General features: G+C 39.1%; 1 protein-coding gene across 5 annotated transcripts; it reads right to left on the reverse strand.

The window, feature by feature from the left end:
* Positions 1–16,819: 16,819 nt before the first annotated feature.
* INSIG2 (insulin induced gene 2) lies at positions 16,820–49,112 on the reverse strand. Of its 5 annotated transcripts, XM_037049899.1 has the most exons (7): positions 48,865–49,034; positions 40,648–40,693; positions 39,983–40,372; positions 26,035–26,159; positions 19,200–19,366; positions 18,931–19,030; positions 16,820–17,864 (listed from the first exon to the last, which is right to left on the reverse strand). In XM_037049899.1, the coding sequence occupies exons 3-7, from the start codon at positions 40,224–40,226 to the stop codon at positions 17,823–17,825; spliced, it is 678 nt and encodes a 225-aa protein (XP_036905794.1). In that variant the 5' UTR covers positions 40,227–40,372; positions 40,648–40,693; positions 48,865–49,034; the 3' UTR covers positions 16,820–17,822. The 5 variants fall into 5 exon arrangements, with proteins under 5 accessions (XP_036905794.1, XP_036905793.1, XP_036905797.1 ...); XM_037049898.1 differs by lacking the exons at positions 40,648–40,693; positions 48,865–49,034 and adding an exon at positions 49,053–49,112; XM_037049902.1 differs by lacking the exons at positions 40,648–40,693; positions 48,865–49,034 and adding an exon at positions 49,053–49,073 and having other exon boundaries at positions 40,365–40,372.
* Between the last annotated feature and the right edge of the window lie 22,977 nt (positions 49,113–72,089).

A 72,089-nucleotide genomic window follows, 5' to 3' on the forward strand; every position in this document is an offset into this window, starting at 1 on the left:
CTGCATTTGTAAAATGACAAGACTGGACAGCCCTCAGTGAATTTAGGGTCCCTTCCAGTTCTACCATTCTTCTCTGTGAATCTCATAATTCAGTTAAGTGGCTATGTAATATATGTGAATTCGGGTGTGATAATATCCGGATTCTAAATGAGTCCATGTTCTTCTCAGAAGAAAAACTGCTGCAATTTAAAACAAGTCTCCCAAGCAAATATCAGCCTGAGGAAAAAGAAGACAGAAAATAGCACAAGAGTTCATACGCTCAGGTTTTGTAACTTGGGAAATCTCTAAAACCTTTACCTCAAAATTTGAAGATGAATTTAGTGACATAAAGAGAGTTAAAGAAAAGTATGTTGCAAGGCATGACAGAAACTTATCCATTAGGTTTACAATCTACTGCTCCACATACAAAGTTCCAAGTCCAAGTTGTCTTGGTCATTAGAAATCCTAATGACTAGTATACTTCTATTTTTCTGAAACTACAGTACAAACTTGTCTAATTAACCATTCCTTTGCTATTTATTTTGAAACCAGCCACACATCCCTTGGTCTCTTCATATACAAATGATGCCAACTCCTATGCAGTTCCACAGAATTCTTATACAGTTCTCATTCTGCCCATTTTTTAAAAAATCTTTCCACTTATTACCTCATAAATGTTGAACATTTCAGAAATAAGATCCCATCAGAAAGAGGTGTCTACATGTTTGTCCACAGGGCACTGGAGAAAAAAATTCAAAAGATGCCTTCACACAAAATTAGAAAAAAAGGTATACAAATTTCTAATGGAGAGCAACAGAAGAAAATGCTGCATGTGAAAAGCCAAGATTCCCTCTGACAGATGGCAGGCAGTGCACGCTGCTGGCTGGGCAGTGTGCAGGGGCTTGCTCCATTGCAAATGCAGAAACAATAAAACTGCTTATTGATTTTTTTAAGAGATCTGTAATTAAGTGTGGCATTCTAACAGATAAAGGTGTACCAAGGCACACAGATAGGCTTTAAGGGGTCTTCAACTGAGATACTACTAAATTGATACACATCATTCCTAGAATGGCAAAACTTCAAGAGCTCCAACTTGTGTTTGTGCGTGCATTTGTGTGTTCACATCTGTGAGTACAAAGCATATGACAATTAGATCTAAAGTTTTAAGTAGTGTGTGCCCACCTGAAATTTTGTTGAGTTTAGAAAAGCAAAGGTCACAACCCTTACATTAAGTTGCTGTGGGCAAGCAAGAAAAATACCTGTCAAGACCCAGATCTCACTGTTAAGGGTGGAGTTCAGCAATGCCTTCTGAATGCCTTCAAGTCAACATTAGCTATGACAGAAGCAAGACTATTATTTAACAGTAGCAGCAAATGTCAAAAACAAACTGTGCCTAGCGTTTTGACCAGGCACTATTGAAAGAATACCACTTTTTTAGCACTTGTGTAACCAAGGAGGAGAACTTGGTTAATATTAATATTAACCAAGTTAATGGTTAATTAATATTAACCATTAATATTCTGAGGTTTTGTAATAGGATTTACAGGCTGCTTGGTGGTTTCCTCCTGACACATGTGAAAGGAGTAGGTAAGTGGCGGGAATCTGAAACGCTGATGCCTGAAGACAAGAACTGATAACATTAGAAATCAGGTACCTTATGGCTAATTAAAATGTAATTCTTCATTAGGAAATTGCACTCTCACAGAGGTGACACTGTAAAGTATGAGAACAGAGCCATCATCCCTAGGCAAAAATAAGATACTAACAAAACCTAGCTCCCATTTCCCACGTCCTTCCTTTCCTCTGGTGTCTTCAGGCCATCCTGCAGCACCTTGCCTCTCCCTTCCTGGAAAACACCCCAGCCGCACCTGGCCAAACCTCCAACCCACCAATCAATTACTCAAGGTAAAAACTAGCCAGTTTGCTACTCTACTTCCTTAGGAACCTGCTCCATTAACTAACTCTGAAGAGAGAAGCTGTGTATAGTGGATTCATGCATTAAGCTTCCTTTCATTTTGACAGAATCATTAGAAAAGTACCCTAATGCAAAGGAAATGCTAATGTACTGCCTCATACCCATACTCTGAAGTGAAGAAAGAGGGAAAAGAAAGGAACTAATATTTCATTCATGTCCATTTACATATTACATTTAATGTTAACAGTCCTCAAAGAAAGGCCGTCACATATCTCCATTTTACAGATGAAAAACTGAAGGTTAGAAAGCTTGGGAGACTTCTCCGGGATCCCAGTATTCAAGTCTAGAGTTGTCTAATCCCAGTGCTCTTTCCTGACTCTGCCACACTTCAGGACCACATCGTCATCAGCCGCAGAACATTATTTTTCAGTGAAAGTCTGATAATGATGTTAATGGGAATGTGACTAACTGTGGTAACGTGGCAGTCTCAGCCTGTAGGCTTCTCAAGTCTTAGGCACCCTGCCTAAGTGGAAGCATACCTGCTTCTAGGCTTCACGGGAACCACTTAAATCCCCAAATACAAGTAAATCCCTGCTGTTAAGTCCTACCTCTCACCACTTTCTCCCCTGCAATCTTTACTACTTCCAGACTGGACCACAGATTCTTCAGTACATTTACCTGTCTTTGTGGTTTTCCTGTCCATTCCACGCCAAAGAGAAATGCCCTTAGGTTCTCAAGCTGAGTCTGACTCTTCCTTCAAACCCAGTCAAGTACCTGTGCCCAACCTTTTGGAGGCCTTTCCTGCCCACCACATTAGAATCTGTTCTTCCTCTTACAAAGAGTACCATCTATACAACCCATTTGCATGGATCCCACAAGGCCTGTACTTATGTATTACAGGGCACATCGAAAACTATATCAACCAGCATAATAATTCACAGATTTCTCTCACATTGAACTTTTTAAAGGTCAGAAATCAAAACCTGTTAAAAAAATTTATCTCCTTATGTTCTATCAGATTTCCATATGGGACTGTGCCTATGGAAACTGCAGCAGAACATCTGTTATTGAGAGGCTGGAGGTCCAAGTCCAAGCACTCACTGAGGGCTGAAGTCATTAGGCTATTTCTAAGAAGGCTTATATTAACTTTTGAAAGAACCCAGATTCCTAAGTGAAGTAACATATTAAAACATGTCTATGAAGTCAAGTGTGCATTCACATCAGCAACACCTATAGTGCCCAGTCAACTTAGTTGAAATGATGGCTTTAGAAATCTGCTGGAAATGCATATAAAGAACCACGTGCAGGAACTTGCAGACAGTACAACATGGTAGAAAATCCTAGGCCTTTGGAGTGAAGTCAGAACAGGGTTTGAAACCTGGTCCTGCCATTCAGAGAAACGGGGACACTGGCAGCTGTAAACTGGCCAACATCTGCAGGGGTGTGGTGAAGATGGTCATGGGAGACACAATGGCAAAGCTTGAACGGTTCCTGCCCCCTCACTTCTCCTTTCAGATGATGAAAAAAGACAAAAGCAACCACTTTTCTTCTTTCCCACATTTCAAGGATTTGAATAGAGTTTATATTTTATGTATTTTAAAGACTGTACTTTTAATTTATCACCCAAAACTATATTTTATTTTCTTATAGTTGTGTTCACTATGAATCACCTAGGAAGAATATTCTAGGAATAAAAAGAGTGCTACAAAACACTTCCCTCCAACTGTGTTAGACATTACCAGTGATAGCCTGTACTGGGTGCTCCTGCCCCTCAGGGGGGGCTTCACACACCCCAGTCCCCTTGCAGTTAGTTGGGGCCATAGCACCAGAATTAATCCTAACAAACTTTTAAGGATCACTAGTTTATTTTTTCTGGGATAAAAAGCCAAACCTGACTTAACTTCATTCTATATTTTATATATACCTTGGAAGGAGTTGCTTCAACATATACTGCCCTGCTTCTCTTGCACAGGCAGACTGACACACACTAGGTCTCAGCCATAGAGAAAATCTAAGATCTGTCTTTACACACATCTCTAAACTTCATCTGCCATGTGTCAGTCTACAGGCTTCCCAGGCCGAGTGTGCAGAGACTGCACAGCAGCTGCATCCAGCTGATCCTAAGATGAAGGGGAAGCACTTTGTCTTTCTATAATGTCCTGCTGGAAATTCCCAAGCTTTTATAAAAGCAGAAAGACTTGTTTCAAAACAGAACTGCGGCCATCATACTTTGGTTGGGCAGACATTCCTGGAAAATCTAGGAGTGACATGTGATTACTCCTATCAAGGGAATAGAAATGCATTTTGTTAATAGCAGAAATCCCCAGGTAATGTATTTTAGAAACTTTTCTTCTAAAACAAACAGATATAGCCCTTGAATTCCTTCTTTCCTTTGTCTACTCCATTGCTCACCACAGTGAATCGGTCCATGATCACATCCTGTAAAAGTTTCCTCAAGAAATGTTTCTGGAAGAGACACGTCTTGTAAATGGACCAATCTCATGGAAACACGGTAGAGTTGGATGAATTTGTTCTCAGAACCATAATAAAACAGGACTGTTTTTAAAAGGTAATACTTTTCTTAACAGGATGCTCATTACTTTTGAAGCACACCTTTGGGGAAGCCATAGCACATCAGCAGTCACAAATCCTGGCATGGGAAAGCAGAATAAGACACAGTTGTACGAGCACACAATTTCAATGTGGAATCAAAACTGCACCTTGTTGATGAAAATCCTCAGAGACATACCAGAGAAATGGTGAGAGGGAAAATTGTCCATATATGGTGATCATTTTGACACTTGGCTCATCAATAACCCAGTCTTTCTCAGGCACATCATTATCTATCAAATCTGCCAAATTTGATACTTAACAACATTGTCTTCAGAACAGTTGACATACCCTGGAAAGTCTGTCTTGTAAATCACAAAGAAAAATGACAGGTTTCACAGATTTTATCAGTGATAAAAAAGAAAAGAGGCACACATAAACAACAGACACTAGTACACTATACTTCCTGGCACAATGAACTCAATGCCAACTAAATGAATTTCAAGGGAGAAAAATCTCTATGCCCCAATTTTTACTGAATCCAAGTAAGAAACCACAGACTTTCTCTATTTACCTCAGCTCTCAACTAAACTATGTTTTTGAAATGTAAAGACAAATGATCAGGCAGGTGACAGCAATATGTGGTGGGGAAGGTTGAATCAGGGCAATAGACTAGTTAAGCTGGAGCACCTGTCTCCTTCCCAAATCCATAGAAATAACAAGAAAATCGATTTTTAAAAAGAAAAGAAGTCCACAACTGTTGGGAACCACTCTGCCTGGTTTCAGGAGTTGTAACTACCCCCCATGGATAAGGCTGAGTGAGCAACCTCCGCAATGAGAGCCACTGAAGAGACAAAGCTTATCTCCCTGGCAGGAGCACTGTTTCCACTGTTTCTGCTTCATCCATCTCTGCCTCCAATGCTTGGTCGGTTAGTCAATGACGGGTAAGACCCCTGGGGGGGGGCGGCAACCTAAGCCAGACACGATCACTGGGAGGCCCTCAAGGAAGGACTTGGGGGTTGCAGCAAAGAGGGGGTGATGGACCCTTGTTCCCTGGCTATTCTGACATAGCCTGAGTCCCCATTTCCATCTGGGAGAAGCGCTTTCAGGCTCTAATCCACTTAAGCCTAAAAACCTATGACGGGGAAGGTGGTGCCGTCCTCTGCCAGCTAGAGTGGGATCCAAGGTGATTGGGCATAAGAAAGAATTCACAAGGTCCTCTGAAGCCTGCTTTGCTGAGTGCTTTCATTCATATGATAAGGATCCAAGCAGGAAATGAGTGTCTCCCAAAGTTTTTGCAACCCCCTTACCTGACAGACACTGACTCGGATTAAGCCCTCAGATTCCTTTGAAATATTATCTACTGTTTGATCCTTGCTGCCTGACATTGATTGATGAGCTTTACCTGCATTCCTGTGTGTTCCAAGCCTAATAAAAGCCGTCGAGGCAGGGGTTCTTGGTCCTTCTCCTCTGAGAGACTGACCACCTTTCCTCCACAAGCAGATCATGTCTTGGTAGTTTCATTTTCATCCGTGGCAGATGGGGGGACTTGTGCGCAGTTTCCCCCACACACAACTATTCTGCCAAATATGGAAATGTATCCTCCATTGATTTGACACTACAAGAAATCCCTGAAAGCAAGAAAAATTGAGAGCAGATAGATGGAGAGAAACTGAAGCCCAAAACACTCACGAGAAGACTTGCTAAATATGAAACCAGGGACATTCAAAGCTGACAGGTGGTTGATGCCCAGAGCCAGAAATGACAAAAGCAAATGATCTGACAGGTTTGAGCAGCCTCCTGCAAAAGCAACTATCTGGTCAACTTCTCACACTTGCACCGACCCACCTTGGACTCAGCAGACAACATAGTATCTGCCTGCAGATGCGAGTGTAAGTGTGAGCATTAGGTCAGAGGGGATGGCAGTGTGCCCAAGGCAAACCAGGGAGCCTTCACATCCAGGGATAAGACTGGTCTGGTTCATCTTTCCCTTCCCTACAATCATTCTTTAAGAGAGTGTAGAAATCTAGAAGAATATCCTCAGAAAATACAAGAATGACAACACACTTCCACACTCACAAAAAAAAGAGAAATCTTAGAAATTAAAATTGTGATCAATGAAATTAAAAATTCAACTCATGGTCTGAACACTGAATGGATACAGTTAAAGAGCAACTTCTGGAGCCAGAAGATCCACTTAAGTAATCCCCAGAATGTGGCACAACAGAGAAAAGCTAAGGGATACATAGGAAAAAGAAACAAAAGTTCAAAGATCTCTTGAATAAAGAAATTTTAGAGGGAAAAAAGGTGACCATAGGAATAATAAAAGCAAAGACAGAAATTTAATCACCCAGAATTAAAGAGATGTCTGACCAGACAGGATTGACAGGAAAAGATCCACTCCTAAACAATCTATGGGAAAATGTCAGAACACAATGAAAAAAACCCTAAAAATAAATAAAAGGATGTGAATAGAAACTCTAATTAAAACCCCAACACAGGCATACCTATTGTGCTTCACTTTATTGTGCTTCACAGATGCTGACTTTTCATCAACACTGAAGCAAGACCCTCTATCAGCAAAAAGATTATGACTTGCTGAAGGGCCATAATGGTTAGCAATTTTTTTTAGCAATAAAGCATTTTTAAAGTAAAGCATGCACCTTTTTTTATACACGATGCTATTGCACACTTAACAGACTACAGTCTAGTGTAAACATAATTTATATAAGCACTGAGAAACCAAAATATTCACGTGACTCATTCTGATACTGGCTTTATTATGGTGGTTGGGAACCAAACCCATAACGTCTCCGAAGTATGCCTGTACAATCAAGGCATCTGGACAAGTATTTCATTTAAATGGTCATGAGACTATAGATGAGACCCTTCCATCTGACCTCTGGATCATTCCAAGAAATACTGATACTGGTATTCACAGTTAGTAATACAGGCCTTTGAACTTCACTCCACTGCTGTTCATCTCCATCCACTTCAGTAAACTATAAAAAGTTATGACTACTCCCTGGACCTCAAGATCTGGAAATGTTGCACTGAATTCTTCTGTGACTACAGAACTCCAAACCTATCACCCTTCCTATTAAAGAGGTTTTTAATCTTAAGACTTGCTGCCCTTTTACCTCACCCTATTCTTTCACACTGTCAGGTCAGCTCTGCTGATTCAACTTCCTTCTCCAATTTGCTGAATCCCACAATAAATCTCTTCATCTTCAGTTGGATCCTCCATTAATTTTTCACATAGCCTTGCCACATCCATCAATGAATGAATCCCCAGCTACAACCAATCTACTTCAACACAACTGGCCTAAATTCCTTAGTTACTGAGTCCACTTAGACAGGCACAGTCATATCAATTGGCTCCAAATTGATCTGATCACTAGTTTCACTTGGAAGGTTTCACCTGATGGGCTCAAAACTGGCAATTCTTTCATCTCTAGTCATTTCTTGTGTCCTCTCTTCACAGATGTTGTCCAAATCTCCACCATTCTTTCAAAAATCTCTAGCTGCCCCCAGTTCCTCTCACTCACAATAAATGACTTAGTATATCAGCTTAAATATATTTTGTAAGCTATTAATTTATAATGTTTTAAGTGTTAAGGTAAAACAGTTTAGAAAAAGCATTTTCAACATAAAACACCAGGTATTGATGTGGATCCTGGCCGGCAGGATCCATGTGTTGTGGCCATGAGACAAATACACATGGACTACAGAAATCCTGTGGAGAAAAAGGGACAGTATGGTCACTCTTTGAGAGAGCAAGAGGGCCCTGGCCTCTGCCTGGACAGGCTTTAATTGCTTCTTTGGGTACATTACATCGAGGAAAGTCCTCATTTACTATGCACAGGTTCTTACAGGTGATTACCTTTTACAGATAACAAAGGAAAGAATGTTGCTAATTATTTTGAAGAGAAGGATGTTGCATACCAAGGGGAAAAGTGGTTGAACCAGTTACACTCCATACTTGGGAGGTTTAGCACAGACTTTAGGAAGTTACAGCAAGCACTTCTGCCTCAATGCAGGGTGAGGGAGTTTTAGCAAAAGCAAGTCTCATAGCAGCCTAGGTATAACACAAGCCTGATTCCCCACAGGAAAACTTCTCCGTGGGTGTGGTCCTGTGTGCCACTCACTCCCTACTGGTTCTCCATGTGGGTGCTGAGCTACAGCTCCACACCATGGGAAATAGTTCCCTACAAGATATTACCTCCTTTATCTCTAAGGCTAATTATTTCCTCCAACTGGACTTCATGCTACCAGTTAGCCTTTGCTTGAAACTCTCTCCTGCCTTAGCTTCATCCATAGCACTTTTCTGTTTTCCCTCCTACTTCTGACCACGCCTCCTTTATTTCCTTCACCAGTTCCTCTGCCAACAATCCAGTATGCCTCAGATCTCATCTCTTTTCACTGTAACATGCTCCCTACATGATCTCATCCACTCCCAAGGCTTCATTTATTTCTGCCAAGTGCTGATAACTCAAACACCTAACTCGTTATGACAGATGTCTCCTACATATCTCAACTTCAACATAAACTCAACTCAATAACTTTACCCATTCACCTACGTCTCTGCATACTTCTTTTGGCCTTTATGGAAATACCATCTACCTACTTTCCCAAGAAAGAAAAATTAAGTTGCCTTTGATACTTCTTCATCCTTAACCTTCACATTCAAGTCACCAAGGTCAGATGATTCAATCCAAAATTTAGCTCAATGTGTCTCTCTCACTCTTCACTTCAAAAGTCACTACTCTCTCACCCTCCACCTTGTCTTACATGTATCTACATCAGTAATTGGCAACATGAAATGCACATTAGAATCACCTGGGGAACTTCTGAAACTCCAAGTACTTAGGACACACTCCAGATCAATTATATGAGAGTCTCTGAAGACTTGAGCTGGGCATCAGAGTATCTGTATAGGTCCCCATATGATTCCAAGATGCAGCCAGATTTAAGAATCTTCCCAAATTGAAGACATAAGTCCACAGATTGAAAGTGCATGCTAAATACCAAGCAAGAAAACTAAAAACAAACCTACAATTTAAAGTGGAAATGAATAACCTTGGAAATAAAAAGAAAATCATATAAAGTTCTTGGAGAGAAAAGAAAAACTATCTACAAAGGGAAGAAAATCACACCAATAGTAGACTTCTCATCTGCAACATTAAATGACAAGACAAAGAGTTAAAAATCTTCAAAGTGATGGCAGTAGAGAACACGCTGTGAACCTAGAATTCTATGGCCTGCTAAACTGTTCCTCGAGAATGAAATACCAGACTTCTGGCCAAGATGGAGGCATAGGTAGACACACTGTGCATCCTCATATAATCAAAATAAGGACAATAATAATTTAGAAACAAAAAACAACCAGTATTGACAGAAAATTGAACTGTATGGAAGTCCAACAACCAAGGAGTTAAAGTAGACACATGTTGGGAACCACCCTGCCTGGTTTCAGGAGCTGTAAACCCCCATGGCTAAGGCTGAGTGAGTGACCTTTGGACCATAAGCCACTAAGGAGACAAAGCTTATCTCCCTGACAGGAGTGCCACTTCTGCTCTTTTTTTCCATAACTGCTCCCCAATGCTTGATCAGTTAGCCAATGATGGGTAAGATTCCCCAAGGGGAGAATGACCTAAAAAAGGCACGATCACATGGAGGCACCAGGGAAGGACTTGGAGGGCTATGGTAAAAGGGGGTGATGGACCCTTGCCCCTCACCCCTTTGACAAAGCCTGACTTTCCTGAGTCCACGAGAAGTCTCCAAAAATTCCTTGATTATCTGCCTCCTCTGCCTGACTTAAGCCTGAAACAATGACAGAGGGCAGTGCAGCCCTGTGATGGAAAGGGTGAGCTCCCTGGGGCAATCAGGCCTGAGAAAGGATATGTAAAATCCTGTGAAGCCTGCTTTGCTAAGAATGCTCTTAGTAAAATGATAAAGGTCCAAGCAGGAAATGAGTTTGTTTCCGAAAGTTTTGCAGCATTTTAGCGGATAGACCCTGACTCAGAATAAGCCCTAATAGTTCTTTGTATGCTATCTACTGCTTGATCCTTACTGCCTGACAATGATTAATGAGCTGTACCTGTAGTCCTGCTCAAATTAAACCCAATAAAAGCCTGTCTAGGCAAGTGTTGGGGCGCTCTCCCCTTGAGAGAGTAGCCGTGCTGTCCCTTTTCCTCCACAGGACTCGGTAGTCCATGCGAATTTGTCTCATGTCTCATCCATGATACCACAGGCACTGTGGGTCAGTGCATGCATCAGCTGGCACCTGGAACAGTGACCTGAGGATTTGGGACCTGCTTCAACCCAGAGGCTACAAGCCATCATTACGGACAACACACCAATTTGGTGGGAGTTCCTGCACATCAGCCCAGGCAGAGCTGACGACCCCAAGTGCTTTTCAGGAATGTCGTAGGGTGTGCTGGATTACAGAGGAATAGGGGTTTTCTTTCTAGGTCGCCCTCTCTTGCGACCACTTTACAACTATACTTTCTTTAGTAAGCAGGGGCCTTGCTCCCTCTCCCAAGCATTTGCTGACTAGGTTTAGGTTTGGGAGAAAGAGCAAAGACTTCCCCTTTATCAGCTTTAAGAACAGCAACTAGCTACAGGGTTATCTACAAGCATATCAGCAAGTTGTTTCAAGTCGGTTCGATTTTTCTCTCCATCTGCCTTCATAAAGAAAAGTGGATAATGAATGAGCGTTTCGGTTTTGACCGAACACTGCTTTCCAGATTTAGTGTAAGTCCGAGGTTTTGTATGAGAGCTTCTGGCATTTGCCGAGCTCCGAAGACAAAAGGCACTTCCTCCCCTCAAGAAATCGAGTGTTCCCACCTGAGTTGGAACCTCATGAGGGTGTCTGGGATCAATTCCCAAGACGTACAGGGGCCTTATAGGGACCTCCAATACCACCTAATCTAACTTCTGGCTCATCCGGGGAATTGACATGAAGGTTGTTCACCTAGAACTTCAAGCCCCTCCATCCCAGTCTTAAACACTTGGGGGAGAACCCGAAACCCATAAGTGGGATTGGGGTATGAGGAAAGTCCACCCCACTAACTGTCTTACACCAACAGCACGTTTCTGACCCACTACAAGAAGTAGCTATTCTTTTCACTAGCAAAAAGTAGGATTTAAAGGTGCAGAGTGAGAGCAAAACTAAAACTGGTTTGGTAATCACCACACTTGCAGTGGAAGGAATTTCAGAAAAAGTTCATTTATCTGTTAAGGAATTTTTCTAAAGGTTTCTAAGAATCCTCAATCACGGGAACAAGATTTCTAAGGACTAAGAGCAATGTTTTAAGCTAGTTCAGCAGTTATGGGGCTGCTGAATGTCTCCCTGATAAGGGATCTTTAGACTTAGTTACTTAGGAAAAAGTTGGGCAGAAGTTGAAATAGCACCAAGTGGTGGGGTAAGATTCTAAAGTTAATGCCTCACTCTCTCTTTTAGAGGATTTAATTTGAAAATACTGGTTTGCTTGAATTTTGTTTTTGTTTTAAAAGGAACAGCTCGGTTTCAAAATATTTTGCTAAACCCCAGGTAAATAGGGTAAGACCTCTAATGTTACATCATAAGAATTCTATTCAGAAAGAATTTAAATCGATGGTTTAAAGAAGGAAAAAAGATCTCACTTCCCTCAGACAGTAAAAAGCACAGGAAGAAAAATAATGAGAAAACATGTCTTTTAACCACTCTGAATCCTCCTCCTGGAGGCCCAGGGACTGCTTCAGTCCTAAGAACAAGGCGTGTGGAGCTTCATATCTTCCCACTTGCAGTAATCAATAAGAAGTAACACAAAAGTAAAGGTATTTGCCAATGGAGAAAAAAACTGTTTCTAAAAGTTATGAATGTGTTCATAAGTTTGTCAATCTAAAGCTTGATATAAGTGAGATAGGGGGTATGTCTTGTTAAAGAAATATTAAGAATCTTCCATGTTTATGCCAGAGCCGTGACCCTTTACTGTAAAAATGAAATTTAGGTGTACTATCTCATTGTGAGAACTAGCCCTTCTCCATGGAAGACTAAGTACCACTTTTTAATTCAGTACCTGTAAACACTGATCATTTCCTTGGGGAAGAACTGGCTTTTCTCCCAGAAGAAACGATTACTCAACTAAGTCACAAAAGGCTCTTGGTGTGTAACCATTTTTCAAATTATTAAAGAATGTCCTGATTGCCAAGCTCTTAGCAAGGGACCCCCATTTATAGGAATTAATCCTCAAAGACTAAGTTCTCAAATAATTTGGCAAACAGATGTCACTCATTACACTCTTTAGAAAATTCAAGTATGTTCATATTTCTATTGATACCTACTCTGATGCCCTACACACATCTGCTTTAACAGGAGAATCTGCTAAAAAATATACAAGCCCATTGACTTGAGGCCTTTAATCATTTAGGATGGCCTCAACAAATTAAAACTAATAATGGCCCTGCATATCTTGTCCATTCTCCTCAAGTTTTTTTTCAGTGTTGGAATATTCAACATAAAACAGGAATACCTGCCCTGGCTGGTGTAGCTCAGGAGATTGAGCGCAGGCCTGTGAACTAAGGGATCGCGGTTCAATTCCCAGTCAGGGCACATGCCTGAGTTGCAGGCCAGTTCCCAGAGGGGGACACATGAGAGTCAACCATACATTGGTATTTCTCTCCCTCTCTCCTTCCCTTCCCCTAAAAAGATAAATGAATAAAATCTTAAAAAAAAAAACAAAAAAACAGGAATACCTTACAGTCCAACTGATGGAGCATTGGGGGCAAGTTATGGAATAAGGAGCAGAAGCAGAGCTCCTGCCAGGGAGATAAGCTTTGTCTCCTTAGTGGCTTATGGTCTGAAGGTTGCTCACTCAGCCTTAGCCATGGGGGGTTTACAGCTCCTGAAACCAGGCATGGCTGTTCCCAACAGACACATTCATCCAGACCAGTAGGAGGGGTGGAGCTGGGTGGGTGGGCGGAGAGGGGTCCCAGCAAACAAGTAGCTGACAGACCCCAAGTGCACAAGGCAGCAGCTGGCAAACCCCAGGCGGTCCCACATTTATGGGCAGATAAACCAGGTGAAACTGAAGAGTGAGATAGACTGAGCAAACCGCAAACCAGGTCCCAGCACAAGGAAATAAAACCTCAAAACACTGACTGAAAACACTTGTTGAGGTTGAGGTGCAGAGAGAAACTCACAGCCGAATTCACTGGAGAGACCCACAGGGTCCTAGACTATACACAAACCCACCCACCTGGGAACCAGCACCAGAAGGGCCTGATTTGCTTGGGGGAAGCAGGGGAAGTGACTGAAATCCAGCAGAGAGAAGAGCAAGTGCCATTGTTCCCTCTCAGACCCCTTCCCCACTTACAGCGTCACAACCCAGCAACTGGGTTGCCCGGCCCAGGTGAACACTTAAGCTCTACCCCTCACTATGTAACAGACACATCGAGACAAAATAAATGGCCCAAATGAAAGAACAGATCAAAGCAAAATACAACCAAGCAATAAAAAGATAGCCAACCTATCAGATGCAGAGTTCGAAACACTGGTAACCAGGATGCTCACAAAATTGATTGAATTTGGTTGAAAATTAGATGAAAAAATGAAGGCTACACTAAGTAAATAAAGGCAAATGTGCAAGGAATCAATAGTGATGGGAAGGAAACTGGGCCTCAAATCAATGGAGTGGACCAGAGGAAGAAACAAACATCCAATCAGAAAAGAATGAAGAAACAAGAATTAAAAAAAAATGAGGAGAGGCTTAGGAACTTTCAGGACATCTTTAAATATTCCAACATCCAAATTATAGGGGTACCAGAAGGAGAAGAGAAAGAGCAACAAGTGGAAAAGTTATTATTACAAATAATAAAGGAGAACTTCCCCAATCTGGTAAAGGAAATAGACTTCCAGGAAGTCCAGGAAGCTGAGTCCCAAAGAAGTTGGACCCAAGGAGGAACACACCAAGGTACATAATTGCATTAACCAAGATTAAAATGAAGGAGAGAATCCTAGAAGCAGCAAAAGATAAGGAGGCAGTTATTTACAAAGGAGTTTCTATCAGACTGTCAGCCGGTTTCTCAAAAGAGACCTCAGAGGCAAGAAGAGGCTGGAAAGAAGTATTCCAAGTCATGAAAGGCAAGGACCTGCATCCAAGATTACTCTATCCAGCAAAGCTTGAAGGGCAGATAAAGTGCTTCTCAGATAAGGTCAAGTTCAAGGAGTTCATCATCACCAAGCCCTTATTATATGAAATGTTAAAGGGACTTATGTAAGAAAAAGAAGATAAAAATCATGTACAGCGAAATGAGAGCAAACTCACAATTATTAACAGCCACACTGAAAACAGAAACAAAAACAAACTAAGCCAATGACTAGTAACAGGAACAGAACCACAGAAATGGAGATCACATGGAGGGTTAGCAACAGGGGAGTGGGAGGAGGAGAAGGGGGGAGAAGGCACAGAGAATAAGTAGCATATAAGGTAGGTAGAAAATAGACAGGGGGAGGGTAAGAATAGTACAGGAAATGCAGAAGCCAAAGAACTTATATGTATGACCCATGGACATGAACTAAAGGGGAGGAATGCTGGTGGCAGGGGTGTGCAAGGCGGAGGGGAATAAAATAGGGTAACTGGGACAAGTGTAATAGCATAATGAATAAAATATATTTAAAAAAATAAAAGAAAGAATGAAATGCCATTATTATGCCATGTATAATATGCACCCACATTTTTGTGTGCATTATACACAGGATTATTACATCCATTATTTCACCCATGGTAGGCAATCATTATACCCATGAATAATGTGCACCCTTATTTTCCCCTCAAAAATTTGGGCAAAAAAGTGAGCATTATACATGGCAAAATATGGAACACTTTTTCAGACACACAAACGTAAGACTCTACTTTTCAAAGACCACCAGTGAAATAATTGCCTTAAAAATAATATACTTCATTATGCAGGTAAGTGAGCCAAGAAAACCAGAGAGGTATTTAAAAATGTTGAACAAGTCTGGATTCTATCTAGAAAATGCAAGATGTGTGAAGTCTATGTACTACTCAAATTTCAACGACATTAGAGATGTTAAAATACGTTCAGCACAATATTTTATAGCAAAGGTGTTAGCAGGGTTCTGGCTAGTTAATTTTAATTGTATTCTTGTGTTTCTGTAGAATTTAATCGCAGTTTCAACCCCTTGATTCTATAACTTTAAATAATAAAAGCAAGAAAGCACTGCCAGTGTAACAATATTAAAACATTTTACTACTTATTTTCATTGCAAAATTAAGATGAAATATATTTATGTACTTATCAAAATACCAAAACAATGTTGTTTTTGATATTTTCACACTTTCTAGATAATCTGAAAATAATTTAAGAACACTCAAAATGACATCATTCAATTCTAGTAATACTAAACTTAATATCCTTTCATATCTTAGTAAACTCAACCATACGTGTTAATACCAATTAAATTAATCCTCAGGACTATATTCTATGACTTAACATGAAAAAGAAAAAATGACTCTTAACCAAGAATATAATTATATATTTAATACACTTTGAACAGCAATTTTCAAAGTAAACACATCATAGACCATATAACTTATTAAAAATTTATAGTGCTTAAAAGTTGATTCTAAAAATATACCTTATTTGGTATAAATGAATAACTTTATCTGGAAGACAGAATAATAAATTATAGCAATATGTTTATCACCACTATAGTCTTGAATGTGTATACATATTCAATATAAAATGCTCTTAGGACTTTAACACTTTCAGCCTTAAAATGTAAAAAGCACATTAAAGTTTGACATACAAGACCTCAGTCTGATAGCAATGGTTTTAAAACCAAAAAAACAAATACACAGTTAACATGTTAAGAGAACATAGGCACATCACATCCAAGTACACATATATATCCTCTCTCACTCAATTCAGCACATATACACACAAACACACACAGAGTAAGCAGATTCCATTCACCCTTGTGTATATAATTGCCATCGATTTCAAAAATAAAAAGTGAGGGAAAATTAATTTAAAGTATGTTCAAGCATATTTAAATGACTCTAGTTGTTGAAAAGACAAGCACAAAATTGTTATCAAGATCTCTAACATGCACATATGCCATCTCAATACATTCTTAAACAGGTCCGAACTACTCACTAATGGGCATAAGAATACATAAGAAATTATGTATTCATCCATTCCCCAGGTGGTATTCCTCTGACAACCAGTCATATGAGGCAGCCCAACCAAAGTGATTTAATTTATGCAAACCAACAGATTTCACAATGTATTGAACAGAACCCAATAGAATTAGAAACTTCATGTATATCTATTTGGGGGCTTTAGGTGTTCTTTTTGCAAAAGCAGCAGGTTTCTATATTGCAAATGACAGTTACTATGACTTAACACTTTGTAGCACTGAAGGTCATTTTGTATTTCTAAAACTAAAGTCCCCAGAGGTCCTTAGTTTTAATTATATAGGTTAAGGTTTAGACTAAAAACAATTTAATGCTGACAGCCTTTCCCATTTATCACTTTTACCTCCAGTAAAATCTGTCGAAGAATTACTCTCTAAACTCTCTCCAGTAATGAAAGTTTGAACAATGTTCTATGGAATTTCATTTGTATCACATTTTAATTAAAACATCCAAAGTTCTCTGAAACCACATTAAAATACAGGGTAGGGTAAAAGTAGGTTTACAGTTTCGAGCATGTGAAACAGTTATTCTTCTATTATCTATTATTGTATTATTTTCCATATGAGGAACTGTAAACCTACTTCTGCCCCACCCTGTGGACACTAACCACACATTAGGGCACTCATACTCACACTGTTGTAATTAGGAAAATAAACAGGCACAACAGTAAGCAAAGAGAATATACCAGCTTTTCGTTTGCTTTTTTTTTTTTTTTGGCTTTCCTCTTATTTTATTACGCTAAGTTTATAAATTGTTCAAAGCATTCTTATACTCTGATTGACAGTAACAGAATATTTTGGCACATCAACATTGCGATACAATATATGGTATGTTTAAAAAATTAGTTAAAAATTTCATTTATTAATCTACATTTTTAATGTAGTGCATATATATTTTACAGTTATTTAAGTCAAATACATAAAGGTTTATAACTGATTTACAGGTGAAGCAATCACAGATTGCAGTAATATATGCATATATATGTGCATGTGTGTGTGTATATATACATATACACACATGCACATATATATATATATCTATATATATAAAAAACAATCAAGGTAAAATCTGCATCCTGGCAATTTTAGAGTCCATAGTTTCATTGGTATATCTATCATTTACATGCCCTTTTCGACTTGTTTTTCTGTACAAAAAATACATTTTTGCCTTCTTCATTCCTGATGAGATTTTTCTGCGATAACTTTACATTCATACTGCAAAATTGAAAAGGTTAAAAGGTTAACAGATAAAGGTCTATTTTGAATAGCAATTTAAACTAAAAAGTTTTTTAAACTAATACTTTATTAATCGATGCTCACTTTATTCCTCAAAGACTACCAGAGTTACACAATTATAGGATTAAATGACAAATGTGATAGGGCAAAAACAAAAAAAAAATCACATTCTAGAAGTGAAAGAGCCATAGCCAACAGCAGAAGATGAAGTTTCTGCATTACAAGCAAATAATGACAGTTTATGATTCAGATCAGTTCTAGAATATGAAAGTAGGTTTCTTTGAGTGCTCAGTAAGGTCAATCAGTAAAGGACAGGTTATAAAGTTAAGGACAAGACTTATACAGTGAATTCAGATAATTTATTTTCAAATCACTTTACAATTTAAAGGAAAATATTACATTAGCAAAAGCTTCTATTCAAAACAATACTCTAAAAGTACAGCTATAAAAATGTACCCACAATTCAAGGAAACAAATGTACTTAGAATAATTGGGTACCTGTATTATCAAAAAGAAAGCAACATACACCACCCAATTCCCCTACTCACTAACATGGTAAAAGTGACAACACTATTCTTGAAACTGGTGTGGCCTCTGAATGTTACTCCCCAACCTTTGCCATTCATGATTGGGGTTGTAAACAATGTCCTTTCTTTCTCAACTAAAAGGATGAAACATCTTGATTTGCTGGAGATAGTTCTAATTTATATCTATTGTTGTAATGTCATTATTAATAGAGCCCTTTTCACTTTTAAAATTGCTCCCTTTTGAGGAGTAGAAACCTATAAAATTAGTTTTAAAAAGAGGGTGAATAAATCATTTTACTCTATTCATAACCCATTTTAGCTTTCCTATCTAGTGGTTCCTTCAACTTTTAATACACTTGTGATTAAATTCTTCCAAATAGTTTATTTCAGTAGAATTGCAGAGAAATCAAAGAATGCTGTCTTCACAAATTGCTTTCTCTTAAAAAGTGACTATCATTTAGAGAAAACTTGTCTTACACTTCAATAAGAGAAAAGTGATTAAATAAGCATTAGCTTACCATTGCCAGTTGCCGGCCAATATTTCCCATTGTTATGCCTCCAGCAAAAAATATACATGGTAACCAAGAACGAACATAGAGAAAATCCGGAGATGTATATCTAGAATAATAAAAATGTTTTTAACTGTATGATGACACTTATTAAGATAATTACAATAAAAATAAGTTACTTTTCAGACTAATCTGGCTAAGCCAATTTTAAAATCTCAATTCTGAATTCAATTATCATGGATCTCTTTTATCAAACAAGCACCAAAAAGAATACTTACTGATAAACACCATTGTAGACTAGCAGCTGAGTGACCAATGTTGCCAAAAAAGCAATTCCTACTCCGAGGCCAAAACCAGTTCTAGATCTATCAAAAGTCCACCACAGTCCAATGGATAATGCAGCCAGTGTGAGAGACAACTGTATGTTGTTATCAAAGTCCACTTTCTGAGGTCAATGTTAAAGAGTCATCTTAAAATTTATAACCAAATAATATCACCAGTTCATTTTTTCTAAAATAAGAGATGTTACTGTTAAAAAGGAAATTAATTCCTTATTCTAAAATTCATTCAATCTTTTAATACAATGTCTGAGATTAGATGGGATTAAAATAGTCTCTGGTATTTACTAAAGACACACAGAGGGCATAGCATTTCATTAATAGATCCTACCAACCTGTAATTCCTAAAACAAAACACTCTACACACACTGCCAATTATAAGAGCAGCCTCATTAATTGAGAACTGCTTTCTTTGCTAAAAGTGTAAATGGGAAGCCTCAGAACACAAGTTCTGCTAAAGAAACATACTTTTGCGAAAAAGAAATCCAATATTACTTCTTAAACAGGTTGAGAATTAGTTGAGAATCATACAGGAACTTGAAAATAGAAGAGCTGACAGCTATTTAACAGGGTCTACATTCTCTATATGATTTACTGACAGACACATTTTATAATAATGCAGTTTGGAAACAAGAGTACCAAGGACACAGTATCCCTTTCTATTATGTCAACTGCTGTAGTTTTAATTTGTTGAGGATAAAGCCTTGAAGTGAACATTATCTTGCAACCTGTCAAGTTATTTTGGTGCCTGAGACATTCTGGTACAGGACAGCTTTGCTCAAATGATGTTTTATTTCCATCACCTACTTAAGCATCTATTCACAAATGTACAGCCCTTTTCTACCCCAAAATCTCTGAGCAAAACGAAGCTTTATACATTCAGTTTTCTCATTTCTTTGCTAGAGGATTACACTAAAGGAATTAATTTCAAGTATCACTAAAAGGGTGTTATCTATGTCCCAAAGCCCATAAGATGATTTTACATCCAGCTCCCCAGCAGAAACAACATTATCTCACCAAACTAGTCCAGCTGCAACTACAGAGAAGAGAGTAGAAGTGCAAAAAAAGATAGGAAACCACTCCCTACTTCATTTAACACCATTGTTTACCACCACTCCCACTCCCCTACCCAACCAGCTAGTATCCCGAACACCCAGTATGCTTACTTCTCAGCTATAGGCCACTCCTCCAAAGTCATTCCCTGTTGAGGCCTGATTTATCAAAAAACCTGTAGTTGATGAGTATGCTTTCAGAAAAAGCTTTTCTTATTCTTTCACTCTGCAGGCCAACACTCCAAGCAACTGAGCCACACTGGTCGGGGCCAGCTTTTCTTATTCTTTAACAGGCATTAATAACCTAAAACTTCACAAAGAGCTTGTGAACTCTAATTTCTCTATGCAATAAACAATCTTGTAAATGCGGAAGAAAAAGGGCCACATACTACACCTGACAAATCAGAGGAGGCCTGCATGGTAGCCTTACAAACTCAGAGACCGAAAGCAACCACAGAGGATGGTCTGAAATTAAAAATGATTAACTAAAAGCAAGTTATAGTGGACAATCACTGTCCTAGGCTAGAATATTCCCCAACAAAAGTCAATCTTGACCTTAACTGAGTATGTCTGTTGTCTTCTTGCATGTCAAATTTTCTTTTTCAGGATCCCTCAAGGCACAGGCACTACACAAAGAGAAACCACGGGCGTCCTCATTGTTATCATGTTAATTGTTAACTGATAACTATCCTCTACTCACCTGTATAAAAGTATGTGTCTATCATTTTACCTTTCATTCAATCCCAGAGGTTTTCCCCACTTTGCTTTCTCCGGCCTCCCTAATCTATCATCAATAGATTTTATGTAACCCCCTTACATCTTCTCCTTTGATTCTGATGTATAAAATAAGGTGCAAAAATGCCATTTTCCAGGGCACTTTCTCAATCTATTGAGGTTTTCTTCCCCCCAGCGATTGTCATCAGTTTGACTCAAATAATCTCATAAAAATTCTTACAGATTTGGACATTTCTTATGTTGACATAAAGAACAGACTTTGACATTAACTGGGTACTATCTTTGCTAACTAAATTAACTTCATTAACAGTCATTGAGACCCTGGCTGGTGTAGCTCGGTAGATTTAGCACCGGCCTGTGAAGCAAAGGATCGCAGTTTGCAAGTGGTATTCATCCCAGGGATGCAAGGATGGTTCAATATTCGTAAATCAGTAAATGTAATACACCACATAAACAAAAGCAAGGACAAAAACCACATGATCATATCAATAGATGAAGAAAAAGCTTTTGATAAGGTACAACACCAATTTATGATAAAGGTATTCAGCAAAGTGGGAATAGAGGGAGCATTCCTCAATATAATAAAGGCCATATATGAAAGACCTACAGCCAACATCATACTCAATGGGCAAAAACTGAAAGCTTTTCCACTAAGATCAGGAACAAGACAAGGTTGTCCACTTTCACCACTTCTATTCAATATAGTATTGGAAGTTCTAGCCACAGCGATCAGATAAGAAAAGGAAACAAAAGGCATCTAAATGGGAAAAGAGGAAACAAAACTGGCACTGTTTGCAGATGACATGATAGTGTACATGGAAAAGCCTATAGTCTCTACCAAAAAACTGCTCGAACTAATAAATGAATTTGGCAAAACAGTGGAATACAAAGTCAATATCCAGAAATCAAAGGCATTTTTGTATACCAACAATGAAACAGCAGAAGCAGAAATTAAGAAAAAATCCCATTTGATATAGCAAAAACAAAAATAAAATATCTGGGAATAAACCTAACCAAGGAGGTAAAAGACCTGCATGCAGAAAACTACAAAACACTGAAGAAAGAAATCAAGGAAGACACAAACAAATGGAAACATATACTGTGTTCATGGATTGGAAGAAGTAACATCATCAAAATGTCCATACTACCCAAAGCAATTTACAGATTCAATGCAATACCTATTAAAGTGCCAATGTCATATTTCACAGACAGAACAAACACTTCAAAAATTTATATGGCACCATAAACGACCCCGAATAGCAGCAGCAATTTTGAGAAAGAAGAACAAAGTAGGAGGGATTACAATACCTGATATCAAACTGTATTACAAGGCCACTGTAATCGAAACAGCCTGGTACTGGCATAAAAACAGGCACATAGACCAATGGAATAGAACAGAGAGCCCAGAAATAAACCCAACTCTCTACAGTCAATTAATATTCGACAAAGGGGGCAGTAACATAAAATGGAGTAAAGATAGCCTCTTCAACAAATGGTGTTGGGAGAACTGGACAGCTACATGTAAAAAAATGAAACTTGAGCACCAACTTACACCATACACCAAAATAAATTCAAGGTGGATAAAAGACTTAAATATAACTCGGGAAACCATTAAAGCCCTAGAGGAGAGCACTGGCAGGAAAATGTCAGATATTCCACGCAGCAATATTTTTACTGATATGTCCCCTAGAGCAAGGGACATCAAGGAAAGAATAAACAAATGGGATCTCATCAAACTTAAAAGCTTCTGCATGGCCAAGGAAAACAGTATCAAGATACAAAGAAAAGCAACAGTTTGGGAAAACACATTTGCCAATGATACCTCAGACAAAGGTTTAATCTCCAAAATATACAAAGAACTCACATGACTCCACTCAAAGAAGACGAGCAACCCAATTAAAAAATGGGCAAAGGACTTGAACAGGCACTTCGCCAAGGAGGACATACAGAGGATCTAGAGACACATGAAAAGATGCTCGATATCACTAGCTATCAGAGAGATGCAAATCAAAACCACAATGAGATACCACTTAACACCAGTCAGAATGGCTACCATAAACAAAGAAACAAACAACAAGTGTTGGAGAGGTTGTGAGGAAAAGGGGACTCTAGTTCACTGTTGGTGGGATTGCAGACTGGTACAACCACTATGGAAAACAGTATGGAATTTTCTAAGAAAACTAAACATGGACGTGCCTTTTGACCCAGCAATTCCACTGTTAGGAGTATATCCTAAGAACCCTGAAGCACTAATCCCAAAGAACCTATGCACCCCAATGTTCATAGCAGCACAATTTACGATAGCCAAGAGTTGGAAGCAACCTAGATGCCCATCGGTCAATGACTGGATCAAAAAACTATGGTACATTTACACAATGGAATTCTATGCTGCAGAAAGGAAGAAGGAGCTCCTACCCTTTGCAACATCATGGATGGAACTGGAAAGCATTATGCTAAGCGAAATAAGCCAGGCGGTGAAAGACAAATACCATATAATATCACCTTTAACAGGAATCTAAACAACAAAACAAACAAGCAAGCAAAATGTAACCAAAGACACTGAAATACAGAACGTGCTGACAGGGTCCAGAGGGGAGAGGGGAGAGAATCACAGGGGAAAAGGGGAAGGACTCACATGAACAAGTATAAAGGACACATGGACAATAACTAAGGTGGGGCGGAGATGGGAGGGAGGTGGGGAGCACTGGTGGGGGCAGGGCTGGGAATACATACAGAAAACTGTACTTGAACAAGAATTAAATAAAAACTAAAAAAAAAAAAAGGATCGCAGTTCAATTCCCAGTCAGGGCACATGCCTGGGTTGCAGGCCAGTGCCCAGCAGGAGATACATGAGAGGCAACCATACACTGACATTTCTCTCCCTCTCTCCTTCCCTTCCCCTCTAAAGATAAATAAATAAAATCTTTAAAAAAAAAAAGAGTCATTGCAAAATAAGGAAGCTTCTAGAGTAAACAGGTAAAACATCAGTCTTAAAAATAGTACCATGTGATTTCATGAAGTCAAATTAACTGAATGTTACAAATTTATAAACACTTTGGATTTTGCTTAAAGGATGTCCACCCAGGACCATCATACTTTTAAGTATAAGACTGAAATACTTTAAGTATTGAGAAGAAAAAGAAAGACCAAAGCAAAGAATTAAGATATAGAAACATTTTTGAATTCCAGAAAAAGGCTATTTAAATTTCTCAACTTAAAAATAGCTAAAATACCTTGGCTGGTGTGGTTCTGTGTATTGAGTGCTTGCCTGCAAACCAAAGGGTTAATGGTTTGATTACCAGTCAGAGCGCATGCTTGGGTTGCAGGCCAGGTGCCCAGTAGGAGATATGCAAGAAGCAACCACACATTGAGGTTTCTCCCCTTCTCTTCCTCCCTCCCTTACCCTCTGTAAAAATAAATAAAATAATTTTTTTAAATAGTTAAAATGTCTGAGAAAGAATGGTCTAATCTACCACATATAGAAAATTTACACACTTGTGGGACTCCTGGGTAGGAGAGCAAATATTCCTAGATTAGAGTCAGGATCTCTGGGGTCTGGTCTCAGTTTTGGCACACCTTGCAGTGTGAGTGGCATAGCAAAGTACCTAAGCTTTCTAGCTTTTATTTGTCTCATTGTCTTTATAAAAAATATGGTAGTAGGTGATTTTCTAAGTTTTCTTCTAGATATAATATTCTATGAGTCAATCTTTTTAAGTCCTCCTAACCACTGGATTTGTTCATTATAAAATCCTAAATATCAAAGATTTCCCCAAACTTTGGGGAAATTTCCCCAATTTCCTAAACATGTTAGGAAATTGTTTCATACAAAAGGAATGGAAAACAAACATAGCAACAGCCTCTGAGGGCCTTCCAAATCCACAGATATCCAAGGGCCACACACAATGGGAACAGAAAGGCAGATATGTTCTCAGCATATAAGACCCTGCCTCTTCCCCAAGCTTCTTCAAAACATGTCAGTACTTTCCATAAAAGGCACAGCAATCTACTTGCCACATGACTCACCTTATCTCCAACTGAATGCCAGCCCTAAGCCCCGTGCAAAGTTACAAGAGGAAATGGTGGGTAGCTTGAGTCAGACTTCCTGCTCTTCCTAATACCAAAGACTCCCACGTCCCTAAGCCACCCCTTGTAGAAAAGGGAAGACTGAACTGGCATTGCCCAGATCCTTTTCCACAAAGGAAAGTTGGTGGTGAGAGAAAAGAAAGCAGGGAGGATGACAGAATTAAAACCTTATGAGAGCAAAAGCTTTTGTTCTGTAGGTAGACATTTTTTTTTTCTGAAAGGTAGAAGATAGAAGGGGAGAAGGGAGTAGAGGGAGGCTACCTTGTCCTCCAGGCTATAAAACTGATCATTAATCAAAACATCAGAATCCTTAAATGACCAAACTATAAAAATATGTACCTTAGAGAAAAAAGTTGCTTTTAACCAAGGTCTAAGCTGGATCTTTCTACTATGCCACCTTTAAGAACATTTATGTGGTTTGCTGGTATTCATTAAAACCAACAAATGACAGTCTGTCAGGGGTGGACGGCAGTATTTATAGGTTCTTGAAATTAAAAACAAAACACAAAAAACCAGCACCTGAAGCCACCACATGTCCTTCGTGGCAAATATTAAATGAAGAGAGAGGAATGAAATTCTTTGAAAATTTACCTGTTTCAATGCTAGTCTTACAAAACCTGTATGTAAGTAGTTTAGTGACCTAATTTTTAAAAAACATGTGTTTTAAACATGCAAATTTTCTACATTATATTGAAAAAATGAGATTCAAATGAAAGGCTAAACCCCACTAAGTAGCAGCATCATACAGATGCTATTGTGATGTTTCAACAATAGGACACACATTTTTTTATAACTAAGTGGGCATAATCACAATTTGACAGCAGTGAAGTTGCAAGGGACCAGTTAACCTTTGATTTGTTGGGAGCCGCTTTCTTATTATGCATTTCATTATGGCAAAAGGATACAGCGCTGGCATGATTTATACCAACAAAGACAGCTACACACCGCATTACACTGGACCACTCTCTTTTAAATTTATGTGGTTCTCCTAGATGCCTGTCAATACAGGGGTATAATAACCCAATCGCAGCTGCGGATAAAAAGAGAAAAAAAAATGAAGTCATCTCCAATGCTATACTCTCAAAACTTAAAGCTAAGAATCACTACAATCACAATAAGCATTTGAAAGATTCTTTTAAAGTTAAGTTACTTAATGACAACTGATATTTTAAACTTACCTTCCAAAAGGAATAAAAACTGAGAACACCACGGAAGAAAGTATTGTAAATGATTACAACAGTATTCTAAATTATAAAAGTACATTATTTCAGTCTATGATTCACAATTTAGCAGACTGGACTCGATGATTCATGATACTTTTCTATTAGTATCTCTGAGACTTGAAAAGCATCAAACCAGTTAGCAGTTAAGCAATGTTCTCTCTAAGTATATAACCATGAAACATTGTATTAAATGCCATAAATCTAAAGAAAAGCTAGGAACTAAACACATACAGTAAGTTCATCATACACACAATACGCAGATGGCTATGGCTATCCTGTTACATAGATCATCTTTGCCCCTCCATCTTCTTTTCTCTGTCTCCTGCTTCTACTGCCTTGATCTGACACTCCCTCCCACTGTAGCCCTCTGAGACTAGGTCATACTGGCAAAGCAGAAAAAGTCACAACACAAATCTACATATAAGATTCAATCTCCACACAGAAAACATAGAGGAAACATGGTCTATATAAGAATTCTAAATTTTTGGTAAAAATTTAAATTCACTTTAAAATCACTTTCAGTACATTTCTTACTTTTGGAAAGAACATCTTGACTGCCAACTGTGTAATTAATTATGGAAAAGTATATGCAAAATATCTACAATTGAGACTCAAAATATTCTCACCCAATTTTTTAAAATTCTTTTATTGTTGTTCAAGTAGAGTTGTCCCTATTTTCCTCCCATTACTCCCCCCTGCCTCGAACCCTCAATCCAACCCCCTTTGGCTTTGTCCATGTGTCTTTTATACATGTTCCTTCCTCTTTGTCCCTTTATACATAACCACCTTCCTCTATTTCCCCCCAGTATCCTTCTCCCTCCTCCCCTGTGGTTACTGTCAGTTTGTTCTTTATTTCAATGTCTCTGGTTCTCTTTTGCTTGTTTTGATTAGGTTCCAATTATAGGTGAGAGCATATGGTATTTATTTGTCTTTCACTGCCTGACTTATTTCACTTAGCATAATGCTCTCCAGAGCCATCCATGCTGTCAGGAAGGGTAGGAGCTCCTTCTTTCTTTCTGCTGCATAGTAGTCCATTGTGTAAATTTACCAGAGTTTTTTCATCCACTCATTTACTGATGGGCACTTAGGTTGCTTCCAACACTTGGAACAATGCTATGAACATTGGGGTGTATAGGTTCTTTGGAATTGGTATTTCAGGATTCTTAGGGTATACTCCTAGCAGTGGAATTGTTGGGTCAAAAGGCAGTTCTAATTTAGTTTTCTGAAGAATTCCATACTGTTTTCCACAGTGGCTGCAATAGTCTGCTTTCCCACCAACACTGCACTAGGGTTCCTTTTTATCCACAACTGCGCCAGCACTAGTTGTTTGTTGATTTGTTTATGATGACCATTCTGACTGGTGTGAAGCAGTATGTCATTGTGGTTTTAATTTGCATCTCTCTGATGGCTAGTGATGCTGGGCATCCTTTCATATGTCTCTGGGTCCTTTGTATGTCATCCTTGGAGAAGTGTCTGTTCAAGTCCTTTGCCCATTTTTTACTTAGGTTGTTTATCTTCCTAGAGTGGACTCCTGTGAGTTCTTTATATATTTTGGAGATCAAACCCTTGTCTGAGTTATCATTTGCAAACATATTTTCCCATACAGTTGGTTGCTTTTCATTTCCCTGATGTTTTCCTTAGCCATGCAGAAGATTTTTATTTTGACAAAGTCCCATTTGTTTATTCTTTCTTTTATGTTCCTCGCTCTAGGGGACATATAGGTCTCACACCATTTAAACTTAAATACTTGTCAATCCTCAACTTTTTATTCATTTGGTTGGAGAAGATTAAAAATGCTGTCAACTTCTATCCAAGATGGAGGCGTAGGTGGAAACACTGTGCCCCCTCCCACAACTAAATTTAAAGACAGCTAAGTTTTACAAACAAAAACACAGCCAAAACAGTGAAAATTGAAATGTACGGAAGTCCAACAACATCAAACCACTCAGCCAGACTGCATCACAACCCAGCGACTGGGTCACCCAGCCCTGGTGAACACCTAAGGCTCTGCCCTTCATACTTAACAGGTGCAAACAGACCAAACATTATGACTCAAGAACAGCTCAAAACCCCAGAGCCCATAATTCTAAGTGACCAAGAAATAGCAAACCTTTCAGATGCACAGTTCAAAACACTGGTGATCAGAATGCTCACAGAAATGGTTGATTTTAGCCACAAATTAGAGGAACAAATGAAGGCTAAACTGATTGAAATGAAGGGAAATGCACAGGAAACCAATAGTGATGGAAAGGAAACTGGGACTCAAATCAAGGGAGTGGACCAGAAGGAAGAAAGAAGCAAACAAACAGAAAAGAAGGAAGAAACAAGAATTCAAAAAAATGAGGAGGCTTAGGAACCTTCAGGACATCTTGAAACATTCCAACATCCGAATTATAGGGGTACCAGAAGGGGAACAGGAACAGCCACCAGTGGAAAACTTATTTGAACAAATAATAAAGGAGAACTTCCCCAGTCTGGCAAAGGAAACAGACTTCCAGGAAATCCAGGAAGCTCAGAGAGTCTCAAAGAAGTTGCACCCAAGAAGGAACACACCAAGGCACATCATCACTACATTAGCCAAGATTAAAATGAAGGAGAGAATTCTAGAAGCAGCAAGAGATAAGGGGACAGTCACCTACAAAGGAGTTCCCATCAGACCGTCAGTGGATTTCTCAAAAGAGACCTTACAGGCAAGGGGCTGGAAAGAAGTATTCCAAGTCATGAAATCCAAAGACCTACAGCCAAGATTGCTCTATCCAGCAATGCTTTCATTTAGAATGGAATGGCAGATAAAGTCTTCTCAGATAAGGTCAAGTTCAAGGAGTTCATCATCACCAAGCCCTTATTATATGAAATGTTAAAGGGACTTATCTAAGAAAAAGAAGATGAAAAATATGAACAGTGAAAGGACAGCAAACTCACAGTTATTAACAACCACACCTAAAAAAGCAAACTAAGAGGACAGCTAGATCGGGAGCAGAACCATAGAAATGGAGATCACATGGAGGGTTAGCAACAGGGGAGTGGGAGGAGAAGGTGGGAGAAGGTACAGAGAATAAGTAGCATAGATGGTAGGCAGAAAATAGACAGGGGGACAGGAATACTATGGGAAATACAGAATCTAAAGAACTTGACACATGGACATGAATGAAAAGGGGGAATGGTGGCGGAGGGGAGTCCAGGGTAGAGGGGAGTGAAGGGGGGGAATGGGACAACTGTAATGACATAATCAATAAAATATATTTTAAAAAATGCTTAGTCATAAAAAATAGACTAATGAACCAAAACTTTCTTCAACAAGTTATAAGGAAAATGTATTTTCACAGATTAAATTTAGCAAAACAAAGGTGCCTAGCTATTTCCTATTCATCTTCCTAAAAAGAGAATGGTTATGCTCCCATTAGGAAACAGGGACACAACAGTCACATCACTTGAAAAGCATGTCTAAACCATCCAATACTACCTATGACATATGAAACTATTGTACCAAACTTTATGTGCCTGAGAGTCAGCAGCTTCTGCCTGGCCTGATACTGGCTAGCTATACTTCACAAACAATGCATTCTATCTTCAAGGAAAATGGAAATCAATTAATATAAAAACTCACAGGCTAGAAGACCAGTGGAGCAGCATGAAAGATAGGCTGTAGGACCACCCTTCCATCTGGAGGTGAGATACTAAAATGATGCTGAGATACTGCATTTTCTAATCCACAAAACACTTGAGTATGCTCTTTTGAGTTGGGCTTTGGCTTTATATAGGTTCACAAACTATCAAGAGATTAACAACAAACTTCAGTAATGCAGAGCTCCAAAGACTACCAGTAAATTTAAAAGTTTTACAACACGTCCTTGAATAAGGTCACTTCATTCACTGCCATTTCATTACAACTCTATAGGAACTTAAGATCTTGTTTATACCAATTAGCCTGTGATAAAACTGGCTTTGTTATCTGCTATTTCAATTAAAGTTGCAGAACCTATTGAAGACTGAATGAGAACTTACTGCATATTGCTATTTAAAAGGCTATACTCTAAAATCCTGTAAAATTAACTGACAGAATTTACAAATTTCTACAAACTTAAAGTGGCAACAAGCATGTATAGAGTGGCAGTATATCTAAATGAGTATTACCTCTTTTTTTTTAATGCATCATAAAAGTAACAGCTCACATGTCATTCTTCACTCTCATTCTTGCCCTCTCTCTCCTCCCTTTGTCTGTTGCTAAGTAAAACCAATTAAGATCAGGCATTCCACCACAGGTAAAAAACTATCACAGAGATGGGTGCTGTGCCTTATTAAAAGCTTTTTCTGCATCTATTGATATGATCATGTGATTTTTGTCTTTGCTTTTGTTTATGTGATGTATTACATTTACTGATTTGGGAATATTCAACCATCCTTGCATTCCTGGGATGAATCCCACTTGGTCATAGTGTATGATCTTTTTGATGGATGCAGTTTGCCAGTATTCTGTTGAGGATTTTAGCATCTATGTACATCAGTAATACTGGCCTGAAGTTTCTTTCTTTCTTCTGTCTTTATCTGGTTTTGAGATTACGATGATGCTGGCTTCATAAAAGGAGTTTGGGAGTCTTCCATAATTTTGGATTTTTTGGAATAGTCTGTGAAAAATAGCGGTTAGCTCTTCCTTAAATGCTTTGTAGAATTCTCCTGTGAAACCATCTGATCCAGGGCTTTTGGAAAGGAGAAAACAAAACTGTCATTGTTGGCAGATGATATGATAGTGTACACAGACAATCCTATAGACTCTACCCCAAAACTGCTCGACCTAATAAATGAATTTGGCAAAACAGCGGGATACAAAGTCAATATCCAGAAATAAAAGGCATTTTGTATACTAACAAGGAAACAGCAAAAGCAGAAATCAAGGAAAAATCCCGTTCCACACAGCAAAAAGAAAAAGAAAATATCTGGGAATAAACCTAACCAAGGAGGTAAAAGACCTCTATACAGAACACTACACAACAGTGAAGAAAGAAATAGAGGAAGACACAAACAAATGAAAACATAAACCGTGTTCATGGATTGGAAGAATTAATATCAGCAAAATGTCCATACTACCCAAAGCAATTTACAAATACAATGCAATACCTATTAAAGTACCAATGGCATATTTCACAGATATAAAACAAACACTTCAAACATTTATATGGAACCATAAACGACCCCGAATAGCAGCTACAATTTGAGAAAGAAGAACAAAGTAGGAGGGATCAGAATACCTGATACCAATCCATTAGTGTTACAAGGCCACCGTAATTTAAAGAGCCGGGTACTGGCATAAAAACAGGCACATACCAATGGAACAGAACAGAGAGCCCAGGAATAAACCCAAGTCTCTATGGTCAATTACTATTGGACAAAGGGGGCAGTAACATAAAATGGAGTCAAAATAGCCTCTTCAACAAATGGTGTTGGGAGAACTGGACAGCTACATGCGAAAAAAAATGAAACTTGAGCACCAACGTACACCATACACCAAAATAAATTCAAGGTGGATAAAAGACTTAAATATAAGCCATGATACTATTAAAGTCCTAGAGGAAAACACTGGCAAGAAAATCTCAGATATTTCATGCAGCAACATTTTTACTGACATGTCCCCTAGAGCAAGGGACATAAAGGAAAGAATAAACAAATGGGTTCTCATCAAAATAAAAAGCTTCTGCATGGCTAAAGAAAACAGTATTAAAATAGAATGAGGACCAACTGTATGGGTGATACCAATGATACCTCAAACAAGGGTTTAGTCTCCAAAATATACAAAGAACTTACACAACTCCACTCTAGGAAGATAAGCAACCCAATTAAAAAGTGGGCAAAGGACTTGAACAAACATTTCTCCAAGGAGACATATAGAAGATCCAGAGACACATGAAAAGATAATATTACTACCTATCAGAGAAATGCAAATTAAACCCACAATGAGATACCGCTTCACACCAGTCAAAATGGCCATCATAAACAAAGCAATAAACAATAAGTGTTAGATAGGTTGTGGAGAAAAGGGGACCCTAGTTCACTGTTGGTGGGATTGCATACTGGTACAACCACAATGGAAAACAGTATGGAATTTTCTCAGAAAACTAAAAATGAATCTGCCTTTTGACCCAGCAATTCCACTATTAGGAGTATATCCTAAGAACCCTAAAACACCAATACAAAAGAACCGATGCACCCCAATGTTCACAGCAGCACAATTTACAGTAGCCAAGTGCTGGAAGCAACCTAGATGCCCATCAGTAAATGAATGGATGGTACATATACACAATGGAATTCTATGCAGCAGAAAGAAAGAAGGAGCTCCTACCCTTTGCAACAGTATGGATGGAACTGGAAAGCATTATGTTGAGTGAAATAAGCCAGGCGGTGAAAGACAAACACCATATGATCTCACCTTTAACAGGAAGCTAAACAACAAAACAAACAAGCAAGCAAAATATAACCAAAGACACTAAAATACAGAACAGGCTGACAGAGACCAGAGGGGAGAGGGGAGGGAATTTCAGGGGAAAAGGGGAAGGATTTACATGAACTAGTATAAAGGACACATGGACAACTAAGGAGGGTGGAAATGGGAGGGAGGCAGGGAGCACTGGGGGGTGGGCTGGGATAGGAGTAAAAGACAGAAAACTGTACTTGAACCATAATTAAATTTAAAAAAAGAACTATCACATAGAGAGGACTGACTGTGTACAAAGATATAAATAAGTAAAATTGACTATATTTCTATGCATTTGATGTCTGACTGGCGAGTGAGAGACAACTGAAGGGATTTAAACTGCCATGCTGCCAACCTTGGGATTTGCCAATAAAAGTCAAATCCACCCTGGCTGGTGTAGCTCAGTGGATTGAGCGTGGGCCTGCGAACCACACGATCACAGTTTGATTCCCAGCCAGGGCACATGCCTGGGTTGCAGGCCAGTTCCCAGCAGGGGACCCACGAAAGGCAACCATACATTGATACTTCTCTCCTTCTCTCCTTCCCTTCCCCTCTAAAAGATAAATAAATAAAATCTTTTAAAATAAAAAGAAAATAAGTCAAATCCATTGAGTGCACGGTTCTTCAATTGTCACTGAGAGGAAGATTTTGAGGAAGCTTGTCACTTCCCATTAAATGTCTTCTCTTTTCCCCTTAAATAAAAGCAGTATCTACAGCACAGAGAAGCTCTCCTGTTTATAAGCTCAGCACAGGTATGTTTGGTCTTCTTTTCCTCTTTCTCTACTTTCTTATTTTAACACGAAAGAGTGTTACAAACATGCTTGTGTAAAATCATATGTAAACAAATCCTGATCAATTAAATGGTTCTCCGATGCGAAATCACATTTCTTGGGATACCCACATATCTTATTTTTTTATGCTTCGTGTTACTGAACTTTGTAGATATTGGGGGATTTTTACCAACTGAAGCAAAAAGATCACAACTCACTGCAAACTCAAATGATAGTTGGCATTTTTTAGCTAGTATTGTTTTTTTAAATAAAGGTATGTACATTGTTTTTTTATATAGTGCTATTTAAACATAATTTCTGTATGCACTAGGAAACCAAAATATTCATATGACTCACTTTACTGCAATATTTGCTTTATTGTAGTAGTCTGGAATCAAACCCACAATATCGCCCATGTACACCTGTATATTTATTTTCCAGTAACTAGTGACAGCCTACCAAGATTATAAGCAAAAAAAGTTTATAAAACATCAATATTGTCATCTTTTTCACAGTAATGTGTTTAATGGAGTGATACACTAAAAGCAACAGTTAAATCAATCATTTTGCCAGAAAAAAAGACTGAAAAAACAAAATCACTTAATGAGATGTACTTTCATGGAAAATTATAGAATATTGTAGGATAGGCAATGTTTTCATTCAACAAATACTTAAGCTTCCAAAGTGATCACAGAAACAATTAAATACAGTACCATGTTAGGGGTAACACTGACAGGGCCCAGTGAAGTCCCAGGCTCCTCCTGGCATGAGCTGAGGAGAGGTGTCAGGAAAACTTCAAAGAAGGGACAATTCAGGAAGGCAGGAGCATTCATCAAATAAGTGGTATAGAAAGAGCCTTCTAACCAAAGTGAAGCATTTGGGAACAGAAAATACACAGTATTGCCTAGAGATTGTAAGCATTAGACAGGAAGGGAGCTCAGCACCCAGAAAGACTCTGAGAAAGATAAGAAAAGGCAAGAGCCATATCACAGAGATTTTACCCTACACATGCCGGGGAGCCAGGAAAATAATGCCATCACACTTGTATCAAGTAGAAAGGCAACCCACTCTTACAAGGGAGGCTGAAGAATAGTACAAAATTAGAGGCAGAAAAAGAAAAAGCTGAAAATTCTAAGCAGAGTGATTGAGGGCCTGGACCAAGAGAGAGAAGAAAGATGTAAAACTTGGAAACTGAATGTGAGAGTTAGAGAGGCAGGAGTCTCACAGGGCTCTCAAGAGGGCTCTCCAGAAACTGGGTAACTGACTATATACATGGCTAAACAAGAAAGGCCTGTTTTTTTCTTTTTAAAGACATTGGTTTCATAGATATAAATACCATGTGGTAGAACTTGTGATTTTTGAATCAACTTCTCTACTTATTTTGCACTACAATTATAGTTGTCTTTTTCTTTCTATTTATTCTTCAGAAAGGTTCCTTTAGAGGTAGGTCCTCAATAACGCTGAAGAGGTTTCTTATTTTTTTTAAGATTTTATTTATCTTTAGAGGGGAAGGGAAGGAGAGAAGGAGAGAAATATCAATGTATGGTTGCCTCTCATGGGTCCCCTGCTGGGAACTGGCCTGCAACCCGGGCATGTGCCTTGACTGGGAATCGAACCGTGATCCTTTGGTTCACAGGCCTACACTCAATCCACTGAGCTATACCAGCCAGGGCCATTGAGGAGGTTTCTAATGCCAATTCTAATGCACTGCACATAAAGTTAATCAATTTGAAACACTAGTCATTACTAAACTAAAAACAGAGAACTAAGAAAAAGAAAATCATATCAAAAGCAATTTACCGAAGTTCTCTACTAGCTGTCTCTCCAAAAGCACCCATAGCAAATTCCCCAGCCCTACCTGTTATACAGAAAGGTAGCAGATAATCAGGGGCCCTTCTGTTCACATATAGAAAGTGGTTATTGTGTGGTTATCGTAGAGACCCTCCAGGAGGTAGCTGCTCAGTCTATGAATATTAGTTGGACAGAAAAATCAAAGGACAATCACCGTTTTTTTTAAAATTTAAGATGGTGAGACCCTAGAAAGTTTTGAAAATGTATACCAACACACACACAGAAAAAAATATGCATGCTACATACACACAAACCTGTACACATTGTTTCTTACATCATTTATTTTTCCTTGACATTTTCCTTAAAACTAAGGGTTGGGGAAGCAGCAATTATGCAAGAATTCATTTCCCATCTTTGGCCACAAATCTGTTATCTTCATCCTCATCTACTAAACAACATGAATTATCCAAATAAATCAGTAGCACAGGTAAATGAAGTCTAAATCACCTAATGCCTCTTAATTTCTTTTGCCCAGGTATATCATGGACTACACTGCTTTCGGAAGAAACAGTTAAACAAGAAATGCAAATCCCCAAATAAAAAGGTATGATGGTAAGTGTGCAAGTGTGAGAAACCTAATGGCTAGGAAAAGGACCCTGTTCACATCTGCAATGGAGCTACAATATAACCTCAGTTAAGTTCTCTTACCCCAGCTTAGGTTGTGCAACCCATGACACTGCATTCCATCCAAGCCTCCCTCACATTTATTAGGCCAGAGGTGTTGAAAAGACGCACCAGGAGTAAAGTAGTTTCCTCTTTCTCCTTCACCAGCATGAGACATTTGACCTCGCCACACCATTCACTGCCTCTGGGACCCTGGATTCATTAATATCCTCTCATCATTTTGGGACTTCCAACCAAGATGGAGGCATAGGTAGATATGCTTCGCCTCCTCACACAACCAAAAGGACAACAAATTAAAAAAAAATAACTAGAACAGCTAGAAAATAGAACTGCATGGAAGTCCAACAAACAAGTTGTTAAGAAGAAACACTCATCCCGATGGGTACGAGGAGCAAAAATGGGCAGCCAGGGTAGAGAGGACTCACAGCAAGGCAGCAGCTAGAGGACAGGGCAGGCAAGGTGGCTCCTGGTGGAGTAGGTGGTCCCACATTTGCATGCAGATAAATTGGAACAACTGGGGAGCCACAGAGACCACGTAACTCAGGGCTCCAGTGCAGGGAAATAAAGCCTCAAAACCCAGGAAAAACCTGTGGGGGGTTGGGGGGCAAGAGAAACTCCCAGCATCACAGGAGAGTTTGGAGAGACTCACAGGGTCCCAGAATGTACACAAACCACCCAGAAGGGAATCAGCACCAGAAGGGCCCAATTTGCTTGTGGGTAGCAGAGGAAGTGACTGAAAGCCTGCAGAAAGCTCAGCAAGTGGCACTCTTCCCTCTAAGACCCCTCCCCCACATACAGCACCACAACACAGTGAACTGCGTTGCCCTACCCTGGCTAATACCTAAGGCTCTGCCTCTTACTATATAACAGGCATGCTGAGACAAAAAATATGGCCCAAATGAAATAACAGATCAAAGCTTCAGAAAAAATACAACTAAGCAATGAAGAAAGCCAACCTATCAGATACACAGCTCAAAACACTGGTAATCCAGATGCACACAGAAATGGTTGAGTATGGTTGCAAAATAGAGGAAAGAGTGAAGGCTATAAAAAGTGAATTAAAAGAAAATGCACAGGGAACCAACAGTGATGGAAAGGAAACAGGGACTCATATCAATAATTTGGAGCAAAAGGAAGATTACACTCGACCAAACAGAATGAAGAAACAAGAATTCAAAAATATGAGGAGAGGCTTAGGAACCTCCAAGAAAACTTTCGGTTTTCCAACATCCAAATCATAGGGGTGCCAGAAGGAGAAGAAGAGCAAATAACTAAAAACTTAATGAAGGAGAACTTCCCTAACCTAGCAAAGGAAACAGACTTCCAGGAAGTCCAGGAAGATCAGAGAGTCCCAAAGAAGTTGGACCCAAGGACACACAAACCAAGACACACAGTACTTACATTACCCAAGATGAAAGAGAAGGAAAGATCTTAAAAGCAGCAAGAGAAAAGGAGACAGTTACCTACAAAGAAGTTCCCATAAGACTATCAGCTGATTTCTCAAAAGAAACCTTACAAGCAAGAAGGGGCTGGAAAGAAGTATTCCAAGTCATGAAAGGCAAGCACCTACATCCAAGATTAATCTATCCAGCAAAGCTATCATTTAGAATGGAAGGGCAGATATTGTTTCTTAGGTAAGGTCAAGTTAAAGGAGTTCATCATCACTGAGCCCTTACTATATATGAAATGTTAAAGGGACTCATTTAAGAAAAAGATCAAAAACACAAACATTAAATGACAAGAAACTCATAACTTTCAACAACCGAACCTAAAAAAACAAAAATAAACTAAGCAAACAGCTAGAACAGGAAGAGAGTCACAGAAATAGAGATCACATGGAGGATTTTTGGTGGGGGTGGGGGGAGGTGGGAGAATGGGGGAAAAGGTACAGGAATAAGAAGCATAAATGGTAGGTACAAAATAGAAAGGGGTAGGTTAATAATAATATGGGAAATGTAGAAGCCAAAAAACTTATATGTGTGACCCATGGACATGACCAAAGGTGGGGGATTGATGGTGGGAGGGGAATAAAGGGGAGAAAAAATAGAACGGTAATAGCTGTAATAGCTTTAATAACTGTAAAATTAAAAACAAAAAAAATATCCTCTCATCATTTCAGGTTCCTCATCCCTCCAAAATAGGCCATACTTCTGACTCCCAAAGTTGCCCTGCAGATCCTTGGGGTTAAGGGATGTGGCCTAGCACATGAGTAGACATTCGGTAAGTAATTATTTCCCTCCTCTGACCTTCCATTTGTCTATTTTTAAAAGACATGTTTTTCCAAGCCACCAGAAGTTTCTATTGGCAGCCAGACAGCAGTTACACTGCAGTAGAAAAGGACTAGAAGTTGTTGGGAAAACTTTTCCTCTTTTCCAAATTAAAATAAAAGAAAGGAAAGTACATGCTACAACAGAAAATGATAAATTATCATTTATGCTGTCTTTGTTTGGACTATTTTACCTCTCAGAGAATAATAACCCTGTGGAAACTAAGAATCATCACCTTTATAACTTCTCTTGATGTGAATATTTTAATAGTGAGACATCAACATATAAACTACACTGAAACCTTGCCATGACAAGCCCATCCAAGCAACTGAATTATGTAATTGTCCAGTAGGTTTTAAGAGATTGGTCAAAACATCTCACAACTAACTCCTTACCCTTTGACCTCCAACTCTAGGATATAAGTCAAAAAGGATCTACATTATACTGTAAATTATTCATGTATATTAAGTAGGAAACACCAAACAGAAATTCAAATGAGCAATTTCCTCCCTCATCAGAATTCCTTTCTACCACACAAGCATGGCTTCTATTACTTTATTGTATAAAATATCATTAATCTATTGGTCTCGGTCACTAGAAAAAGCTAGAGCTACCCATTACAAAAGATCAGCACCATCAATAGGGCTTCTGAAATGCACAACTTTATCCACTATGTACTGTGCACCAAAAAAGGATCTAAAGTATCTAATAAGATTGTAATGATTTTAAGCAAAGAGAATTTAGCTTGTTGATCTCTTTAAGCACTCATTATTTGTAAGGTATATTTAAAAACATTATGCTAAAGAAAGAAACATACAAAAACCTAAAAAATAACAACATGAAGCTGTAAACTTGAACAAACTCTTCTGCTTTCAAATGTTTATCTACTTCAAGAAGACCATAATACACCCTTAAAGCCAAACACTTCAAACAAAACAGTGGTGATCATCAACATAACTTAAAATAAGACTTACATGAGATGGGTTGAAGATAGAACAAAATTAAGAAGTTGAAAGCATCATCCCTAAGGGAATCAGGTTTTTAAGATTTTATTTTTTAAAGTCACAGGTCAGACAGATATCAGACACAGAAGAGTACATACTCCATGATTCCATTCATATTACATTTTATAACAGGCAAAAATAAAGTCATCATAGAAAAATCAGTGGAAACCTGAAACTATGGGTGACTAGTAGACTATAAGAGGGCACAAGAGAATCTGTGGGTAATGGAACTGTCCCATCAATGGATTGTGGTGGTAGCTACATGACTGTATACACTTGTTCTAACTCATCAAATTGTTCATTTAAAACAGGTACATTAGCCCTAACTGGTGTGGCTCAGTGGACTGAGTGCCAGTCTGAACCAAAGGGTCACCGGTTCAATTCCCAATCAGGGCATATGCCTGGATTGCAGGCCAGGCCCCCAGTGCGCGGCCCATAAGAGGCAACCACACATTGTTTCTCTCCCTTCCTTCCCCTCTCCCTAAAAGTAAATAAATAAAATCTTTAAAAAAATAAAACAAAACAGGTACATTTATTACATTTAAATTATACCTCAATAAAGTTGACTTTTTAACAAAGTGTTGCTCTGACAACATCCACACTCACCCCATTTTCTTTCTAAGCATTACAGAAATAGCCTACACATACCTGAAGCTGTGCCGCAGCATGGTGGTACCCACCATGCTGAAGAAAAGATGCTTGCAATCACATCAGGTGGAAAAAGCGTCACATTTCTCTGAATCTGAAGTAAATTTAACACTAATGCCAGAAATACGCCAATAAAAAAAAGCACTACTCCTCGAATCATCAAATTTACACTCCGGCTAGTCACAGACGAGATATAGGGGCCACGCTTTCTGGACCCAGATGACTCTGTCTCCCCTTCTGCCATGGTTTCATAGGTTCAGTAAGCTGGGGGTGGGTGGGGGGGGCTTCCCAGCTGAAAAGGTAATCTGTGAAAGGTGATCTGTGAATCAAAGTAGATTGGCGTTTCAATAGTACCACATCTTGTCCTAAAAATGGGACCTACCAGAAATCCTGCAAGAGATAAGAAAAAAAAAATCAATGTGGGTCTAATACTGAATAAATGATTATACAATTTTCCCAAGTTCAATACTAATTAATTTAAAAGAACAAATAGTGAATTAACAATCATATAGTTATTTAAATTGTTACTAAACAAAATAATTTAAACCTCTCTGAGGTTTAAAACAATTTCTATATGAATGATGTAATTTTTTAACATTTACTACAACAGAATAAATAACTTAAGAGACAAAAGCAAGAATAATAATAAGAACAACTTCCCCCACCTCAGAGAAAAGTAGAACAGGTTATATGAGACACTTCCATTAGAATCTGAAAGATCAAAATTCAGATTTCTGTTTCTTATACCTAAATCTTTACACTTCACAGAAAAATAAATTTATATTTTACAGAAAATTTACACATTCTGACTGAAATGTTGAATTGTTCACAATAAATTGTGACTTGCCCATGAGGATAACCTTTAGTGGAGGACAAAATGTGTTTTAGTGTTTAATGCTATCTGAATTTCTGTACAAAGTGTCTTACCAAAAGAAGACCACCACTCAGTCACCTACACAAATAACCAAGCCCAGAAACCAGACCTGACCTGTTCTCTCCAGATCCACAGCTGTGTCCCAACCCCGCCTTGACACAATCCACCCTTGTTGTAATCATGGGAGCTTTTGTGAGAAAGCTGGAGCAGGAGGCAGAAGAAAGGAAGCTAAGAAAATGAAGAATAACTTAGATTCTAATGAAGAAGCTAGATTCTAATGAATTTTATCCACAAAGATCCTGACTTCTAAAAGCTAGAACTTTGCTAGTATAATCAGTGTAGGTATGTGTTCACTCCTCTAACCAAAGTAATCTTTCTTTTTTGTTTAAGATAACATTTGTGGCTTTCTATGAACTGTTGAAAGCACTCAACATATGGTCCAACTCTCATAGTAACCCTAAAAGGTAAATGCGATTATTATGTCCATTTTATAGGTGAGACAAGAAAGCCAAAACAGTTAAGTCATTTAACCAAGTTTATACCCCTAATAAGAGGCTGAGCTAGAATCCAAACCCATGCCATCTCGCTCCAAAGCCCTCATTTTAATCATGAAATTCCACCCAAAGTGTGTTTTCTGTAAGTATTATCATTTTTAATGGGAAAATACTATATATACTATTTTTGTAACTTATTTTTATCCCACCCAACAATAACATATCTTGGATATTATCACAAGTCAGCACATAAATGATGTTTCCCTTGAATCTCAAAGCAGTTTATTTAAAAGGTTAGGATGGCACTTCTAGCAGCTATCTTATAATATGTATAGTGCTTTATGAATTATTAACTTTTTACACAGGTCCCATTCACTATTAAGTCTCCACTGTGCCTACGTATCCAGAAAGGTGCCTGCCTAGACCACAGTGGGAACTCTATATATTCATACTTGTTTAAAGAAATTGGGTTAATTCTTTTTGAATCAAACTCCGTGGGCTAAACAGGCCTTTTGGAAAGTAAACTGAGAACTTGATCATCATTTAAAATACTGTATTTTGCCATGTATAACGCACACTTTTTTGCCCTAATTTTCAAGGGAAAAATAAGGATGTTCATTCTACATGGGTAGTACTGATTCGTGTGCATTATACATGTGCAGTGCTAAAACCGTGGGTGCGTATTACACACAGGACCACATTATACGCAGGAAAGTATAATACATTTCCTCTTGAGTTTCCAAGTTTCAAATTACCTTACAAATGAACTTTAGAACAAAACCCATATGTGAACTGGCAAGAAGGGGTACTGCCTTTAGAAATAATCAGTATGAAAATATCTGTTAAGTACTAGCAATTTTCACAGCCTATCAGTTTCATATGATACAAACAGACAACACACGTCTTACTAAGCCTCTGCCACACCCAAAGCTCTGTATTCAACAATCAATGGAGGAATTCTGTCCTCAATCCAGTCCTCACAAACCTACTTAGTCTATAGCATGACTAAACTCTCAGCAGGGGTGTCCAATCTGTGGCCTGCAGGCTGCATGAGGCTAAGGGTGGCTAGGAATTTGGCCCAACACAAAATCATAAATTTACTTAAAACACTGTAAGAATTTTTTTGTGATTATCTGTCACAATGTATTTAATTCGTGGCCCAAGTCAACTCTTCTTCTAGTGTGGCCTACAAACACCAAAAAATCGGATACCCCTGCGCAGGTTAGAGGACTAGAGAAAATGGTACATGTTACAGCTGATTCATGGGAAAACAGACTCTGAACACCATTTGAAAATGCCCAGAAAACATCTCCTCCTGACCTGGTCTCACAGACCGTTCCTTGCTGTAGTATGCAGCATGTCAGCAAGTCATGTGTCCTAGTCACTTAAGCAAGTGAATTCTTCATCTTCATTATCATCATCATCACTATTGATATAGCACCCATTTACAGAGGGCTAGTCCATGCCAGACATACAGTAACTCTAATCTTCAAAATAACCCTAAACATAAGTATTATCATCCTCATTTTATAAATGAAGATATTAAGTCAAAGAGATTTAGTAACTTGCTTATAGTCACATGATATGCAATATTAAAACTGAGATTTTTCCTTACATCTGTCTGATTCCAAAGCCCTTTCTCTCCCCTCTAAACCTTGAGTCTCCTTCCAGCCTAACTCCTCCTTGCTCCTATAGACCTAACTCCTGGGTCTATATAAGAGGATTTGGTCACTGAAAAGATGGATATGAAGCAGGGTAGTAAGAAGCTAAGAAAATCCCTTGGCCATTGAAATGAGGAAACTAAGACAGAAGCTGATTCTTTTTTTTTAAGGTTTTAAAAAATTTTACAAAGATTTTGTTTACTTATTTTTAGAGAGAGGGGAAGAGAGAGAGAAAGAGAGGGAAAGAAACCTCAGTGTGTGGTTGCCTCTTGCACAACCATGACCCAGGCTCCTGTCTGCAACCCAGGAATTCACCCTGACTGGGAATCGAACCAGTGACACTTTGGTTTGTAGGCCGGCACTCAATCCACTGAGCCACACCAGCCAGGGCAGAAGATGATTCAAACTGGCCACATCCAAAACCCTTATCCACATGCCTCCTTCTCTCCCTTGCAGGACCACTCCCTTAAGCATTAAGCTCACAGAACAAGGAAGTTCTGAGAAGCATCAAATAATCTTAGGAACAAAGCCTTGAGTTTGTTAACAAAAACTCTGTCTCTGTCGCCGCAGCTGTATTTCAGCTCCAGGCCCAGAAAAACAACAAAACCAGATAAAGCAACACCATGAATGACATGGCCATTCATGTCAGGACCAAATGTAATGACTAATGAAACCTACCCCAGAACTGACCAATCAGTAGAGACCACGATCCTAAAAGAACACACCTAGAAAGTTCATAAATATTCTATTGAGGTCTTCCCCTGATGTCTCCCCTGAAATTCCCACCTTTAGAAAACGGATAAAAACCCCAAAGACAAAGAACCCAGTGCATGCTCTCTCACTGGGGCAAGTCCATGACTCCTTCCCACCACTTTCTTCTCTCAGGTGTGCATACCTTTGCTTTCTTTCCTCTAAGATACAAGGGCCCTTCTTTTTCCTCTGTAACTTATTTCCTGAGTCCACGCAGCCCAGCTGGCTCACTTCTTCTACCTGTGACTTTCTAAATAATCTTCTTGCACTAGAGTTCTCGGCTCTGAATTCTTTCTTTCCTGAACTCATTAACCAAGGTCTAACACTGCTGCTAACAGATAGACATTAGAAAACAATCTCAACTATAATACATTCTCAAGGTATTAATGCCAATATAAGTAGGTGGCTATATAACACAAAGACCATGAGAATAAATGTACGAACATCTTGAAATTTTCTTTCAGTCTGCAGGCCAGCACTCAGTCCACTCTGAGCCACACTGGCCAGGGCAAAATTTTCTTTAAATGTACTAGATCAAGGAGTAAAAAAAATAAAAAAAAATGTTTTAAAGAAAAAAAAAATCATATTGCCAACTTTACAGACTGCATTAGACCAACAGTAGACTCTTTACTTTCCAAACTGCTAGTAGACATAGTAAACCCCCTTTTTTGCTATTAAAACAACTAGTTTACCCTTGTACAACACAGGGGATAGGGGTGCTGTACTTGCAGTTGAAAGTCTGTGTATAATTTCTGACTCTCCGAAAAACTTAACTATAGTTGACTCTCAGTATCCACAAGGGATTGGTTCTAGGACTGCCCAGATACCCAAATCTGCAGATGTTCACGCTCCTTACATAATATGGCATCCAGCAAAGCATACAGTCAGTTCTCACAACTGTGGATTCCCAAACAAGGACTGGAAATATCATTTTCAATCCATGGTTGATTGACTCTGTGGATGGGAAACCCACAGTACCAAGGCCAAATGAATTTTACTGGGGGGGGGCGGGGGAGGGAGGAATCTGAATCTGAATGGGCTCACGCAGTTCAAACCCATGTTGTTCAAGGATGAACTGTACACACATTTTAAGTTACCCAAACTGCTCTAGTAAATCATTTGTTCATGCAGTTATTTCAGTTGTGATAGGCCCCATCTCACAATCACTCACCAGTGGCTGTCAAAAGGCTTTGTAATTTGGGGCTGGATGATCCCTTGTTGTGTGAAACCTCCCTAAACATTGCAAAACACTAGGCATCCCTGGGATCCCACTAGATGCCACTGTATGCCTCTTCCCCAATTTGAGACAATTAAAAATGTCCCTGCAGATTTCCAAATGCCCCCAGAGATGCAATACTCTCTACTGAGAACCAATAATTGCTAGAGACTCTTTCCTCATTCTATTTCAAGGCTGCTAGAGACTTTCTAAACTGCTTATGTTATTCTGCCACAGCTGTTTATTCAACCTTTCCTAGTAGTGCTTGTTTATAGTTTCCTCCTTCACCCCAAAAGTTTTGTTTAAAAATAGTATAACATTTCTTTGATGTTAATTTGAATGAATTTTTTAAAGATTTTTTAAAAGTCTAAAAACCTAATTTTCTGATCACATAATAGTACATAATTACTGTAGACAAAAATAAAAGTTAAATGCTTTAGAATCACAGTATCCTAAAATTTAAGAAATGACAGTGAAATGGGTGATCATCCATTCCAAGGGGTATGTGAGCCTAAAGCAGAACAAAAAACAAACAAACAAAAAAGTTGTACATATGTGCACTGTTCTGGGAAGAGAGTTTTGCAGGGTATATCAATTACTCAAAAAATCCAAAATCCAAAAGAAGTTAAGAACCAGTGATCTAACTGTTCTCTCATTTTACTGGCAAAGCAAATGAGACCCAATGTGGTCATGTGAAATGCCAAGATCAAGACTGTGTTCTACTGGATCTCACTACCACAAACATGTAAAGCGAATTCTTGGAAATGGCCATACTCATCACAGGGATAAGAAATTCCACCAGGCCATTCAATCTCTACTGTGGAACAATTAAGTTACTGAAAAAGAACATTGTTTATAATATTAGTCATACAATAGGGGAGTGGGTTATTTTATTTTTTTGTCTCCTCTACTCTTTATCTATTATTATAAATTTGTGAGTATACACTTAAAATTTAGATAAACAGTGTATTTTGTTAAATAATGATATAGTCTTGGCTTAGTTAGGAGCAGGTGAGCATCTCTAACACAAAATTCTCTAGAAAAATATTCAGTCATATTACAATTATAGGATGTGGATTTTTAAAATAAATATATGTGGTGTAGTTACCATAGAAGTTTTTTTTGTGGTGAAGGCTGGGGGGAGGGGTGGAGACTGGGTCAAGGGGGAAAAAGTGGGAGAAAATTGGGGACAGCTGTTATAGCGTCAATGATTAAAAAAAGGGCGTGGATTATTTTAAAGTGAAAGCTCTTCGAATAAGTATTCCCTAATTTGTTTTACGATTATGTGTTAAAATTATTTTATTTAAACAAAGCATACACATAGCTTTAAATATTATTAAATCAATGATAAATTTGACTCTCCACAATTAAAAAATAACTATATTTGAAAAATTTTGATTACTCAAGAAACACTTTGCTGATCAGGAAAGAAGTCTCTGGTATAAAGATACCCTTTAGAGGATAATATCTCAATAGATTCTTAACAGTAGGCGTGGTAAGAAGGCAGGTGTTTTTAATCCCCACTTTATAAAATAAAATAGGTTAAGTAACTTTCTGAGACCATAAAACTGTTACCAGTTAGTACCAGTATTAGCCTCAAGCATTCTGGTTCCATGTCCAGAGCACTTCCCATTTCACTTGCCTCCATCTACAAACACCACACAAAAACAATTTAAGTGCTACACAAGAAACAGTTTTTTGGCCCTGGCTGGTGTAGCTCAGTGGATTGAGCACGGGCCTGCAAACCACACGATCGCGGTTCAATTCCCAGTCAGGGTACATGCCTGGGTTGCAGGCCAGTTCCCAGTTCCTGGCAGGGGATGCACGAGAGGCAACCATACATTGATATTTCTCTCTCTCTCTCTCTCTCTCTCTCTCTCTCTCCCCTTCCCTTCCCCTCTAAGATAAATAAAATCTTTTTTTAAAAAAAGAAACAGTTTTTAAAGTCATGTTGATAAACTACTGTTAATACCAAAATAAGTTTTTTTTTAAACCAACAAAGAAAAAATTCCAGAGGGCACGAAAAATCCTACCTTGAGCCCTGATCTACAATTTTTATAAAGTACATTACTGAACAAAAAGAAAAACAGTACAAATAGTTTGGATAAACAACAAATCATCAAAACTGGGAAGACATTATTCCAGGTACATGACTACCTGTAAGTGGATTGATATTAATTACTTCTAGATAAATAAGTGAGCATTACAAGTGATTCTTCACTTTGCGAATGAGAATCAAAATTGGCATTTGCCACTAAAACAGTTTCAGGCAATAAGCTATTGAAAGCAAACACACAAATAAAATTTCCTAGTGACGTTATGAACCAGTTGCATCTAACAATTCCAACAACCCCTAAAATCAAACAAGATCATTTACTACCAAATGACTGGTAGTCACAGAAGTATGTTCGCTCTCTCTGATTATTACCCCTCTCTTCAGGTGCTTCGATCACAGAGGCTACTCAATAGTTAAATTAAATTACTACCTCACATCTTTTTCATCATACGACTCTTAATTAGAATGGCATTCTCAAAATAGAATAAGCATTAGCATTAGGAAAAGCACACTTAAATCAATGAAAAAAATAACTCTTCTTAAATATAAATACACACATGTGAGTCACAGGCTATACATACTAAAAACTTCCAGGAAGAAAAATGTTTGCCTTGAAGACACTGAAACTCACCTTTCCTCTTCACATTAAAATCCAAACACAGAAAACATTAACCAAGCAGCATTAACATTCCATTCCTGCTTTTAAATGTCAAATTTCACTCTCTAAAAATATTCCTACACCATTTGGGAATAATTTTCTGGTAACAATGAAAACAAGCTGTCTTTAAACTTCTGAGTTACATTTTATTTTTTCCTTTTCAGCCCACAATATGTAAAAGCAACAATTGTCAGTTTAAAAAAGAATCAATCTCTTTCCCAAATGTACCCAATTCACAGCTTGGTCACTTTATAGCAAATATCGACTGAGAACTCTAACAAAACACACTACTAGACATAATGTCCAGAGAAAGAATGACAGCGGAAAGTAGAAAGACTACATGGTTATTTTTTCTTCCTGTGGGAACCCTATTAGTGTCAGCATCTTCTTCGTTTTCACAAAGTGGCTTATATCAAGTACAAACCCAAAGGCTGGGAAACACTAACTATTGCTTGGCTGCCTTCATTCTTCCTGCATCCAGGATTGCCTGGAAGTGCCTTCCCTGCAATCCTCAGCTCCACTGAAATACTGATCTGGGTCATTTCCAGTGACCCAGATGTCAAGTCTATCAATTCCTTCTTAAACGATTTCTTCATCAATCCTAAAAAATAGCAAGCTCTTCATGGTATATTTTCAGATCTGGCTAACACTTTAATAATTTCTTTCCAACACTAACTGGGCATTTGTCCTTGTCACTTTTAGCACCCTCTCCCTGTCCCCCATCATCCACACTGCCTCCCTTTTCCAGACAGCTATTCTCCATTGACCAACTCTAAAATAGCGCAGAGTTATATCACCAACCGACTTCTGGGTCTCGGCGAGAATTCTCTGGCATACCCACACCTACTCCAAAGGTTTCCAATTCCAATCCTAAATGCCAAAGCCCCACTCCTCAACCCAATGTCAACACTGCCATCCTGTAGATTCCAAACCTACTGCAATATCTACCTTTTTGGATCCACCGCCCTCCCAAACCTGAGTCTCCCTGGCTACAAGCCTCCCAAGTCCTGACCGCTGCTCACCGACCTTCTCCGCCCCCATCAGATCTCCAGGGTCGCCCTTCCCGCCGTCCTCCAGCCTTCTTTCCTCCACGACACTCTTTCACTGTCTGGGGAGCCTCGGCTACTCCTATTACCTCTCCCCAACCCCGCTGTCCCCTTGAACCTCGCCGACCAGTCTCCAGGTGAGTGGAACTCCTCGGCCTTCAGGCCCCATCTGGAGTCCTGGCTCCCCGCCCTTGGCAGCAGAGTTCCTAGAATGCAAAATCGCCAGCAGCTCCTCTTCCCGAAGGCCACCCACTTCCTCGGGCCACTTCCCTCAGGATCAAATCGCTGGCGCTTCGAAGGAAAACCCCAACTCACCCCCGCCTCCGCCATCTTCTGGGACCGGTCCCGCCCCCCCCCCCTCCGCCTCTTCCTATTCTCCTCCCACAAGCCTCCTTCCTTTTCTCCTCAGAGCTCCGCCTGAGCTCTACTGCGCCTGTGCAGTCGACGCAGACGCGCCCCGAAGATCGGGGCAGCAAAGATTCCGGTTCTGACTTGCCTAGTGGGTAGACCCGCGAACCCAAGCAAAAGGGTTTCCGGCCCGCGCGAAGTTGACGGTCGGTGGTAGGCGTAGACGGTCTAGGTCTTGGGAGGGTGCCAGATCAGCTCTTACTTGCTGACTAGGCCGTAGTGGTTTGTGACGAGTGCCCAGACCTTGTGGGCAGTGTAAGGTAATGTGCAGACACACGCATGCTCTTTCGAAGGCGCCCCTGTCAGCATTGCCCTCGCCTCGGGGCTGAATGGAGGGCTTCTGGAGTGCCGGCCGCTGGGTTCTCCCACTAAGGATGCAGACTGTACCTTTGTGCTTTTGCTGGGCACTGCTGTTTACCTTTTTTCCTTCCTCAAAACGGTTGTAATCTGGCCACATCCATATTATTGTACTCCTGATAAATAAGTTCCAGTGTTCTGTATTTTCCTTTTCTGTAAACGTCTCAAACTGTTCCTATGAAAACCGTGTTACCTGGTCGAATCTGCACAATGATTGTCAGTCTTCATAAGGTGATGTGGAATGGATGTGGTCCGGTTACAGTGGGCTGAGGAAAGTTTTAGATGAAATTTGGGCCTAGAATAATTGCTTAAAAGCTTTGCAAAGGAGTGTCAATCGGTGTAATTCCTTTGTTGTTATTACTTTGAACTGGTAAGTGATAAGATGGATTTTTATGTTTCTGACCTTTTTAGTGGTACATTTATTCATAAAATTGAAGGAGAAATTAAATTTATATGACCTTGTTTCAGTAATGTTTCCTATAGCTCTCAAATTTCCCTTTTGTAGGGAAATTTCATTTATTTATTTATTTATTACACTACCAGTTAAAAATAAATAAGTAAATAAAATCTGAGCTGATCACATACTAAATAGATGAGGAATTTAAAAGAATCACCCCGAAAATACACAACTTAATGGAGACAATAAATCTCAAATTAATCGATGACAGAATGTAAATTGACTAAGAACTTTGAGAAATCACCACTGCTTTTGATTACGTTGAAGTTGGTGTAATATGGCCAATAGAACATTGATGAAGGATTCTTAAAACCTGGTGCTGTGACAGGAAGTGCATATTCAGGTACAGTAAATTCATTTTTAGGATTCCTTTCTCATTTATAAAATAAAGAATTAATCTAGATTATTTCTAGGGCCCTTTTCAGAGGCAAAACTATCAACAATTTGATAAATCTGTGACTTCAGAGAAAGTTTTTTCTCTTAACCATACACGTTTGGTCTTCCAACTGAGTAGGCAAAGAGGTAAACTAGAAAACAAACCAAAAAAACCCTCTCTACTTAGCTAATACAAACACCCACATGTTTATTTGCCTTGTTGAAATAAGATAGTTAGACTAACAATTGCACAGGGGTTGATTACTAAGCCTTTAGTAAGCTTCTAAGAATCCTGGACTTGGATGGATGCCTAACTCAAAAACATCCAGGATAAAAAAAAAAAAAAAAAAAAGTATGGACACCCTGGCTGGTGTAGCTCAGTGGATTGAGCACAAGCCTGCGAACCAGAGGATTGCGGTTCGATTCCCAGTCAGGGCACATGCCTGGGTTGCACGCCAGTTCCCTGCAGGCCATTTCCCAGCAGGGGACGCACAAAAGGCAACCATACATTGATATTTCTCTCCCTCTCTCCTTTCCCACTAAAGATAAATAAATAAAATCTTTTTAAAAAGTACGGAGATATTTATCATTTTTGTAGCACCTGTCTCAATTTAAAATTATACATTACATATTAACTGTTTACTGCATGTTTCCCCAACTAGACTGCAAACTGCAAAAGAGTAGGAACCTTGTTTTGCTTTCCTTAGGAGGTCCAGTACCAAGTGTTTGGATGTGCTAGGTGTTTAGGTGATAGCTTTTGAGGGGTGAATAGATTAATAAATGATCCTCTTGTAACCTTGAAAAGACAAAATCCCTTGACTACTTTTGTGTTCCTCCCAATATGGATGCCCTCATCAGAACACGACAACAAAAACCGAAAACCAAATAAGTAGGATTAAGAGTAGTGTTTGAGGTTCTACCATGGTTAAAAAAGTATTTTTATGAAGCCTTCTTCGACAACCAGTATTTGTCCTACAGTATCATAAATAAATTTGTCTTAGAATCTGCACTGTCCAGTAGGGCAGGCCCTAGCCATGTGCAGTTTATTTATGTTAATTAGAACAAAATAAATTTAAAATTCAATTCCTCAGTCACACTGGCCACATAACAAGTGTGCAAAAGCCCCACATGGACACTTCCATCATCACATGAAGTTTTACTGGAAAACACTGTATGATTTATAGAAATCATGTATGATATAAATCATTATAGATTTATATAAATTTAGCTTTCTCAAAATGCTGATGAGGTTAGAAGAAAATCAAGAAATGGAGGTGAAATGAAATCATTACCTACCAACAATCAGGCCACCTAAAATTTATAAGGTCTTTTAGCATATTGGAGACAATTAGGTAATGCAAAGGAGTTCAGTAGTTTTAGTTTTACTTTGGGAAAAGTTTGAGTTAGGGTAATCTTAGGTTTTACCTGGTACCAACCTCTTCCAGAGGGATGTGTCAATTTCAAAAACCAGTTTGGTTTTTCAACAAGAACCATGAGTATGTCGCCTATAGAAAGTCTGGTATATAATGTGGAACAGGTTATAAAGAAAAACCCTCATGCTGAAAACAAAACTGTTTGTTGGAATATATTTTAAGTATCACCAAAGGGCTGAAAAAGTGAAGAGGGATTACAAAGCCAAATCTAAAGGAAAAAGTGAACGTAGTAAGGAAGGCACTCCTACCATGAAATTTTTTACTGATTGGGAAATATTGGAATTCTGCTTTGACAGATTTTTTTCAGACAAGAAAACAAATATAAAATTGTTGGGCCTGCTAAACTTGGGATTCACAGGCCTCAAATTTTAAAGGCAGGACCCCAAAGTACAGCACCATTAGAGTAATATGAAGTATACCACTCCCACATCGTAGAATGACCGGAGCTGAGAGAAATAAAAGCTTAAAAAATAAGTACCTGCGGAAAAGTGGCCACAAGCTGAACTTGGATATTTGCATTGCAAATTCACAACCCAGCTCAGTAAATACAAAAACTTCCTGTCTTTAATTTTGTTTAAAATGGTTTTAGACTGATAGGATCCAAAATGCCTGTGAAGTGAACCCTTCTAAATATTGTGTCCAGTCTTATACAAATATCTAGCTCACAGTTAATACATATGCATGTTTCCTTTGTAACATTCACCTTACCAGGTCTCTACAGCTTTTAACTTATTTGTCATAGACATAAAACTGCTCTTTTATATTTTCAGTACATCAATTTCATTTATAATTTTGTATTACAATATGTAATTACAAGGACACAACTGGCAACAATCACAACAGACTTTTAATAGACACACAACTTAGTTGCTGGGCTGCAAGAGCATGGGGCAACTAGCTCCGGGAATAAATAGATTCCAGCAGGGAAAAGAGGCTGTTGTTTTAAGCACAGGACCATCTTACATCTGTCAGTGATGTGAGATAGACAAGAGAGGCTCACAGAGAGGAAGGGCTTGCCCAGGGTTTACTAGTAGTTGGGTCAAAATAGATATAAGATCTTTTGATTCCCAATCCAGTGATTTTTTTTTTTGCAAAGGACCATATTTTTTAGATTGTGTAAAATAAAATTTTTTCTGTTGTATTAATTGAATGGACTCTGAGATGGTAATGGATAATTCTTGGTATATTTGTAGATAATGGTTTTATACATTTCCTTGATAATATGCCCATAATATTCAGTATTACTTATGATCTTGTAATTCTCTATACTGAGGTCACCACCATTCAGTAGTAGTTTACAAATGTGAGGCAGTTTCCTGTTAGGAATGCTTATCTTCTTGGATGTAAATTCATTAAATGTTTTCTGCTATTACTGACCTGATTTTAATTTTTAAATCAATGACAAACTCTATACCACATTCAAACAAACTGAAAAAGAAGAGTGAGGGGAATGACAGGTGCTTATAAATCAATTTAGTCACAAGCAGGCAAACTAACCTGAATTGTCACGGTTGCATTGCTGCAATCTGTGATTATCAGTAAGATCAATGCTGGTTTCAGGGGGAAAAAAAACATGGCCAAAGGCGGGACTGGTTGTGGCTGGATGGGGAATAGAGCAGGTTGAACCTCCACAGCTCTGAAAGAAGAAAGCAGTGAAAAGGGCATTCACCTTTAAAGGGTGACCTTGGTGCACCCCTTTCAGGGTGCTTTTTGAGTCAGTAAGGAAGCAGTGATGACTAAAGTCAATAAATTGAATGTATATAAAGTCAATGGTCCCTGTAAGGTTTGGCATGTATCGTCAGGCAACAAATAAACTAAATAAAGCCCAAACAAGGTCACCATGGATGAGCAAGCAAATGCAGAACAGCTCTAAGACAGAGTCCCTGAGGTATAAAACATCGAGGTGAGAAGACAACTGGAAAGATTATAGACTATAAACTATTGTCTGAGAGGTGATAATAGAGACCAAGGATAAAGAGGCAATACTAGCTGTTATTACAAGGGCCCACACAATTTGAGGTCAGAAAACAAGGTGTTCTTTAAAAGACTTTTCTCATGCTAATTCAGCTCTGTGACTCATTCAGATTGAATTTCCTCGAATATGCCAACTCTGCGTGTGAGTGTGTGTGTGTAGAGGTGTGTGTGTAGAGAGAGAGGTTCACAAAGCAGAGGATTTTATCTGATAATAGATGGAGGACCCAAAAGATCCAATAGTTAAAAACTTTCCAAGAGACCTATGTATAAGGCTAGATGATATAATACACATAAAGCATACTTATAGAAACTCGGGCTTGAATTTAGATTTCTTTTGAAATCTAATTTGATTTCTTGGCAAATCTAAAAATCTGATTTCTTCAGATTTGCCAAAAGCAAAAGAATTTTCCATAGAAATAAAGCATTTGAATTGATTTTAAGTTTAATTTCTTTGGGATTTGAGGATTGATTTTTAAAGGCTAGAAATTAATGCTCTGATAATGATTACAGAGAATAAAAAACATAAACTTTTCAGAAGCAGATCTTAGATTTATACAGTTAATTTTAGTATTGACGTAAGATAGAACCATACAAGACATTCCAAACTGAGACACAGTATGTATAGCTAAATGATGGCTTGGAGAGTCCTAGTGATGCTTATTAGTTTCAGAGGGTTTATCAGACACTTAAGCTCCAGTAGATCCAGTAGCTCTTCTGTTAGCTGAAAGATTGATACAATGTCCTCTCCTAGAGCTCAGTTCTATTTTAGGAAGGCTGGGGAAGTGGGAAAGGATACCCTGTTTAGAATGAGGCAGACCCGGTTTCCAGTCTTTGCTCTTTGTTAATCTGCTGGGCAAGCTACTTCTCTGAGCCTTCATTTCCTCATCCTTAAAGTACTTTTTGTTATAGGGATACATCTGATGAAGTCAAAACAAGTTGTAGTTTTGTGGGTGTTATTAATCATTTTGATATTCTTCTTGACAAATGACCTTCTTATTTCTGTTGAATGCCTCCAAGATTAGGAATTCATCACCTCTTGAGGTAACTATTTTCATCTTTACATAACTCCATATATGAGAAAGGTTTTCCTAGAGTTCATCTGTACTCAGCTCCTTTATGGCACCCGCCCCTTGACTCCATTATCACATGATAACCCTTAAAGTTCTTTTTTTAATGTATTTTATTGATTATGCCATTACAGTTTTCCCATCTCCCCCTTCACTTCGCTCTACCCTGCACACCACTCCCCCACCATTCCCCCCTTTTGTTCATGTCCATGTGTCACAAGTTCTTTAGATTCAGTATTTCACATAGTATTCCTGCCCTCCCCCTATTTTCTACCTACTATCTATGCTACTTATTCTCTATACCTTCTCCCCCCTTCTCCTCTTCCCACTCCCCTGTTGCTAACCCTCCATGTGATCTCCATTTCTGTGGCCCCACTCCTGATCTAGCTATCTGCTTAGTTGCTTTTATTTTAGGTGTGGTTGTTAATGACTGTGAGTTTGCTGTCCTTTCACTGTTCATGTTTTCATCTTCTTTTTCTTAGATAAGTTCCTTTAACATTTCATATAATAAGGGCTTGGTGATGATGAATTCCTTTAACTTGACCTTATCTGAGAAGCACTTTATCTGTCCTTCCATTCTAAATGAAAGCTTTGCTGGATAGAGCAGTCTTGGATGTAGGTCTTTGGATTTCATGACTTGGAGTACTTCTTTCCAGCTCCTTCTTGCCTATAAGGTCTCTTTTGAGAAATCCGCTGACAGCCTGATGGGAACTCCCTAGTAGGTGACTGTCCCCTTATCTCTTGCTGCTTCTAGGATTCTCTCCTTCATTTTAGTCTTGGCTAATGTAGTGATGATGTGCCTTGGTGTGTTCCTTCTTGGGTTCAACTTCTTTGGGACTCTCTGAGCTTCCTGGATTTCCTGGAAGTCTATTTCCTTTGCCAGACTGGGGAAGTTCTCCTTTATTATTTGTTCAAATAAGTTTTCCACTTGTTCTTCCTCTTCCCCTTCTGGTACCCCTATAATTCGGATGTTGGAATGTTTCAAGATGTCCGGAAGGTTCCTAAGCCTCTCCTCATTTTTTTGAATTCTTGTTTCTTCCTTCTTTTCTTTCTTTTTTTTTAAAGGTTTTATTTATTTATTTTTAGAGGGGAAGGAGAGAGGGAGAGAAACATCAATGTATGGTTGCCTTTTGTGCATCCCCTGCTGGTAGTTGGCCTGCAAGGAACCGGTTTGCAACCCAGGCATGTGCCCTGACTGGGAATCGAACCGTGATCGTCTGGTTCGCAGGCTTGTGCTCAATCCACTGAGCTACGCCAGCCAGGGCCTTCCTTCTTTTCTGTTTGTTTGCTTCTTTCTTCCTTCTGGTCCACTCCCTTGATTTGAGTCCCAGATTCCTTTCCATCACTATTGGTTTCCTGTGCATTTCCCTTCATTTCAATCAGTTTAGCCTCCATATGTTCCTCTAATTTGTGGCTAAATCAACCATTTCTGTGAGCATCCTGATCACCAGTGTTTTGAACTGTGAATCTGAAAGGTTCACTATCTCTTGGTCACTTAGAATTATAGGCTCTAGGGCTTTGAGCTGTTCTTGAGTCATAATGTTTGGTCTGTTTGTACCTGTTAAGTATTAGGGGCAGAGCCTTAGGTGTTCACCAGGGCGGGGGCGACCCAGTCGCTGGATTGTACACTGTTCGTGGGGGTGGGATCAGAGAGGGGGGAAAATGGCACTTGGCTCCTCTCCACTCTCTCTCAGATTTCTGTCCCCTCTGCGGCTTCCCACAAACAAATTGGGCCCCTCTGGTGCTGGTTCCTGGGTGTGTGGGCCCGTGTACTCTCCAGGACCCTGTGGGTCTCTCCAACGAACTCTCTGTGAGCCTGGGAGTCTCTCCAGGCCCCTCAACACCAAGAAAGTCTTTCCAGTTGGTGCTTTCAGGCTCTAATTCTCATCATTGGTTCCTAGCCTGAGCGGTCTCACTGTTTGCTCCTTCGCTTGGTTTATCTGTGTGCAAATATGTGACCACAGTCAGCCAGCCACCCTGCGCCCTCACTGGGTCCACCCATCGCCACCCCAACGCCTAGGATCCACCGACCACCTCTGCCTCTGCTCCTGGGTCGGTGGACCACAGGATCTTTCCAGCCCGACCCCGCCCCACCACTGACTCCGCCCCTCTTACCGGTCTGGCTGAGTGGTTCGTTGTTGTGGGACTTCCGTACAGTTCAATTTTCACTGTTTTGGCTGCATTTTTGTTACTAAAACTTCGCTGTCTTTAAATTTAGTTGTGGGAGGCAGCATAGTGTTTCCACCTACGCCTCCATCTTTGCCGGAAGTCCCCTTAAAGTTCTTTATTCTTCCTCCCACAGTGCACTCACCAGAGATTCTTGTCCTGTCTAAACATACCCCATTTCTTTTGTCATTTTCTATATGAAGGGTTCTCTTATCCTCTGACCATAATTGTAGTTTTCTTATGGATATACTTTAATCTGACAATATCCTCTCCCCAGAGTCACTTCCAGAGAAAAGAGCTGCATCATCACATCCCTTGTTCTGGATCCCCCTTTTAACACATCCATTTACTATAGCACTTTTGGCAGCTCCATCTCATTATTAAGTTGTTAAATTTAAACAACCTTAAATATTCTTCACGTGCATAAACCACATTTTCTCTATCCCGTTCTTTTATGGTTGTGGTTGAATTTTGGGGTGTTTGGATTTTTCCGTGTTTTCCACTGAGGTTGAGCAGTGGAATAAGAGGGCCTACATAAGAGGGTCTGTGATTTTCCTATTGCATTTCTTCCTTTTAAACCATGTCCTCAGTTACTGCCTATCGACGTCTTTTGGGTACAGATTCCACTATTCTACCTAGTGATGAGCCCTCTCAGCTTTGTGTTACCTTTAGCCTGCATCCACGTGCCATCATGTCATCAAAATTTTATTCCAAGTCCTTAATAAGCATTTTGGGTAATACAGTGCCAAGCACAGAGGCCTATGGTGAGCTCTAGAGGCAGTCCTACCTTTTGCTTGACATAAATCGGTTCATCAAAAAGAACTCTTTGTTTACTATACTCCCAGCTCATATTCAGAGTGTTATCATTAGAGATTGGTAACTCGAAATAGAAATTCAAGCTAACCATTTCATCTTCACTAACTTACACTGACTTCTTTGCTGGCTTGAAAATCATGTCTTTAATGATTTGTTCTAGAAGATTTCCTAGCTATTATCCCATCTCCTAGAGTTTACAGGATTCACCTTTGTTTTGAGAATAAGACATTTATCAGTTTTCAGTCTTCCTTAATTCTTAAGATGTCTCAAAAATGATTGACAGGATTTCCTCTATTTTACCCCAGAGTTCATTCAGTGTCCAAGAAACGTTCTTTATTTTTAAAAAACTGACATTGGTGCTGGCCTTCCCTTTCTGACAGTTTTTTGGCTGGAAAAAAAAAAGCCATAGGAATTAAAGCAGTTAGGGGACCCTACTGTTACAGAACAGTAAGGGCCAAGGTTCGTTACGTCTGCCACCCTATAGGGAAGACATTTCTCAATGTCAGAGATTTGTGAAAAGGAAAGGAAATGTTTATTTAATGTTATATAGACTTAAAGTAGTAACTTAGTGTTTTCATTAAAATATCAGAGTCCTTTAGGATACCCACAGATGCCCACAGTGCTTCCTTCTCCCCCTGCCCTAATTCAGGGTTCTGTAACTCAGGAAAAGAATGAAAAGAAGCACACGTCAGTGTTCCAAGCCACTGGCACCATCAGCTGTATCGCCCTCCAGGCAGGATCTCTAATTAATCCAAAGCCATGTGGCACCTTCTCATGGTCCACTGGCAAGACTTCTTTGTACCCATTTTCCAGGCAAAGTCTCTCCTGCTTCCCAGGCCATGTGGCCAAAGGGAGTGCCCTGAAGCTGTGTGGTTCTCATCTACCAAAGCTGCAGAGGTCTGCATTCTGGCCAAACCATGTGGATCTCTTTTTCCTGCCAAAGCTAAGAGGGGGTCCTCACTCTGCAAAGCCATGTGGCCCTCCCCCCAGTGGCTGCCATGACTGGGTTTAAATCCCTGCGCCAGTCTTCCTCTGTACCCTGATTTTCGACTCTTCCTACAATCAGTGATGCCTGCCAGCATTCCTGTATTATTCCAAGTTTTCTGGGCTGCCATTGTAAGTCTGGGCAGGCATGGCCCCACATCATGGAGCCTATCTTCAACCTCCCACACAGGTGCTGTAACTTGGGGGACATGCCTCCCAGTTAGATTTTGGGGGATAGTGACTTCCATCCTCCTGACTCCAAGCATGGCCGCAGCTATTTAACATATCTAAGCAACCCACCAAAGGCTATAGATATGTTAAATGACCATGCCATAGATTAACTGTAAGGCTGTGGCTATACAAAACAGCCCTGCAAATTCCTGCTTCATGTGTCTCTTCCCCCAACTCACACCTGTGGGGGAAGGGGTGAGGACATCTCATATGTCTCTCCAATATTTCCTAGACACCTTGAGTTCTGGACACCATTCCAAATCCCTATTTGGGGCCCCCCTCTTGGCTGCACCCTGTGTCACTACTTTCCTGCTCTTCTCTTTTAGGATTGTAAGTATAAGGCACTCCTTAAACTCTAGTTACATATCTGTGCAACCTCTGAAAATGTGTTTTGTGTAACTCACCACATCAGTCCCAAACCACTTACATTTGTATTGTTCATAACTTCATTCCAGCATTCTTGCAGTCCATAGTCTGACCTGTTTCCACTCTGATCCTATGATTTATTTTCATCTTTCAATCTACTTCCCTCCTTAGACCTGATACTTCTCATACTTTAAATTTTCTCTTTGCTCCTAATCCTTGCCTGTACTGTTTTGGTCTTTCAATGGTAAATGTCCCACTCCAGCAAATGGGTTATTTCCTTTGGGTGATACACTTTAGTTTAACATTCTTACCAGGTGTTCATTCTAGTTATCCACTGCTGCATGTCAAACCAGGTAGCAACTGCATCACCTTTAAGTCACATGGTGTCACTTTCACCCTACTCTTGGTCAGCTGACCAGTAAATTATGCCCAGATTCAAAGACTTAATTTGCAAACAAGTTTTTAAAATACCACGTGATTAGTGGAGCCCAGTGAACAGAGCCCAGGCACCAAGTAACAAAGGCATTTGCTACTTGTTCTTTCTTTACTTAAGTACACAAGTTATTTTAGATTATTTAAATTTTCATACATCTTCATTCTGGACATTCAACATCTAACATTCTTACAAGCTTGTATTGCTATTTAACCTGGGAACATGATTGCTTGTCTGTTTTCTGTTTGAATTCATCAAAGAGCTTCTTCTGGACTACATCAGTTTATTAGAAGGTCTTCCAGTGCTTGCACCCTGTTGTATTGCCAAAAATTAAACTGTGAGAATACTGAATTCATTTTTTAGCTTCCCTATAAATAGAGTGCTACCAATCCTTTTCTTCTGTCTGCCTACCCCACTTTAACATATACACATATACACACTAGGTATTTGCTTCTTGTTAAGCTTGTCATACCTTCCTTAAGGTAGGGAAGGATAATGGCATGCTTAAGAGCCATGCAGACCAGGCTTTTAATGCCCTTTCTCCCTTACTAGCTATCAGTGTAATCTGAAGAACGTTGCTTTACTTCTTTAAAACTTAGTAAATTTTAAGTGTTTAATGGGATGACAGTGGGATTAAATGAAAGAATACATGTAAAGAATTTAGCACATAGTAGGCACTCATTAAATAGTAGCTCTTAATATTTTTCATCTCTTATCCTTTTAACTGAAAACTGCAACAATCCTCCACTCCGTACTCCAGTTCTTCATAAAACATCACCTGTATATCTATACTAAACACTCTGGCAGGTGACTTTATCATCTCACATGTTGTTTGTGAGCTGTTACATATATTTTTGCCTGGTTTTATTAGCAGTTTGAGTAAGATCCACTAGAGTCATGGTCACCCTATTTTTCTTTTCTTTTGTAACCCTTCTAACCTCTAGCTCGGGCCTGAACTACAAAGTGCAGAGGTGCATCTCAGATTATATAAGCTGTCCCTATATTGGACAATTGAACATCAGAGCCAGGACTTGCCCCAAATCTCGCTCTGCAAATAACTCTAAGACACCTTCCTACAATGAAACCTAATGTAGAGAAATGCTGCTTGTCCAGAATGATTGCAGTGTTTGCTGGTGTATAATTAGTCACTAGTCACTGTGTAAATGCTCTGTAAATTGCTTTATTTGTTAATGTGAAAAGCTCTGCAGAAATACAAGGTATTATAGGAACCAGGGCTGAACATAGGAGATAAGGTATTGTGGAGAGAGAACAAGTGAGTGAGGTTTCAGTGTGTGTCATGTATCCCTCTGAGGGGACGAAGCGTATAGGTTCTCCCCCCTCCTCGCTTTCTAAGAACACCGACTCCCCTGGGTGAATAATTTAAAGGACAAATTACCACTCTTCTGGGTACCAAAGCCAGCTATAAGATGAAATTAAATTAAATCATAAAGCCCTACGAGAAACTGAGGGAAGAGTCAGAAATATAAAACCAAGGGAATCCAGAGCTAAGCATGAAATATTAGTCAGTACAATGTCCTTGCCTCCCTGTGCTGATGAAGGGAAAAACTGAAAACCACCCTGGTACAGACTTAAAGGACCACCATCAAATATCCATTGTTAAGTACTTGGCAGTGGCTATTGCAATGATTTCAATTCCAATGGGGTATTGGAGGGAGGCAGGAGAGAGAACACTAGATCAACTTCAAGTCCTGGCACCTCAGCTAAGCAGCTGGGTGACCTTGAGCTAGTCACTACCTAATCTATGCCTTAGTTTCCTTTGCCTGTGAATTGAAAAAGATAAAATCAGAATTTGTGTTTCTAAAATATTTTTTCTAAAGTAGTTTTATTAACTAAAGATCATAGTACTTAGTAAAAACATGTATGAAATTTGTCTATTAAAATGGAGAAAGCTCATCTTTTTTCATAGCCCTAGTATCACCATTAAAATTCCCTTATACTCCTTAGTAAGGGGGCCAGGAGACATGGGGAGCAACTTGAGAAACATGAAACCATAAAGTTTTACACTAAAATACTGTCCCCAGACTTATTTCCTATTCAGGGAAATGGATGTTTACCTGGTGGCTTAGAGAGGTGGACAACTCTGTGGGCAAGGAGTTAGGCATCACTCAAATCCTCCAGATTGGCTTCTGAGAAAAGAACTCAGCATATCTGTACTACAGTAAAAATCCAATAATCTAGTAATTTTACATCAAGAGTGTGAGAAAGGACTATGAAAGAGCTCCTTTATCCAATCCATACAAAGTACAAGTTGACAAGAAGAACTAGGAGCTCTTCTGCTGCCAACGTGGCATGTAGCTCTAAAGTAACGGTCCACAAAGCAGATGGATTTTTTCCAGGGTGCTATCATCATTGAAAGGTCCAGACTATATCCTAGGTTCAGCATATCAAGCTTAATTAAGTCTATCATTATCACCACTAAGCCTTGCCAGGATTTACTGCCATGATGGTATCATAAGAACAGGGAAATGAAATCCTAAAATGTAGTGATGCTTTCCCTGGTTATAAAGCTATTGTATGTGACCTCTTGGCCCACCTGGGTGAGGGCTATAAAGGCCAAATACCAGGAATGATCACCTAAGTGTTGGTGCCCAGGACTTTGAATTTCATGATCCAGTAAAATTTCAAAGAGAAAGTCCATGATATGAAGGACAAATTTGATGCCATTACTTCACAAAATAAAAATATCTACTATTCATGGCCAGCATCATTTTATAAAAGGATATTTTAACAGCAAAATGAAGGGAAGACACAGTCTCAAAGAACAGTCCTTTAAATTGCTTATATTTCATTTTCAGACATATTGCTCTTAATTTTTTTAATAGTTATGTATCAGTGTAAATTTCAACCTGGACCAGAATGGTTCTTAGACCTGCATTTGGGAAGTCCTGCACTTTGTACTATATCATTAAAACTAAAAAGCCTCTTTCTCTAACAATTTCACTCTGAAATTTCCCCAAAGCCAAACTTTAAGCCCCATAGAAATTTTCCTGATTACTTATGATGATTATGATGCTACTACCCTCTGAATTTTTATTGCACTTGTTATTTTAATATGTAATCTAGCACTTTCATTTTGTGGAAATTTTTTTGAAATTTAGAATGTTTTATACATAAAAGTTTTCTTTTTACCTAAAAGCTTTAGGAGTTTTACTACAAACTGAGAGAACCACAAGTTAGACATCTCTGAAGAAGATCCCAGCTTAGGAAAGAAAAAATATATAGAGAATCTAGAAGAGATGAATCACTTGTTACTCAAATGCATCTGAAGTTGGCTGAAGCCTTTTAAGGTTGACAGTATAGAATCCAATATATTTTGATCAGTAAACTGATGTGTTAAAATGCTCTACTATTATATTAAGAAAGAGTTACTAAACCTTTGATCTAAATACTCCCCCTTTTCTTCACCATGCTAAGTAAGTATCAGGACAGTTGCTCCCCTATTTCTAGTACCAAATGATCCTATAGTCTCATTTAAATAGGATAACTAAATTATATATAATAGAAAATTTTCTTAGAGATTATCTAGTTCATCCTCTTGATTAACAAATGGGTTATCAAAGCTCAGATAAGTAAAATGACTGGTCCCACATCCTGAGCAGATCAGTATTAGAATTAGGATTTCTACTATGATGTATGATGTTGTTGGTACTTAGAATATAATAGTCTCATGTCCCCATAGCTCCTGTTTCCTGGAAATAACTGCATATAGGCAGTAGTATACATTGAAAATCAGCCAAGCTCTTCAGCGTTGGAACCCTCCTTTCCTTTGCCTTAGTGCAATTACCACAGTCCTAGATATTTAGTAATATTAGTAAATCTGTACAACCATATAAGGGACCCTTCTTCATTTTCTTTTTTGGGGACTGATGTTTTCTTCTTTTTCTAAAATGAAAGGCTTAACTTTTTCACTTAAAGAGATTTTTAAAATACTTTACACATATTTAGATGTTATCAAAACTACTACACCAAACCTGGAAATAAAGACCCCCATTTCCGAAACAAATACCACCTGACCTCCACCAGTTCTCTAAATTTTTCTGGCCACAAGTTTTCACATTTGTGACCCAGAAAAAAATTGCTCTGAACAGAGACTGAGGTATTAGAGGGTTGAGACCACACCTTATATTACCATATAGTGCCTTGTCTCAGGCTTTGCCTATGCAGATGCTCAGGAAACACTTACTAACTAAAGATTTTTATGTTCGCTTATAAAAAGACAGCATAAATGCAAAACAGTTTTCCCTTGCCCGAAGTTACCCAGGAGCATCATTCTCATTCAAAGATGACCACATTTCAGAAAGTGGATCTCATAAAACATACAATTTAATGATGCCATCTGGGAAGATGATTGTCGTATAAATGCAAGATATTGATATTATCTGGCTACTTGGGGAAATACCATGTAAATGAAGGTACAACCCAGCTCCATAATTCAAATCAAGTATTGATGTACAAGGTCTTTAGATAATGGACTTTGAAGATTGATATTTCTCACATGTGAGGCTACTTTTCTGCCCTCCTTTACATTTTTGCAGTAAGATTTTATTTTAATTTTTGGAAAACATTTGTGAGGTTGTTTTTTTACACAGGAATCTATCAGTGTCAACTGGGATTCTTGAAACAGAAATTTTACATCTAGCCCTGACTGGTATGGTTTAATGCATTGAGTGTTGGCCTGCAAACCAAAGGGTCACTGGTTCGATTCCCACTCAGGGCAATATGCCTAGGTTGCAGGCCAGCTCCTTGGTTGGAGTTGCATGAGAGGCAACCACACACTGATGTCTCTTTCCCTCTCAATCCCTCCCTTCCCTTTTCTCTAAAAATAAATAAAATCTTTTTTTAAAAATTTACATCTGTCTTTACCAGGTTTTTTATTTTTATTTTATTTTTTTAAGATTTTTATTTATTTATCTTTTAGATGGGAAGGGAAGAAGAGAGGGATAGAAACATCAATGTATGGTTGCCTCTCGTGAGTCCCCTGCTGGCAACTGGCCTGCAACCCAGGCATGTGCCCTGACTGGGAATCGAACTGCAATCGTGTGGTTTGCAGGCCCGCGCTCAACCACTGAGCTACACCAGCCAGGGCTTTACCAGGTTTTTTAGCTTCTCTTCTACTGAAGCAAGAAATGATGCAGACAACATTGGCATTTCTTTCTTGCTTCAATAATTATGCAGAATGTTGTTCAGTGATTCATCATCCCAATTGACTCAGCTGCTTTCTTTTCTGATTCTTCTAGCAGGATGATGTGTTCTACTCCTGATATTATGCTGAAGACTCTCCTGGATGAAGTCACTCAATGATCTGTACTCCTTTTTAACTAGTATTGCCTCCTTTTTCTGAAACATAATTGCTGAAGCAATACCAAGGTCAGTCACGCCAGTAATCACAAGATGAACATTCAGCTAGCTTTGGCACTGTCAATTTTTCATGCGGTCAGGGAGGGTATAGAGCATTTCTTTGACACTTATGATCTGCCTTACTACCTCTGCTGAAGGAATTACTCCTAGCATTGAGGCCGCAGATACCCCAATGTGTAAACCAAAGTTCCTCTGGGCTTGTCACAGGCTTTGCAGGAAAAAAAAAGGGATTCAGTGTTTGTGCCCACTTTCCAGAAACCTGAGTGCATTTGGTCCTGGCTATCCCCAACCTCCCCTGTCACCACACACTCACCAAATAACACATAAATACATTTAATCACAACACTCCTCCCAGTGGTGGCTGGGTTTCATGGACATTGTCTGGATATGTGTATGGTACATTACTGGTCCCAGGGACTATGCTTATCTAATGACTGCATGGTGGTAGAGGGTAAGGAGGGAATAGAAGCAGAATGGTGGTTCTGTGTGCTTTGACTGTCTAATGACTGGGGTGGAGCAGATAGCTCCTTGATCTCAAATCCTTTTATAATCACTAAAGAATCTCATCCCACTGCTCATCTTCTTGCATACCTAAATCACATCCTAAAAGCAAGTGTGCCCGAAGCTAAGGGCCAAAACACTTGAATGCCCTACATCCCAGGGACAAATTCACATAGAGGCAAGGTTAGGAGAATCTGCCAGCCCTTTTTCTCCGAGTGCTCTGCCAAGCACTGTCACTTCCCATCCCTAATGGAAAAAGAATATTCTGAGCTTCAGCTTAATAAGGCTGATGGGAGGTCTAGAGTCTTGGGAACTATACCAGTAAGTTCATTTAGTAAGTGCTATAGGCCAGATGATGCAGAGGTTGTACAAGAAGGAAGAAAACCCAGTTTGCACCCTCAGAGTTCTCAGTTTACTGGGAAGCTTATAATAAATTTGACTATGTGGATCTGTTAATATTCCCAACATTATTCTCAGTTTTAAGAGCCTCCTAATGTATTTTTCATGTTGTAAAACACGAAATTGCTAAGGCGATGGTTAAAATAGTCTGAACATCCCAAGGGACTGGAACTCTGACTGCAGAGATAGCAAGTAGAGAAACCATACCATCCAAGTAGCTGATGGTAACATAGCAACAATGAGAATGCTGAGATAAATGGCAGATTTGCAGTAAATAAAAAACATGTACTGGGAAAAAGCGTTTTAATTTCTCATACAATATTAGACAATTATGGGATCGAAATATTTATTTTAAAAAGGTATCTTTACATAGAAAATTAGTCTTCAGATAACTACATATTTTCTTGGCATTGAGGGTATGAGAGAGGGTATGACAGTATGAGAAGACAAGGAAATGTGACACAGTCTTCCTTGGGTCATAATATTGGTGAGAAGATGAGGCTTTGCACATGGAAAAATTAAAGGGACATTGATTTACACTGTAAAATACTTTCGAAACCCTTTGCCTGACACCCGAAAATTCTATGGAAGAAAATTATGTATGACCATAACCAAGAGGTTAAAAATTGAATTTAGAGGCTTTTTGTTGTTAATGGGTGGGGGGAGGGGGAGATACAATAACAAAGGACTTGAGGTTAGAAATCTGGGAAGAGCTAGTAGACTGTTTTTTTCTGTGCAAACAAAAAGCAAAACCCTTTCTAATGATTTTCCCTAAGTGACTTTCTGAAAGATCAGAGGCATAAGGCCAACAGGGTTTCTTTCTTTTTTTTTTTTTTTTATTGTTGTTCAGTTATACTTGTCTCGCCTTTTCCCTGTTTGGTCACCTCAACTCCACTCCCCCCAACTCCCACAATCTCCCCACCCCATTGTCCATGGTCATGAGTCCTGTATTTGTGTTCCTTTGCTTGTCCCTTCCCCTTCTGTCCTCTTATTCCCCTCACCTCTCCCCTCTGGTTACTGTCAGTTTGTTCTTTCTTTTTTTTTTTTTTTAACTTTGATAAACTTATTTTCTGTACTTAAACTAGAATTTTCTTCTTAGTTGGGAATATTTTTCTTTCTTTTTTAAAAAATATTTTTATTGATTATACCATTACAGTTGTTCTATTCCCCCCCTTCATTCCCCTCCACCCTGCCATTCCCCATTCCCCCTCCCCCACCATTCCCCCCTTTTAGGTTATGACCACGTGTCTCAAGTTCTTTAGATTCTATATTTCCCCTACTATTCTTGGCCCCCCATCTATTTTTTACCTACCATCTATGCTACTTATTTTCTGTATCTTCTCCCCCCTTCTCTTCCTCCCACTCCCCTGTTGCTAACCCTCCATGTGTTCTTCATTTCTGTCGTTCTGCTCCTGATCTTGCTGTCCTCTTGGTTTGCTTTTGTTTTAGGTGTGGTTGTTAATAACTGTGAGTTTGCTGTCCTTTCACTGTTCATGTTTTCATCTTCTTTTTCTTAGATAAGCTCCTTTAACATTTCATATAATACGGGCTTGGTGATGATGAATTCCTTTAACTTGACCTTATCTGAGAAGCACTTTATCTGTCCTTCCATTCTAAATGAAAGCTTTGCTGGATAGAGCAGTCTTGGATGTAGGTCTTTGGATTTCATGACTTGGAGTACTTCTTTCCAGCTCCTTCTTGCCTGTAAGGTCTCTTTTGAGAAATCCGCTGACAGCCTGATGGGAACTCCCTAGTAGGTGACTGTCCCCTTATCTCTTGCTGCTTCTAGGATTCTCTCCTTCATTTTAGTCTTGGCTAATGTAGTGATGATGTGCCTTGGTGTGTTCCTTCTTGGGTTCAACTTCTTTGGGACTCTCTGAGCTTCCTGGATTTCCTGGAAGTCTATTTCCTTTGCCAGACTGGGGAAGTTCTCCTTTATTATTTGTTCAAATAAGTTTTCCACTGGTGGCTGTTCCTCTTCCCCTTCTGGTACCCCTATAATTCGGATGTTGGAATGTTTCAAGATGTCCGGAAGGTTCCTAAGCCTCTCCTCATTTTTTTGAATTCTTGTTTCTTCATTCTTTTCTGTTTAGTCATTTTTTTCTTCCTTGTGGTCCACTCCCTTGATTTGAGTCCCAGTTTCCTTTCCATCACTATTGGTTTCTTGTGCATTTCCCTTCATTTCACTTAGTTTAGCCTTCATTTGTTCCTCTAATTTGTGACTGAAATCAACCAGTTCTGTGAGCATCCTGATCACCAGTATTTTGAGCTATGCATCTGATAGGTTGGCTGTCTCTTAGTTGCTTAGAAGTATTGGCTCTAGGGCTTTGAGCTGTTCTTCTTGAGCCATAATGTTTTGGTCTGTTCTCCCCTGTTATGTATGAGGGGCAGAGCCTTAGGTATTCACCAGGGTGGGGTGACCCAGTTGCTGGGTTGTGATGCTGTATTTGGGGGCAGGGTCAGAGAGGGGCAATGGCGTTTGTACTGCTTTCTCTCAGATTTCAGTCCCTTCTGCTGCTTCCCGCAAGCGAACCTGGGCCCCCGGTGCTAGCTCCTGGGTGTGTGGGCCTCTGCACCCTCCAGGACCCTGTGGATCTCTCCAACAAACTCTCTGTGAACCTGGGCGCCTCTCCCAGCACCTTGACCCCAAAAGTCTTTCCAATTGGTGCTTTCAGGCTTTAATTCCTATTGTTGGGGCCCTAGCCTGTGTGGTCTGTCTCACTGCTCACTTCTTTGCTTGGTTTATCTGCGCACGAATGTGTGACCACAATCAGCCAGCCTCCTTGCGCCCTCACTGGGTCCGCCTGTTGCCACCCCACACCTGGGATCTGCCAAGCATTGCCTGTGCTCCTGGGTCGGTCCTACGTCCAGCCAACCTTTCCGCACAACCCTGCTCCAAAAGCCGCTGACTCCACCCCTCTTACTGGTCTGGCTGAATGGTTTGTTGTTGTAGGACTTCTGTACAGTTCAATTTTCTGGGTTTTGGCTGCATTTTTGTTATGAAAACTTTGTTTTCTTTAAACTTGGTTGTGCGAGGAGGCACAGTGTTTCCACCTACACCTCCATCTTGGCTGGAAGTCTAATATTAGCATTTTGATGTATACTCTTCTAAACATTTTTCTATGCATGTATACATAGAAAAAGAAACTTGTTTTTTTAAAAAATGAAATAGTATGCATACTGCTTTCTAATGGATCTTAAATTAATATCTAATTTTGCATCTCAATCAATATAGTTTTAAAAAAGTGTGGTGAGTTGAGCAGTATACCCCCAAATTAATGTAAACATAAAACCTCAAAATGTGACCTTATTGGGAAATAGTGACTATTTTTTTTAAGATTTTATTTATTTACTTTTAGAGAGAGAGAGCAAGGGAAGGGGAAAGAGGGAGAGAAACATCAATGTCTGACCTGACTGGGAATCAAATCGGCAACCCTTTGGTCCACAAACTGGCACTCAATCCACTGAGCAACAGTAGCTGGGGGAGGGGGGGAATAGTGACTATAAAATTTAGGATCCTAGAGATAAAATCATACTGGATTTAGGCTTGGGTCCTAAATCCAATGACTGGTGTTTGTCTTAAGGGAAAGGAGAGAAAGATTTAGTTAGACACAGAGGGACACAGAGAGGGCCATGCAAATGTGAGACAGAGATTGAAATGGTGCTGCTACAAACCAAGGAATAACTAGACACCAGAGGCTGAGGGAGGCAAGGAAGGATTCACCTCTACAGTCTCCAGAGAGATTTTGGCCTTCCTGACACCTTTGAAACAACATAGGGACTTGGGCCCAGAAATGGAAAATACCTGGTGGTCAGGAAGCCAAGTTAAAACCGGGTGGCTAGAAGGAACACAGAATCGTCAACACCCCTCTACTGCCTACTCAAAAGCACAGAAGTGGCTGTTTTTTATCTTCTATCTGCCTGCTTAAACTAATGAACCACACACACAGTTGATCAAGGTTTAACCTCTATAGGATCTTGATAAGGTGGTAGTAATGTGTAGGCCATCATCTTGTCCCTGCAGCACAGGGAAGTAGTTACTAGGCAACTACAGTTGGGAAAGGAAGTCACTGGACCCTGAAATGGAAAATTGCCAAAGCTTCCTTTTTCAAAAATCCCACCTTTTCACACAAACCTATCTTTTCAGCAAGCCTACTTTGTTCCCAGCTTGTAAAAGCAGTCAAGCAGAGCCAGCCCCCACCCCAGCCAGTTCAGAGGGCCTTCCATTCCTCTGTGATGCTCCCACTGTGCTGAAGAATAAACTTAATAAAATCTGTCTGGAAATTTCTCTGGACTTTTCCCTCAACTTACATCTTGGGGAACCCAGAAACTATAACCCTGGCAACACACTGATTTTGGACCTCTGGCCTTTAGAACAGTGAAAGAATAAATTCCTGTTGTTTTAAGCCACCAAGTGTGTGGCTTAAAATAATTTGTATGGCAGCCCTAGGCAACCAATACAATTAGCCTTTTTATTGGCTGCATAGCATTTATTGTATTCCATTCTATGTGGATGTACCATAGGGAATGTAATACAATGATGGCATTGTTGATGGACATTTAGGTTTCTTCCAGTTTTTCACTATTACAGACACTGCAGTGAACATTCTTGTTCAGAAAACTGTATGCTGTTTTATGGAGAGGGAATATAGCTTAATGGTTAACAGCATGGACTCCAAAGCCAAAGTCAGACTTCCTGGATTCAGATTGTGGCTCCATTACTTAACTATTACCCTGAATAGTAACTTAACTGGAGACTTGTTGTTATGTGGAAATATTTTTTCTCCAGCGTCTGACATATGGTAAGTACTAAATAAATGTTTTCTTATTTATGATAAATGATCAAAGATGAGTAATTCTTTCAAAATCAAACAGATACACTTTTAAAAATCAAATGCAATTATAAAAGACAGGAATAAATTTAATAAGCATCACAGTTCACTTTTATTTACAGGCATACATATTTTCATAGAAAAATTATACTGTAAAAGGCTATGGGTACCTAATTTCTATCATCTTTAACAAAACAAAAGAAGCTAGTTATTTACATTGACTTTGAAAAGACAATTGCTAAATGTTCAACACATTGACATTTAAATAGTGCTACATCTCATTTCAATCCTGGTTTTGCCACTCTTTAATCTGTGGAAAATTACCAAGTTTTTATGCTCCTCGGCTTCTCAATCATATACTGGGATAGCTATCTCAATCTCATTTAGACTATTATAATAGTTAACTGAGGTACTTTTTACAAAGTGCCTAGTACAGAGCCTGGAACATAGTAGAGACATAAAACTGTGTGTTATTATTACTAAAAATGTCTGAGAAAACTCTCAGGAATAATTATTGAATAAAGAAGATAAAACTTAGGTACTTAGAATTACTTCATAGATAAGTAATGAATACATGTGGCTTACAAAGCTTTTTGATCTTGCACCCCCAAAGTAAAAGCAATTTGTGCCATGCAGACCAAATATATGTATATGTTATTATAAATTGTAAACATCTACAATAGTATTAATATGTATGTTATAAAACCATTATATTTTATTATATATTATATGTTATAGATATATTTATAATGTATATTATATATAATATATTATAATATATATTATAGATATATATCTATAAAATATAGAAAATTCAAAGGGATGAAATAAAATTTTCAAAGTTCTGACATTTTTTGTTTACACTGTAGTGAATCATTTGAACATGTCCCACCCTGGGTTCACATACTCCACTTTGAAAGTTTCTGATGATACAATATTCTTAAATACAAAAGGGTTAGGGGTGAGATGGGCTCAAGGGTTTGCTGATCACCCACATGTGTAAGGAACTAACCAGCAAAATATTTCTGGAGGATGTGAATGTCTTTCTGTCTGGTAATATGCCCACTTGCTCATTTTTCCAGATTTGGTTCCCTGCCTGAAGCTTATCCTGACATTTCTGGGTAGAACTGACAACTGCTTCCCTTGGGTTCCCATATCCTTATAGCATTTATAA

Source organism: Sturnira hondurensis, unplaced genomic scaffold (assembly GCF_014824575.4).
Source record: "Sturnira hondurensis isolate 20B ecotype Veracruz unplaced genomic scaffold, ASM1482457v3 Scaffold0006496, whole genome shotgun sequence".
In the NCBI taxonomy this organism is placed as follows: domain Eukaryota; kingdom Metazoa; phylum Chordata; class Mammalia; order Chiroptera; family Phyllostomidae; genus Sturnira; species Sturnira hondurensis.

Coding starts and splice junctions, on each gene's coding strand:
- INSIG2 (XM_037049898.1), bottom strand. CDS start 40,226: ATGGCAGAAGGGGAGACAGAGTCATCTGGGTCCAGAAAGCGTGGCCCC. Junction 19,367..26,034: donor GTATAAATCATGCCAGCGCT/GTATCCTTTTGC, acceptor CATTGACCTCAG/AAAGTGGACTTTGATAACAA. Junction 17,865..18,930: donor TTGGCCGGCAACTGGCAATG/GTAAGCTAATGC, acceptor TCAATTTTGCAG/TATGAATGTAAAGTTATCGC.